Raw genomic sequence first — 72,089 nt, 5'->3', positions numbered from 1 at the left:
ATCAAGAAATTCCCTTATTTTCTGGTTTGATTCAAAATTACAAGACTGCTGAGTTAAGCCTTGGTGGTCTAAAACTCGAAATTGGTTTTCTGTTCAATGACGATTATAAAATGATATCCTAGACAGTCTTGGAAAAATTACGCGGAATAAAGATGTAGGGTGATGATCAGGCACAACTTGCCATGAATTTCCTTTGAATGAAAAAACCGATCCCACCACATTTAGACCAGAATATTAAATGTTAGTATAAAGAGATTATTATATACATAATAAACGCTTGTATACTAGCATTATTTCTCTTGAGTTTTCGAAGAAATTACTCAATTTCTTTTTTCTTCTTTATATTTACATAAATTTTAAAATTTTTCTTTAATTGTCATTTAATTTTCGTTTACTATTTTTCAAACTTTGAAAACTAAAATTTTGATTATAGTGTAGATAGAACTGAAGTAACGTCAATTTTAAAACTATATTAGATAAGCAAAATATGAAAAGCCAAGACTACGATTTTTTCCTAAATAAAAATATCGATAAAACTTTTGAAGCATTATCGAACACCAAAGCATGGAGTAAAAGCCGTAAATTAAATATTCAAAAATAATATTTACATATTTAAAAAGCTTTAGGCTATACAAGCTGTGTATATTTTATGAAAAAGTATTCAGTAAAAATGCACTTAAAAAAAGTTGAAGTCAATTCATGTAATCTAAAGGTAAGGTTAAAAAATAATAAAATTCTTCAAAGTTAGCCACCATGAAAAGACTAGTGCGGAAAATAAACCTCGGAGAAGGAAATTAAGCCACAATTTATTTTATTCAAGAAAAAAAAAGCCAACTCAGGGTTCGTTGAAAAGAGCCGAGTTCATTCTTGAGAAAAGAAAATGGCTTCGAAAACTTGGAGTTTTCGCCTAATTAGTTTATGCATGGCGTACAGATTTGATTAAAATATTTCAACGGTAGCAAGGCTCTCGGTTAAGATGTAATATTCATCGTGGAAGGAATCTTGAATATGCCATGTTCTAAATAAAACTACTCTTGGCGAGAAAAGTATGTAAGCGGATTTCAGATCAGTATGTATATGTCAGAGTTGCGTGCGTGGGAAATCTCGTCTCTTTTTTTTTGTTTTCTGTCTTTTATGAATAAATCAGAAATCAAGAGAGGGAGTCATGGGGAAAATTATAGCAGCTGACAGATTAAATCGCAAATCCGTCTGTCTTACACGCAACAATATTCATTCTAATTTTTCTTTCTTCCAATATATGCTGCCTGTTAGTGTTCTTTTGGCCTTTAATGATATTGCCAAGATCTAAAAGGTACAAACTTAGATTAGAATGGTATGTTTTTGATTGTAGTGTTATCTGAGCATGATCTGATTTTAAGCAAAACAATATAATTGTTTTGTCATAAGCAAAATTAATTGTTTATTTCAGTTAGTGGTAGGAATATAATATTCCTACCACTTACTAGGAGTTTTTGCCAAATTAGTTTCTGTATGGTGGATGCTGTGCATAAACTAATGCATGAAATACGCCATGTTCTGAATAAAACTACTCTTGTCGAGGAAAAGATGTAAGTGAATTACAGATCAGTATGTATTTGTCAGATTTGCGTGCGTGGGAAATCTCGTCTTTTTTTCTGCTTTTTATGAATAAATCAGAAATCATGAGAGGGAGTCATGGGGAAAATTATAACAGCAGGCAGATTTTAATCGCAAATCCGTCTGTCTTACACGCAACAATATTCATTCCACTTTTTCTTTCTTCCAATATATGCTGCCTGTTAGTGTTTTTTCGGCCTTTAATGAAATTGCCAAGATCTAAAAGTTACAAACTTAGATTAGAATAGTATGTTTTTTATTGTAGTGTAATCTGAACATGATCTGATTTCAAACATAACAATATAATTGTTTTGTCATAAGCAGAGCAACATTAATTTGTTTATTTCAGTTAGTGGTAGGAATGAAATATTACTTCTACTTACTTGGAGTTTTCGCCAAATTAGTTTATGCATGGCGTATGCCATGCATAAACTAATGGAGGGAATATACATGGAATAAATGTATGCATGGAATATGCCTGTTCTAAATAAAACTATTCTTGTCGAGGAAAACGTACAAGCGGATTACAGATCAGTATGTATATATCAGAGTTGCGTGCGTGGGAAATCTCGTCTTTTTTGTTTTGTTTTCTGTCTTTCATGACTAAATCAGAAATCAAGAGAGGGAGTCATGTTGGAAATTGCTGCAACAGACAGATTAAATCGCAAATCCGTCTGTCACACACGCAACAATATTCATTCTATTTTTTTCTATCTTCCAATAAATGCGACATTTTAGTGTTCTCTTGGCCAGGAAGGAAATTGCTAAAATCTTAAAGGTATAAACTTAGATTAGAATGGTGTGCTTTTGATTGTAGTTTTATCTGAACATGATCTGACTTAAGCAAAACAATTATATTGTTTTGTCTTCTAAACAAAACCATATAATTCTTTTGTTATAAGCAGAACAACATTGATTTATTTGCTTCAGCTAGTGGCAAGAATATACGGTATGTGTGGGGATTTCTAAACATGCAGATGCATGAAAATATCAGTTGAGATATGTATAACTAAAGTTTTTTTTTAAATATTAAATGGGACTGATGTTGAAAGCAGTCGTGAATTCCATGTTTTTATATTAAACTTTCACTCAAACAAGCAATTCGCTTCTGTCATTTCAGTTTCTACTAAAACATCACAAATATTTATTTACTTAGCAGATCACTAAGCTTAAAAATTTTGTTGAAATTCATTTTTGAGTAGTTAGTAAAGGATAGTTAGTTTCCTCATAAGATATTTAACTCTTTCTATTTCACCATTTCAGATTTGAAATTAAAAAAAAAATACAAATGTATTTTCGTACATAATTTTTAAGCAGGTAATAAATAATTACTAAAATTAAATTACAAAATTTAGAAATATTTGAAAAAAATAGTTTTTTGAGTTACTGCTATGTTATGGAAAATGGAAAAACATTGATTTTTGCCTTTTTGCTATATTGTAGAAAATAGCACTCTGATTAAAATATTCAAAAACTTCAATTTACGTATGAATATTTATAACAGTTGTTTCTCTTTTGTAACGAAGTCCTGCACCGCATATCTCACGAATAAGCCGTGTGAAACCTTTTTATGTTGGGTATTTGGCTCGAATTATGTTGTCAGCCCTATAAGACCAGAGCCCAATTTCATCTCGTCGTACTGGCTTCAGTGTCACACGCTAAATCAGACATTCTTTTTTTTATTTCCCTTCCTTCCTGAACTTGACTCTTTCGTCTTTTATTTTTGTACTTAGTGTTTCTTTTTGCAACGGTTTTCTTTCTGCAGAATTTAATAACTTTTCACTTATTTTTCTCTGTAAATGCGCAAGTTTAAATGATAGCCAAGAAATTGTCATCTACCAGTAGATTTTTTTTTAAATTCTTGGGCGATGACAGCAGATACAAATTGCTAAGCACTTAAGAAAGTTACAGTAAATATAGAATGAGTTTTGATTCTACTTGACAACATACTTGCTTACATTTTAATTATTTCAAATATTTATTTGAGGGAAATAAATGAAAGAAAAAAAATAGGGGACATTTTGAACACAGCAAATCTACACAGAACAGAGAAGAAATTATGGACATGTCGGACACCTGAGAACGGACATGTCAAAAGTTCTTAAATGCTCTCTTTGTAATTTTCCCTCTTTTTCTAAAGATTTTTATAACACTCTCTTCTTGGTAGTGGCAATGAAGAATGGTGATGCATGGTAAAAGGTTAGTGTCATGATTTCTCTTTCTAAAATTATCACCCCAACTCCCTTTAAAAAATTTTACTGTAAGAATCTATTCGATCAAAAAAAAATGGGTGATACTCTAGGAAAAGTTCGAAATTTTGCCACTGTTACTGTAACTATAAAAAACTACGCAATCGCTTTTACCACCAGTTTTGAGCTAAAACATACAAAAACCTACGCTCAAAATTTTATTCCGTTCATTCAAATGGTAAGCTTTCTAGATGATCATATGTCGGCAGAGTTGTTTTATAATCACCCTGTATCTCCAGTTGTTTCACACTTAAGAACTTGAAGAAATGTATGCAATATTCCTGAAACAATCGTAACAACTTTGTACGCAACAAAATGAAACTATCGTTCCAAAAATTACCTTGGTATCGTTATCTAGTAAAGAAAAAAATGAGTATTATGTGCTAAGAGTATTGTTAAAATATTTCAACAGCTGCCGAAATCCTCCCATGAAAACTCTCTTGAAAAATCAATTATGTTTTGTAAATAAACTAAACGTTTTTATAAAATATTAAGCTGCTTTACAAAATATATTTAAAGGATAGGAATGACCACTTTCATGGATTTCTTTCAGAGGAAAACAATATAACTGCTATAAATTAACCTCATTGATCAATTTTTGACCCTTACTATAAAAATCATTTATTTAATTTGAAAATTGCTAAACTAGATAACATACAAAAAATCTTACTGCTATTGTTTGTTCAGCTCCTTGAAGTAAAATGCTCTAAATATATAATTTTTTTTAATTGTAGGTTACCCGCCAAATGAACTGACGATGGAAAAATTCTGTACATAAATTTGATTTTAGTAAACGTGACAAATATTGTTTTGATATCTAGCCAAGGCAAAACTTGATAGTAAACGGTGTTGCACAAACTGTGACTTTACTGAAATTACTGACTCTTCCACAGATGTCATAGGCCCTGTCCAGAAGGTCAAGATTCAAAGGAAAATATCATCCTCTATTCATGGTTAAAGGACTAACATGAGAAGACATTTTCCTAGAGATTGTAAGAATGGAACTAAATTCTTATATGAATCCACATTTATTATACTGTTCATTAATGTAAAGCTGATAAGGTAAGTCGTCAGTAGTTCATATATTTCCCATGTAGCATATAAATAAGCATTTGAACGTACCCAGCATTCTTGCTTCTCCTTTTCTTCCAGAGCTGTAAATTGTTTAATATCATTTTTCAAAAATAATTTTTCTTATGGAAGAAGATGGAAAAAAACATTAAGAATAGCAATTGACTGCAGTTTTAAAGATATACATATTGTATGCATATAAGTAAAGACATGTTTTCCTAAACTTTGTTATTCAGTAGACGCTTATCCAGACTGTTGTTAGTTGATACGTATTACATCATAAACCTAAATTATCTTTGATGGCAGAACAACGATTTATTTAAGCTTTTTTCATTTACTGCAGTGTCATTTCTTTTCTTTGTTATAATCCTCATTGAAAAACATCGACTCACGCTCAGAATGCAAAGGGACTTAATGTTGTGTTGTATGCTTATAGAATTCAATCATTCTCTTCCTTTATCTAATAACTATATGAAATTGTAAAATTTTTACATTGCAGAGCATGTAAAATAAACCATCTTGTTTGAATAGAAATGAATAGCCAGTTGAAAATGTTAGTCTTTACTTTTTAGTACGGTAAAATAAAATTTTAAAACCTAAGCACAGTAATTTTCAAACGGCATATTAGCTGATGTATATAGAAGTAAAGGCAGGTTTTAATTAAGCTTTGTTTCATTAAAGCTCAAACGATGCATGCAGTCTAACTCAGCAGTTCAGGCATATCATTTTATAAACGTATTTTTTCCTTATTGGCAAGTAAATGAGTAAATGATTCATTTTGTAGTTCTTTTCCTTGAATTTCTCGCCATTTATATCTTTGTAGAAATCCTCACTGAAATATATCGACTTGTTCACCTAAAAAAAATGGCTGAATGTACTGTTGGATGCTGTTTGGTGGCTGCATGCCTGCTAATCGTATTAAATCATTATATTTTTCAACTGACAACAAAAAAAAATATTTACGCTGCAGAGCAAGTACCAAGAGTCATCTTATTTTATTGGAGATTAGATCATGAATAGCCTGTTTAATAGATGGGTTTTTACTTTTTCTCATGGTGAAATAAAATTTATAAAACCCTAAGTACAGTAATTTTAAAAAGACATATCACGACAATGGTTTATTTAGGTTCTTTCTATTTACTGTTGATATTTTTCTTTGTTAGAATCTTCATTGAAAAATATCGACTAACGTTCAAAAAGCAAGTGACTTTATGTAGTGTTGCCTGCTTGTAGAATTCAATAATTCTCTTCTTTTATTTTATAACTGCATGAAACTGTAAAAAATATTTGCATTGCCGAGGATGTAAAATCAACCATTTATCCTGTTTAATTGGTGGGTTTTTACTTTTTCTAACGGTGACATAAAATCAAACCCTAAGTACAGCATTTTTAAAAATACTTACTAGATGTTGTATATGGAAGCAAAGGCATGTTTTAATAAACCTATTATAATAATATTTACGCTTTTAAAAATACACGAAGCCTAAATCTATAGTTCAAGCATTTCATTTCTTGAACCTATTTCGACCCTAGTGACAAGCAAGTGATTAATTGTTGTTCTTTCCTTTGACTTTCTTGACTCATTGAAAAATATCGACCAGTTAACAAAACACAATTTACTGAATGTATTGTTGAATGCACACTATTGGTTGCATACTTATCGTATTCAATCATTCCGTTCTTTTATCAGACATCGACAAAAAATATTTACACTGCAGGGCAAGTAAAAAGAATCATCGTATTTTAATGGAGATGAGATAATGAATATCCAGTTGAATAGGCCGGTCTTTACTTTTTATGACGTTAAAAAATATCGATGCAAAATAACGAAAAACAATGCAACGGCCGATATCTCATCAGTCTTCTTATGGATGGAAGCTAATGATGAGTTGCGTCTAATCGTTCCATGTGACATTGTTATCTCAAAATTCAGCCGTGTTATGCATCCGGCAGGGCAAAGGAAAGAGGCTATTAACGATTTAGTTACCAAAGTAAAGGGAGGTACAATGAACATTTGAAAAATAAACCTTTTGTCCTCCCGACATAACGTTAACAGGAATCTTTTTGAAAATCCAAACAATGCTTTTATTGATTTTCGTTAAGGTAACTTCTTTTATTCGTACTATTTCTGTTTTGCCGTACAGAGGATCAGGAAAATAGTTTACAGGATACAGTTTTTAGCTTCTTATCCGAGGATGAACCAACGAAACATGGTAGTTTCGATATCGATTTTATTGTCGTTTTTATGGGCCTTGTATTTACGTCGCCAGACTGAAAAGATTTATTTGAAAAGGGTTATTATTTAATAAGCTTTTGGATATGTCTGCTTATAAAAAATTATTCCTTTAACGCTTGATAAGCTCCTTAAATTGAATTTTTTTTTCCGATTGGTAAAACTTTATGGTGGCAAATATCCCCTTTTAGAATTGCTCTTCTTGTTCAAATTGTTTTGAAAAAATAAAAATTCAAATACATAAGGGGCAAGCATTTAGTGATTCTATTTACGTTTCATTACTCACTGACATAGATTTTTGATTAGAGATATAACTATGTGCAATAGAAATATATTTTAAACCATGTTATGTGTTCATAAGCATTTCAAATATAAATTATTCGCAATAGAACCTTCATACTCTCAACATTTTTTCAATACTTAATTAGCAAGGTGCACTCAGTCATCCATTAAAAAGAAAACTTTTTTGAAAACATAATTTATGAGAAATATCTCATGAGACTTTTATTTGTAGCTATATACTACTTTCAAAATAAACGATTTAATCGATTATGATAATTTTTAATAAAAATAAAATTAATTTATCAAACAGGGGAATCTATATTTATGGATTATGAGAATTAACAAAAATTTAAATCAATTACATTCTCTACAGACTAAGTAAGTGTAGTTACTTAGCACTAAAATAAGAACTTTTTTGAATAAATCTCGCATTTTTTTTCAGAAATATTAAGATTGTTTACTCCCGTATTGATATATTTTGCTTTAGATATATTAATGCAATATCTGAAATCACAAATTTTTACTCATATAATAGTGCTGATACCTTTTTGTTGTTATTTTTTATGCTTTTTAACTTAGTAATGAATTTTTTTTTAAGTTTTGAAATTTTTATCTGTTTTTTTTTGTTAAAATTCTTTATAAGATATCTTTTCCGTACATTTACTTTTTTGTTTTCTTTGTTTCTTTTTATAATTATCTTTTATAAATAATACTTCTGGATTTTTAAATACTTATGACCATTTCATGATAACACTGTTTGATAATGATCCCATTCTTCGGGACAATTCTTAGCTAGGTTAATTTCAATGGTGTTATGCAAATAATGTAAAGCAGAAATTATGAAAAAAGTAATAGAAAAAGTAAACATTTACCGTAACTTAAAACTAAAATACTTCAAAAACATTCGCATAAAAAATTCCAGGCTAGTTTCATTTAATCTAATAAGAAAATTAAAATAAAATACAAAAATTAAAATAAAGCAAAAACAAATATACAAAAATTAGGAAGTAAGTAAGAATAAACATTTAACATAACTTAAAACTAAAATTCCGTAAAAACCAATCGGATACAAATAAAAAAAAAGTTATACCAAGACATAACTTAAAACTCAATAACAAATAAAAATTTACATTAACAAGTAAATTCCATATTTTATTCGCATCTATTATTTGATTTATAGAGTTGGCAACAACTGAAATTGCACTACTACTGTAATTCTTGTCCACAGTGGCGTAATTCACCATCAGCCTTACACAGACCATTACGAAGATAAAATCTCAACTAACGTCCGCCACTGGGTTGTGACTCAGTGGGGGACTAATTGAGCTCATTAGGACCTCGCTATTTTATCAGAGAAATAGAGTAATTTTGCTGTATTTATGTGACACTAGGCCATTTGCAGACACAAATAAACTACTGCTGGAAGCACAGAGCGAGATTAGTTTAATTTTGATAGTTCCGAGAAAATATAGAGAGATTTAGGCTTTTTTTTTAAATCTTTAACAATGTCATTAGGCTATTGTTTTGCTTCATAAAAGAATTATTGTACTGGGAGTTGACATCATTAAGATGTTATGTAATAGTTATAGTTAAGCTTGTATTTCTCTGAAAATTCGTCATAAATAATAAGTGGAATTATAATGATTTACGAAGACGTTTCGTAATAAGTATAGAGTTCCCAATAAGTACTTCAAGTAAATCACCTTATATTTCAAATTTTACTCTAACTAAAGCATTCAATTTATGGGTAATTTATATTATCTGAATATTCTCAATATTTTTATTAATGCTATTTGGATGATATTTTACGAAAGATTTATATTACTTACGTTAATAAAAATGTTCAACGAAAAAATTGTTTGATAATAAATATATCTCGTAATTTATTTATTTAAGATTGTTGTTTTAATTGGTTATAATAGAAGCTTAAATTAAATTTTTAACAAATTATGTCTGAATTCATGTTCTTTGTACGGGGTGAAAAAGATAAATAAAGAATAAATTTGTATTCCAAAATCGTACACAAAACTGAAGTGCATACACCGATAAAGCTAAATTAGTTTCATTATTTTAATTTGCTATTACTTGCTCCTCCTTATGGTGGCTTTACGTTATTAGATTAAGCAGAACTTTTAGATTTATGCTAAGCCAATGAGAAAAGTTCATTTTTCAAACGACTTTCTAGAACGGATAAAGTTAAAATTTTTAATGATTATTGGGATCGGAAGCTAGAAATGTCCTTTTTTATCCTGTTGTATCTCAAATTTTAGGACATTAACACAAACGGGTCTGTAGTTATAAGTGACCCAGACAAACTGACATGTTCCCCTTATACATTTCAAAATATTTTCCTCACATCGCAAAGACCATTATAAACTTACTTTGGTTGTAAATTTTATTTAAATAGGAAGTAATGAAATACCGATTAAAAGGAGTTAAAAATAAAATAAATCCGTCACCGTTAAAAATAAATCATTAAAATATTTAAATATTTAAAATATAAATTTAAAACTCTTAAATAAAATCTCTTTTTACTTAATCTTAAAGGTATATTTCGAAAGATATAAAAAAGTCATCAGTACTGGGTATAAATATTTACTCATGGATTAGACTGGAAGTGGGTGATAAACATAATATCTTGAGTTCGGATTTGATAAAGAATATTATAGTTGCAAAATAATAAATATATATATAAAAAGCAATGAATTTATGTTTGAAGATGTTTGATTATGTCATGCACTTTTTTAAGTTCATCGAAAGAATAAAGTTGTAGCTTAAAATACATCTCAAAGACAACAATTTTTCGAAGTAAAAAACGCTCTAGAAAATTTGTTTACTAAGGATTTCTGTCGAAAAATACATCTTAAATAAAGTTTTATGGAGAGTATTATGTACATTCAAAAACAAACAAAATAACTGTATGCAGATAAACATATCATTTAAGAATGTATTGTTACTTTGGAATGAATGTTTTAAGTGAATATTTTATTCACAGTAATGTTTATATTTTATTCGAATTTTTTTCAGACTCTATTATTATTTTTCACATGGAATTATCTTATGAAAAGCAAATTTTATAATTGTGTGTCAAATTTTTTTGATGCGTTTAATTTGATGCGAGAAAATGGCGAAACACGCATAAAGTGAAATGTGCACAATTACTTTAAAAATGGTACTTTTTTAAATTTTCAATTCTCATGAACTATTCAACCGATTACGTTCGAATTTTCTTTTTCAACACATAAATTATATTGTTTAAAATAATATTAAAATTTGTCTGCTTCACTATTCCAAATTATTTTGACAATTATTACATGGAATAAAAAAAATAATGAACGAATAATAAAAAAAAAATTTTTGTGCGAAATTATCTTTGGACTAACAAATTTCATACTTTTTTCCAAAACTTGTTTAATATATTTTTAAAATTCTCGAACTATGGCGAAATGCGCAAAGGGTAAAATTAGCATTAAGGGTGAAAACTTTGCTCACGCTCTCCTGACCATTCAGTTAGGACCACATTGCTCAGATTGCGGTTATTCCCAAAATTTTTGGGGATCAGGTATCAAAATATCGTCTGGACAAACTAATTAGTATATTTGAGGTCACCAGTTCGAACCATTAATTAAGTACCTTAAGATCTGATTATTAGAAGAAAAGTTATTTGAGGGGTTATTGCATTTATTTTTCGCGTGCATTACATATGGAAGCCCAAACTGGACTTAGTGCTTAGGTCATTACAGTGGAAGGTAATACTAAAGAGCTTAGACAACAATGTAAATACTAATAAAAACTGTCTTTGCTCACTCCTGTAGGAATTTCAAGAAATCAAATGAATTGAAAATTTAACCATCTCTTACGACTAGTTCTAGGACGGATGATATTTTAATTTTCATGGAGAGTAAATTATCGCAAACCTTAAAACTACTCTTAAAAGTTTGATGTTATTTATATTTACATTAAATATAAAAACAAGCAAATTCACCAATGTTAACAGAATTAACTTTATTGAAATATAGAAGTTCATAAATATAGACTAGTTACTCAGAAAGTAGAATAGCTAGTTTTATGGAATTAGTATAGTCACGATACATCTTTGCCCAGTAAAATAAATTTTAACTTTATATTGCACAGGATTAAGAGAAAATAAATATTAACTTAACAGATATTAGAGTTAAAAAATTTCTAAAATTTTCAAGTCTAATGTTTAAATACTAAACCCACACATAAAATATGTTTATTATTTCAATAGTTCTTATGTATTTTCAAATATTGACCGACTTACATTTTACTTTATCAAAGATATACGTCTTCGAAATTATTTTTTAATTAAATATATATATATATATCTCAGGATAAGATACAACTGAATTTAAGCACAGAAATCGTTAACAGAGCAGTATTTTGATTCTTTGAAGGAAATTTGCAAAGCAAGAAAATATGTTTCAAATTAACTGTAGACTTTTTTGAGAACTATGCAACGTTTACACAGATTAATAGATACGATACTGCATTTTAATAAACATAAATCAATTCCTTACTAAATTAAAGCTATATGAGTAAAAATATGACTAAAACTGTTTCGTAGTGTCTTTAAACTGTAAAAGAAAAAGATGCTGAAAAGCAAATGTTTGCTTAAAAATCACATTTCATGTTTGGCAAAAACCAAATTAAGCAAGGATTGGATATAACTCTTAAGAATAGAGAAAAACAAATGCACTCTTGAAATTCACATTTTTTTTAATTTTTAAAGCAAATATTTGACAATTTAATCTAATTTTGCAAACAGAAAACAGGAATTCTTTCAAAATGCCTCAGCTCTAACTGATACAATATTGTATCTTTCATTGGCTATGCTAGTTGAGAATAATTCCAAAATAAATACGAAAAAAATGCTCCTTTTCACCAAGAAGATAATTTAAAAGGTGCTCTTCCTGATTAAAGGGAGATTTTAAAAAAATATCCGAAAATATATTACAGTTCCATTATTTAAAAATGCTTATATATTCATAAATATTTATTTACAGAGTGTAAACTTCTGAACTACTCTCTGAGATTTTTCTGTTATCATTCATTTAATGTCAATAAATTTTACATAACTTTTGGTATTAAACAGAGCATTGTTTGATCGAAATAAATTATTTTGTTGATTTTCATATCTATTTAATCGACATAAATATTGATGTTGTATGCGAAGCATCGCATTATATTTATGAATTCAAAACAATTCTCAACGTTCATAAGTGAAAAATAGAAAATTGTTTTAGAGTTAAACGTTTAAATATTTTTGATACTGCAAACTAACATTTCACTTTTCATAGACGGCAATAATAATACATAATAATAAGAAAGGTTATGACTAATACATACGTAAGAATATTATTTTTTTATAAAAAAATAAGCAAAACAAATATACTAATGAATTAAAGTAAACAAATTCTAGGATTCTACAGAACTTAATAGCACAAGTTTCATAAAAATAACAACAACAAGAAAAGTTAAGCATAAAGTCTGAGTATTACGCAATTTTTAAATACAATAAAGGTGAGAAAAAAGATGGGCTTATGCCCATCTTTTTTCTCAACTTTATGAACTAAAGAGACGTGACGAAACTCTTTCTAACGTGAACGAAAAACATATACTGAAGATGACATAGTTAAATTTAATCATAGAACATGTTCGTTATACCTTCAATTTTTTTTTCTTCTAAGAAATCTGTTTAAATTACATTTTAACGAACTATAGTGTTACTCTAAGGGTTTCTCAAATTATTGTGGTATCTATGTATTATGTTTGGATAATAAGTAAATTTTTAAATACAGTGAAGGGGAAAAAAGTTGGACATAACGATCGAAAAACACAAGTGGAAACGAATTTTATTAAATCATAGAATATGCTCAGTGTGCATATTCTATGAAGAAAAAAAATTGTTTTCAAATTTTTTTCTTCTCAAAAACATGTTTAAATTGCATTTTAATAAGTTAAAGTGTAACCCGAAGTGTTCCTCGATTTATCGTAGTGGCTTAAAGTGATCAAATCATTTTCAATTAAATTTTATTCGAAAGTAGGAAGTTTTATAGTTTATAAGCAAAATATATAAACAAAAACTAAGTTCAGAGATCATGTTAAGAAGCTATTAACCATATTTCTGTTAAGCCTTGCGTACACTGTACGGAAAAAAATACCAGTGCTCAGGGTGCCTGTCCTTCTTACCTTCTTTCTCAACACACGTTACTGAACAAAATGCGGATCACAATACCGATTTACCGTTAAATAATCACAATACCGATTTACCAGTAAAAATTGCCGTAAAATTATGGATTTACTTTTATTAAATAGATATAAAAGTAAAAATTATGGTATAATATTTTACGATCGAAATAGACTTCACAGTAAAATGGATTTGACGGATGATGCACCCAAAATGCCGGAACTTAATACCGGAATTTGATCCGGAATTGCTTATGATGCAAAAAACTTTTTTTATACAGAACAATGTGCAAATAGTAACCTTTAACCTTTCTTATGTAATATTTTTAGCATTACTCGACTTGTTGTAAATTATGTGCGAAATCCCTGATTTGCCACCACTGTGAAATTCACTTTATATTCTTGCTCAAAATAGTCATCAAAGCTTTACAATTTGTAGATTAAAGATATTAACACTAATTAAGTTTCCCACCAGAGGACGAGCTTCAAACGCATCTTATCTCGCCCTAGTTAAACCCCGTGCATAAAACCATTTTTACCACAAATATAACAGACAGTTGTTAACATTAAGAATGAACTGATCCACATTTCAACCTCCCTGGAATCATAAAATAACAATTTACGGTTCCACAGTGGCGTGTTAATGTGGTAATGATTCTAAAGTTACTTCTCCTCGGCTGATGCATACTTCCAAGGCCTTCTCCTCTTCAAATTGATAACCGAGACTGAAATGTCCAGCGGGACAATTCCGTTTATATCTTGTCACTACCATCTAACTCCATCTGCGGCACTTCGCATCCGGGTACCTGCCTGTAGTGGTCAGCAGGGCGGATATTACCAAGTCTTCAGTGTTATGCAAATAGCATCGTAAAGAGAGGGCGGGTTGGAAGCAATCTCTGTGGGCAAATCAATTGCTGGTCTAGAGTTTCGTGTTTGATCCTTGAGTCCTGACTAAATATGGAATGGCATTATGCAAGATTCAGTCGAGTCCGATGTATATGAGTAATTTAGTCTAACTGCCCGAATATCTGAATAACTTTATCGGATATAACTGTTATTATTATCCCTTTTACTCTCAGTTAAATTATTTGGGATTTTATTTCGTATATTTGTTTTTATTGAGTATAAAATAACTGTATTCAAATATGGCAATAATAGTTTGTCTAAACCGAAAATAGGCACACTAAATAGTTTTTTGGGGTTAATAAATACCAAATAATTTGTTATATTTATCAGTAAATATTTTGCTCATATTCACATTGAACATTCTCATCTGAACAACTTTTTATTTTTGAAAAAATTGAAATTCTTGGTTTAACTGATACGAAAGTATTCATTTCTTTATAAAATATTGATTTTTGAATTTTAACTCCTTCAAATATAAACAAAGATCCCACTTCTTGAGATAAGCTGGAGATTTAATTCATTTTTTTCTTTGCTAAAAGATTTATAGTTTGTGAAACCGTTGCAGATTGCGTAAAATTATCTACGTCTGCTTTTGTATCGATGTTCTGTCAATAGTTCTTCAATTCAATTCAATTTATTAAGGTATATCTACAGTGCACTTGATTGATCATTTACGTTTTGAATGTACGAGATTATTCATCTCCTTATTGTTTTTTTCTGTTATAATTTAAACTCAAAAATAAAAATCTATGCAATTTCCCTCTGGTGTTGATATAGAGTATTTAATTTTATTAAAAAAATATTAAAATTGAAACACGATTCAGTTGTCACTGCCTGTTGTTGATATGAGTATTGTTATCGTTTACATTTCGACGAATTGGTGCTCTCTAAATAATGGAGTCAGGGCAGAAGATTTTAAACTGATTTAACTTACAAAATTTTACCAACGACAGCCGTTTTAACAACTCAAAACTATTCCGCTTTCTCTAGTTTCATAATAACATGCATTGTTTGAGTTCTGATATATGTACTGCTTTTTTAAAAATGAAACTGTTATTGTTTTCTATAAGATTCAGCATTTTTCCCACTGCGCAATAAGAGCCACATGACTTCCGTTCTATAAGAATTACCGGTGCAGTTTAGTCAGTCTAGCAAAATTTAATTTAACAAAAGTTACAAACCTGTAGAAGTGTTAAATTAATTGATTTTAGACGTATATCAGTCACTATTCTTTAAACAAAGAGCTGAAATGCCTCACTTCACTTAGAAATTATAAAGTACTATCTAAGGTCACACTTGCAATTGTTTGCACCATTGAAAATTATTTACTAGCATTTTTTATAGCTAATATTCGTTTCATTCTGTGGTCAGTGATGTTAAAAGGCATGTTTCTATATTTTAAGGGCTGAATTTCATCAATTTGGGGCAATATGATGCGCAAAGAAATAATTTATACTTCTGCAAAAAATAATTTTAAAAAAAAACTTGAATGAATTCGCAATGAATAATTGGAGTAGCAAATGATTCAAACATTGATGACAGAAATATCACAAGTGTTGCAAAGAAATGATGCCTGAAAAATTCACTTATTGTAGAATAATTCCTTAGCATCTAGTCTGCTTAACTTACGTCACTTTTCATACTATTGTAGGAATTATAACAAATATAACCACTTATAATCAGCAAATACATGGTTTCTATTAGATGCATTGATAAAATTATAATTCAATAGGAACAAAGCAGCCTAATAAACTGAGCTACTTCAGTAATCGAATCTAAAATACAATATAATTTCGCGAAAATTTTTGCGCGTGGCATTTTTAATACGGTGGATACTAATTCATGCACTGAGATTCATCTTCGTATTGTTTGCAGTTTTGCCAAATCAAAAACGGACACAAATCTTCAAAAATAAACATTTTTCTTTTAGGGATAAAAATGACCACTTTTGGCTGTTTTAGGTGTTTCCATAATTATTCTTTTTACTAAAATAAAAAGAAAAGCATGAAATTTTGAAATAGAAAGCTCAGAAACAATTAAAGAAAAGTTAAAAAATATATGGTCCTTAAAACTCATGTGTATCATCAAAGATTACATAAGAAGTAATAAAAAACGATCGAAATGACACCCAACTATTCTAGTGTTAATAAAATAATTTTGATTTAAAATATTCCAGGAATAAACTAACGATTTAAATATGAAGACGTGCCTCATAAATTCCAGAATAAGTAATAATAATTACTTAATTATTACTAATATTACTCAATTATAATTTTAAGCTTATTATCATTGCTTATCTTTGCTAAAGCAACTGAATAATCTCACATTTGCATGCCTTAAAGAAGTTAATTAAATTAAGACAAGGCGGCAAAAGTTTCTAATTAGTAACAAAACACCGAGTAAGTACAGTCTTCGTTTCCCATTTTATCACATATTTTAACTAAATATTTTAATTTTATGTATTAATTAAATTCATTTATGCTGCAAAGAGTTAGTTTCATGCATATTCATCTGAAGCTGGTGTCTAGACGTTTCTCAAAAAGGGTTAAATAAAATGAAAGTTATCTTTCTATCTTGAATAAAAGGCGAAAAAAGAAATATGGGAAATTTATTTATGTCTAATTGTTAAACTTTCATTTTCATCGTTAGTTTTCCAATAAATAGCGAGTTTTTGTATGATGAATTTAATATTAAAGTTTAATGAGTGATAATCTATCATTTGTTTATAACTAGCACGTTTACTCGGAGATTCATAGAAACAAATTATTGACTTTATTACGTAATCTGCATAAATAATCTAGAATTCCGCTTGCGTTATAGTCATTTTAGGCAAATAAAACTATGCTGGTCGTGGTGGCTCAGAGGATGGAGCGCTCGCCTCCCAATGAGGTGACCCGGGCTCAAATCCCAGCTATTGCTGCTCGATATATATTCCACACCCGACTCTCACCAAATACAGTGCTGATGCAAAATATTCTCAGTGATAGACGAATCATGGGTAACTGTCCCATTGCCGTCAAGATAACAGTGGAAGGTTTTCGTAATTTTCCTTTCCATGCAACGCAAATGCTTTCCTTTCTCTTCTGGATTGGTTTCAAAACTATAAGGCTACGGAGTTGAACATTTGTTCATTAGTAGTAGTTGGTGTAATTGGAGTAGTCATAAAAAAAATGGGTCAGCTAAAATAAAAATTTACTATATAATCGATACCTCATCTTTTAAACATGCTATAAACTTTTCCACAAAATTGATGCTAAATAAATAACTTTATTTATTTATTTACTTTAAGTGCACTTATTCATTAAATTTAGATCAGCGTGTCTGACTACGGAGATAATGGTTGCTGGTTCGAACCCAGATCAGGGAATGGATGTTTTCCTTCCAGTGTTGTCCTGTGAATGTGGCGCACCCTATGAGCGGTTTTGTAGCAGTAAAGCTTGAGTAATGCCTCTCAACACCATAAATTAGGTTTACACGTGCCCTTCGGGTAACCTTAAATGAGCAACACTTAGTTCATTGACTGCAGTTAAAAAAATGATTGAAATTCTAAAAAATAAATCATAATTGAAATTGACGCTGCTTAAAATTACTACTGATTGAAAATCATTACTAATGACGCTATTCTTTTATAAGTAATTCTGGAGAACTAATATTCCGGTAGTGCAAATGCTAGGTTTAAATGCAAATGATTTAATTCCAGCTAAAAATTATTTTGCTGATTTTCCACCATAGTTACAATTTTTTTAAACGCTTGCTGCTATGTTATTTACATTAATTAGGTTTACAAAAATATTTAGAAGTGAAGCACATCAAAAGAAAGGCTAACTTTACATACAGAATTATTCTACCCGTGATTGTCAAAAAATAACCACATTAATGTTTTTTTCAATAAACTGAAACTTGGCATATTATTTTGTTTCTTCTTAATTACTATACCATAGGTTGATAGAAACAAGTTTTAAAAGCTAAAGTATCAACATAAATTAATTTTGTAGGCATTAGAACAATAAGTTAGAGAATAAAGGAAATTAATTCGAAAATATTTACTCCGTTCAATGGAAAACTATTTCTTTGGAATATGGCACAAGAGAAATTGGTTGCAGAAGCTTTTAAAATAGAGAATCACAACCGCTGAACTTTCAAAAGTATGTTCACCAAATTTGGTATAAATCGTTTCAGAAATTCGAGTTCGCATAAGAAACATACATTTAAACATTCTGTTTAATTTAAATAGATAAATAATTAAGTTTGTTCTTAAAAGAAGAACGTTACTGCATATTAAGACATACAAGAAACGTTAGAACACTTTCTTTGTCGGGGCAAAAATTTCCAATTTTGCGACAGAAACAATTTTATCCCTAAAAGCATAATTTATCAATGCTCTCAAATTCTTTTGTGGCATCGTCAACACAACAAATGACATTTTTATACATTAAATAATACAGTAATGAAATATAGTCTGTCTGTGGAAAAAACTCTCGTAGACTTTCATCTAGAGCAGTGGCGGCGACTATGGTTACGAGGTTCAACTAATTCAAGTATATACCAAGCAGAATATTTATAATAGGTTTTTATTCGAGAGAAAGGGAGACAAAGGCTCCTCTATTAGAAATGAGCTATCTCTTGTTTCCACGGCAGCAGACAGCCTTAAGCATTGTGGCGAGGGGAGTTCTTTCCACATACAAACTGTAGTAACTATGGAAGCGCAGTTAATCTCGTTTGTTACGAGATCCTGGGAACCAAAGTTACACTCTAGTTGAATCAACCGAAATTATCAAAAATGATGAGAATTGTAAAAAAAACCGAAATATAAAAGCTATAAAGTACAAAAGCAAATTAGCAAACGTTAAAAAATGGCTTAATTTTAATTTTTTGCTCTCATTGGTTGGAATAATGATCAAGTTTATATTTTTATTAATAAGTATTGCGTACGACATGCATTTTTTGAACTACTTACGCATTAACATAGATTGATAACTGAAACATTTGTGATTTTTAAACAAACTGCATGTCTTTGGGCGTGAGTTGTGGTCAAATAACTTTCTAATTATGTGAATTTTTGCAAACATTTGCGTTAGGAAGTAGAGATGTTTAAAAAAGTGGATATCGAATCTATATACTGTTTTTTGCACTAGCACACTAACAACATGGATATTTTATTACAATTATGTCATAATTGGGAAGATATATGTGAAATTTCAATTTTTTATGGTAGTAACAAAATGAAATAAAAGAGTTGTTGATAAAATTAACGCGCAAAGTCGATAAATTTAAAAAAACTGCTTCACGAATCATTGTAGGAGTTCCTCGCTATATCTGAGTAATGTTCATATTAACAGGGTTTTAATATTTGCGCTTAGACACTAAACAAGACATTTATAAGACATTTCCTTTTGAGTTCGAAATTCAGTTATATCAACTGATATTTATTTTACATGCATTCCTTTCTCTGCTCATTAAATGACGTCAATATTATCCAGAAAAAGTTGTCATTCTAATGAATCTCTCATTATAGGATAATATGAAGATTGGTTACTGATAATATTAAAAGCTGTAGGAGTCGTAGTGGCTCAGAAGATTGAGCTTTCGCCTCTCAATGTGGTGAACAGGGCTCAAATCCAGCTATGACTGGTCGAAGCGAATTCCGAATCCAGCTCGCACTGATCTCAGTTTTGACATAAAATATCTTTAGTGGCAGACTGATCATTAGATAGAATACCCTTGCCATTGAGCGTTACGTGGGAGGTTTTCGTGGTTTTCCTCACTCAAATACGGGTTTGTTAAAAAATTCTTCACGAAGGCAGATTTCTCCCTATACTTAATTCAGGAGTTTCCTTGTCTTCTGGATAGGGTTCAAAATTACAAGGCTATGGAGTTGAACATTAGTAGTCATAAGCTCAAAGCTGGGTCGGCTGTTTAACAACGGTTGCAAAATAGAATAAGAGGCTGTAAATTCAAATTTGTTTACACTTATCTTTTCCCTTACTGCGCTTTAAAAAATTTATCCCGAAAGAATTTACGTGGATTATTCATGAGATCCTTCGAAAAATCCATATAAATGTGCTCGGAATTTTATGGAGTATATCAAATTTTAAAACATATTTTATAATTTAATGTGAAGTTTGAAAATAAGTAAAACACGAAAAATTTAAGAAAAAGCACGCACCACTAACTTAAATATAAAGGATGAAACATATAAATTACTTTGAAGCCTTTGTGTAACACGGAGAAGAGGAATACTTAAAATTTATCAACAAAAGTATGCAATATTAACTATACAAATTTATTCCTTGATGAATGTTTTATCGGCAATCCTTTTCATATCGGACTGCAAATGAAGCATATTATATTCTAACCAAGAAAATTTTTCATATTCAATTGTCTGGAAATTCCAAACAAACATTATTAGTCAAAACTATTTCCGTTCATGAAAATTTATGCAAAGTAAGATATCATATTAATTAATATAAAAAGGCATTTTAATTAAATCCAGATATTTCTCTTATTAATAGACTCTTCTTAAAAATAAGAGTACTTGACTATTCTTCGGTTGCTTATGCTAAGGTATGATTCTTAGTCCAGTATGTTTTTTCTCCTTATAAATATTTTAAATTTTTAAAGCAAAATTAGGAACTTTTCTAAAATAATCTATCAATTCAAAGATTTAGAAAATACAAGATTTATTTCTGGGTTAATATTTTCTGAACAAAACTTGCTAAATCCCTTTTAATTATTCTTGGAACAATTTTTCCTCTTTAAATATTCTGCTCTCGAGGTAACTAAAAATCATTTTTATATTAACTATATCTGCAAACTAATACAAATGCTGATTACGTTTTAAAAATAAATAACATAACCAAACTAAAAGTGATTTCAAAGCAACTTAAAAATACTAGGCAAGGGGAGAAAGAATTCTTTTCAAGTAGAGAATCATAAATTAGTTTATTCGGCTAGAAAAATGCTGACTCAGTTGCAGTTAACAAACACATATTTGCATGAATGAAATTTCAAAAAGTGAAATGATATTGTAAAAATCATTCGGAGAGAATTGATGTTCTTTCAAGATACTGCTTAGTCAGCGATTAAAAGTCATTTCCGTGGTTATCCTATCGGCTAAGCAAGTTTAAATAAATTGTTTGAAATTATTTTATCAAAAATGTAAAATCTAAAAAAATGCAATTTGATCGCAATTGATAGGAATTTTTAAATATTTTAAGCTGTTACGGAACAATGCTTAATTCTTTGCATTGCATTTATTTTTTTTAACGCAAGCGAAAATATTAGAACATTTGCCGAAATATTAGAAAACGATTTTTACTGTGAAGAGTTTTATACTGAAGATTGAACAGCAACTCTTAAGTATCATTCTTAATATAAATTTCGAGAACTCGGATTGATACTTAAATATTAAAAATATTACTGGTGAGGAAATTACAACAGAAAAACTGTACAATGTATAAAAATTTTGGATCAAATTACAGTATAAAGTATTGGCAGTCTTAGTGCATGATCCGTTAAATCCATTTTTAACGTAAAATATTATACAGTAAATTCTACAGTAATGTTTATTTAATTAAAGTTATTCAGTGATGTTGTTGTAATTATTACTGTAAAAATTACGGCGAATTAGATTTTTTGTTCCATAACAAGTTCTGGTTAAAATGGATTTTACAGTAAAAAGTACCGGCACCCTGAGCGCCAGAACATTTTACCGTAATTTGATCCGGAATTTTTTACAGAGTAAATAACAAATAAATAAATAAAATTTAATAAATGACCATCATTTTGCTCCCCTCAATGTTAAGGTTAACAGCTGAATTTTAAATCACAGTTTGTATGCAATTTTATATCGAGCCACTCTGAATATTTTCCCCTGTGTTGAAATTTAGTTTGAAAACATCTGATTTTGTATGTGCATAGAATGTAATTCTAGGACAAATCAAAATCGTGAAAAAGTTTTAAAATTTAGAAATTTAGGTATTTTATGCAATATTAAAAATTTAAAATCTAACAACATTATCCTTTTCCAGTTTCTTAGCGATAAATGTTTCTCTGTTAAATATATGTTACACCATATGTGAACCAAAACACAAAATGTAGGAAATAAAAATGGTTGTTCAAATTAAGGTAATTTCCAGTAGAAAAACAGCATTTCTTTTCTCATTTTATACATTAAACTTACCCTGCACCCAATTCCTAATAAGTATGGAGATATGAGATTGATATTATTAGAAAGATTTACTTTAAATAAACATGTGTTTCATTTTCATTTCTGATCCAATGTGTATTTGGTGAAATATACTTCAATATACGTTACGGGACTTACAGGACACGCTGTATTAGCATAAAATACATGCATTTATAACTCAATAGTTGTTTTTTTTTTCTTTTTTAAATCTTCCAGATTGACAAAAACTGTCCTTACATTTTAAAACGAAAAGACTGATTGGTGAATTTTAAACATATGAAACTGATCTTTGTACACATTCCCTTTAGAAGTTTATTCTTCTCTATTTAAAGGTTTTACTTTTTATTATGAAATTATGCATAGCATAATTATTACTACGGAAAGCATTTTTTACTTGGAACTTGGATGAAAAAATCGTATGAAATTTATTCTGTTATAAGTGGGAAATTGTAGGCAAAAGTGATGATTAGGACTAATACGGATTAATAATCATTTGATAATCCAGAAATTAAAATTATCCTAATATATATCTCCAAAGTTTTACTCAATAAAAATCTATAAACATTGCATCATATGAATAATTATTGTATTCCTATCTAGATTTTAGAAATTTCAAAAATCAACAATTTGCTGCGAAATATTAGCGATTTGCACCTACACCGTACGGGGCAAATAAAGTGTAGGTGACCGTGTAGTTAAAAAATAATTTCTTAATCATAAAAAATTTAAATTTTAGTATTAACTAGATTAATATGTGTGATTTAAGTAATAAAAACTCTGCATTCACGGATAAAGGAAAATAGCGAAACCGGTTAAGAAAAACACTTTAGAATTAAGTGGCGCACTCATGAAAATTCAACAAGCATTTTTTACGGGTTTTAATTAAATACCTGACATATCTGAAATCTTTTAGTAAAGCGTGGTTTTTTTGTTTAAGGCAATAAGAAATGAAATATCTCAATCGTGTAGCATATAATGATGGTCATTATAAAAGTGCTTAGTATAAAGAGGCTTTTCAAGGGGTGTTAATGGCAGGGCTTTTAAAATTGGGTATTTCAATTTTACGACCAGAGAACGTCATCTCTTAAATAAAGAATAAAAGTGTTTAAAACTTTAGTTCTTGATGGTTCTGTTTATTCTTCAGTACGCACTCTCTAATTTTAGAATTTATGTGAGGATCATAAGTAGCTTTAAATTTTAATTTGTCACTAAAAAGACATTGATAGTTTTTTTTCAAAGAAATAATTAAGAGTTTTGCTACGCTTATTTTTTATCGAGATGCATTCTTTACGAGTTATGGGGGTTATAAAAGATTAAAATGGTTTTTTAACTTTTGATGGTTAAAGAGTACAGACAATTTAGTGGTTTATTGAAAATTTGAAGCCGAGATTTAAACAAGTCTCGAACATGAATTGATAATACGTATCTTTCTCTTCATGTTTGGTAATTCTGCGTATGTTTCATACATTCGATTCAGGATAATTAAAATTTTAGTTTCATTGTCAAATGAACCAAATAATCTTAGAATCTTCATCTTTTATCTATTACATACCTTTAAGACATTAAAATTAATGTGTTTTCATGTGTTGTTTTAAATTTTAATTTTTCAATCTAAAGACGTTGATACTTTTTTTCAAATACTTATAATTTTGTGAGTTTTTTAACGCGTAGTTTCATGTTTTCATAATGATTTTAATATATTTTTAAAATTTTTAAATTTCACATGCAAAATTGAAAAAATGCTATAAAAATAACGGTGAAATAGTAAGATTAAATCAGCTGAGGGTAGAATTATTATGCTTGAATAGTAAAATGCAACTGGTTGCAGAACTCTCATGCTGGAATATCAAAAGTTCAAAGCAACTAATGGTAGAAACGTAATGCTAGAAATAGCAACAAAAAGAAGCATCTGTTTCTAGTGAATTATTGCAAAAAATGAAAAAAAGCAAGCAAGTGGTGGTCTTGATTGCTGTTAGCCCAGCGAGATATTCAAGCAAGGCAAGCTGGTCTAAGTATATTGGACAAACAATAAAGTGTGCCATTACACATAATGGCATGCTAGTAATTTTCCTGGAAATTGGAAATATTTATGGTAGTTTATGCTGGTATTTTGCAGGGTTACAGAATTTCATGCTTGTCCAGCAAGCAAATACCGGCAAAACTGTTAACCTGAGACTGTTCAATAATATTCACGTTTGTTCAATGGATTTAATTTTGAAATATTAAAATTTTAAATTTATTGTAAAATGAATCAATTATCTTAACGCCTTCACCTTCTACACACTTCAAGGTTTTAAGACAATGAAACAATAAGTTACGGTAGTAAGCTAAATAAAAAATTGTTGAAACTAATTTTAGAATTAAATGCAGATAGTAAGAAACTTTAAACTTTTATTTCTCTCTACAAAGTATATAAAAAAATTTTTGTCTTTTTGACAATTTCGAATGTGAGGACAAATTGATAATATGTGACTACAGTTTAATTATTGATGGTTCTGTTTACTATCTGACAAACTATCTGAACAAACTTTGATATTTAGGCAAAATAACCTCTGTTATTTGTAACAAAAGTAATGGTATAAAATTACTGTCGACTTTGTAATCTGTCTAGTCAATACCAGAATTTGAGTCTGGGACACCTAGTTGGAGGCGAGCATTCTGTCCCCTAAAAGCCTCTTCAGCTCTGATGTTAGGCATTGAAAAAAAATTTTAAATTACCCTTATCTTAAAAATCTTAATTATTGAAATCATATTTAAGAGTATAAATGTTGAAATCCATGCTGACCCATCTTTAAAATAATATCTGGTAATTTAGCTTACCGAAAAATTAAAAAGACAGATATTAATCAGGTAGAGTATCAATTCGACAATGAAATAGATTAGCAATTTTATTTATATGATTTTTAAAACCATAAAATAATTTTGGTAAATTAAGACCAAGGTATAGAAAATAATCATGAAATGATTTGATAAGAGAAAAAATTTCTTAAGATAAGAAAAACCTGCATGGCAAAAACTAGAATTTGAATTTACAGTTTTAATCCGTTTATTACTCGGGAGAAAAACAGAGAGAAGCTGTTTTATGATTTTGTGAAAAACTTTTTTAAACCTTGAAATATACGGAGACAATCTATGAAAAAATGTGATTTATGCAGGGTGTGGGTAATGATAATAAGCAGAAAAAAAATTGTATTATCATAAAACATTTCTTTTCTGTAAAAAATACGTTTTTTACATTTATTTATTATTACAGTGTAAGATGCTTTCAGGGTGCTTTGGGTCAGATAGTATTTTTATTTAGGTCTAATGTATTTTGATACAAATTTGTAAAATGGTCATTGTCTTAACAATTTAATCTATTTTCTTATCATTCTGTAACCAATTTCCTATTATAGAGAATATTAAAACTAAACTAAAAACATATGAACTTAAAGAACACTGCTTAATCACTGATTTCAAATTAGTGTATAGCTCGATGTAATAATGTTAAGTGTAAACCTTCATATTTCGTAGATTGTTGTTTCGATTTTTTGCAGTTGCGGGTTAGAGGCAATATCATTGTAGTGTAATACTATTAGTAATTTTAAAAGTATTTATTTTTAATAATTCTAAGGTAAAATCAGATGTCGCATTTATGCTTTTTCTTAAATTAAGCATTTTGTGCCACCTTATCATTTGGACAATCAAAATCATTTTAAATATAAATTAGAACTTGAAAGTCATAAAAACTGAGGAGGATATTGTTTCATTTCCATCGGTCCTTAAAAAAAGATCTTTCTAAAAAAAGAAAGCATGTTTGGAATTTTCTTTTAGAGATAATGAACTAAATCGAATTGCTGAATAAAATCACTTTATTAATATTGTATTAACAAGTAATGTTATACTAAAGTTCATTTTAATAATTAAGATTTTTTTTCAAAATACCACAAAACAGAAAATTGTGGCAGTACAGTTTTTTAAAGTGTGTACAGCTGAAACCAAAGCACTACTTATAATTTTGAAAATAAGATTAAAAAGGAAACTTTTTTCTTGATTACATATGCAAACAGAAGTATGGATGACTTTGCTAATTTTTGCAAAACTTCGAGGAAAAAAAATAATAAAAATTCTTGTTTGATAAAAATTCTATTTATAACTGTAGAACTAAGCAATAAAATGAAATAGCTTGGCGTTCTTATGTAAAGAATGCTATTTTAAAAACAGTCATCACTACTTCTGTGTTGTTTTAAAATTGAAGTAAAACAGTGAAAAAAAATGCTCGAGTTTAAAATTTGGTTCAAGGTGTCGGTGCGTTTAAGAATATCATGTTAAAAAAGTCTGAAAACTCTGAAAAAAACTGAAATTGGTCATACTTTTGTTGAAAATTACATCAGAAAATTGAGGACCTGAAAAATGTTTTTAAAAATAATTTTAAGGCACTCTCTCCTACTATTTAAAATTTCAAAGGATCCCTTTCACCCTCTGGAGCAAAGAGAAAAAATCCATTTTCAATATTCAAATTTTTAAAAAAATATTAATTAAAATTTCTGTATTTTTTTTTTATCCAATTGTGTTTCTAGTAATATTCTAACATTCAGTGACTTTTTAATCGAACTGAATTATTTTCCATGGCATCCTTTGTGAAACGAATCAATGGAAGTTAATTAAAGTGAATTTTAAATGAACCTAGCAACTATAAATATAAATCTTATTTCGGGCAATTTATTAAAACTTAAAAGAAATGAAAAACGCCAGTGTCATTATAAACAAGTATTTTGAAGTTTTGGAAGATCAATATTGCAAAAACTTTGACAATAAAATCAAAAAAATCAAGCAGGAAAAAAAATCCAATTTCAAAGAAAAAAAACATTATCAAAAATACTAATTAATTGCTTCGGGGATTTTTTCATCAATGCTTTAAATGTTTTTCGAAAGAATTACCAATTTTTCAAAGCATATGGCATTTATATTTAAATAAGGTATTTCCATAATAATGAGTATTTCTTTGCTTTCATTACAGACAATCTTTTCGTAAAAAGATAAAACAAGTTCAAAATACAAACAATTCACTTTTTATTCAGATTTACACTGAATGTCTTCAAAATCTTCTTTTAAATAATGTTATGAATATTAAAAATGAGTAAAAAAGTAGATTAAAGAAAATCAGAAGAAATTTAGATTGTTAAAATGTATCCCAGAGCAACAATTTGTTTAAGAGAAATTATATATAATTTGTTTTTGATAATAAGTGTATCCTGTGTTGGTGAAAGCTTCAGAGATTTTATTAAAATAATCATTATTCGAATTAAATAAATAGTGAATTAAATTCTGCAGTAATGTTAAATTAATATTTTATATTTCATTATGCGAATTATTTGTTGCTCTAATTTAGCAATTTCTTTTTTATCTTGCAATAAACATTCTGGTCTGCTCTGAATTTTTTCAAAAGCTGTATTCAAACATTAAAGCAAATTTTTTAAATAAATAAAATTATAGATTACAGAAATATATAAGAATTTGAGACTATCAAATTGTATCGCAGAGAGAAAAAAATGTTAAATAGAATATTTTCATAAGAAAATCCTATATGGTTGAAGGTTTTGAGAATTCAGGATATAAATACATGTTTAATTAATTTTCGCAATAAAAATAAATTAAAATTATTATAAATCACTTTACTACTTGTATACTCAGTAACTTCAACGGAAACTCATTTATTTTAAAATAAATAATTATTCCTGCACTGAACTTTCTTAGAAACCTCCCTTCGTAATAAAGTTATAAAAGTTATAGTTCCCTTTGTAATAAAGTTAATGAAATATTTAAATGAATAAAATGAAATATTTAAATGAATAAAATGAAGATAATAAATAAAAAATAGAATAAAGAAAATCTTAAAATGTTTAAATTATTAATATTTACCCTAGAAAAACTTTGTACCCCTAGAGTATGCTTTTTTTAGTGTTAAGGAAAACTTTGCGTTGTTAAAAATCTTAGGACTCCATAATAATCATTTTGTAAGATTTAAATTTAATTTTGAAATAATTTTTAATTAATATTACACTTTATTCCAAAAGCATTATTAACATATATGGCAGAACTTTTACTTTCGTTACCGCCTGTACAAGTAACGAAAAAAGTACGTACTTTTACTTGTACTTCGTTACTTTTTAAATTTAGTACTTTTACTTGTACTTTCGTTACTTTTTTAGGGAAAAAGTACAAGTATTTGTAGCGGAAATGTCGAATGAAATCGTTACTTTTTTCTAAAACTCGGTAAGCTTTCTAAAAAAAAAAGAATAAATGAAATATTAAAAAAAAATGCTTATGTTTTTTTAATTTATAAAATTAATGTGCAATATATATGCATTCACAGCTAACTTCGTGTTTAAATACCTTGACCTTTTAAAATTGTCATTCCTGAAAGGGAAAAGACGGCTCTTTTGAAGAAGAGCTTCATAGTAACATTATTAAAACAACAGTTTGTAAACCTTTAAACAAAGCTCTTTTAGATGGCGTGCGCGAAAGGTTTCGCGATGTGAAATCGCAGGACGATTTATTGTTTGCTGCAGGTCTGGTACTTTGCATCAAATTTAATTGGTTGGAAGAAAAAGCTAGGGAGGAGGCTACAAAAAAATTGGAAAGAATTGTCCAAGCTGAACACCCTGCTATAACTAATAACGTAACAGAAAAAAAACCCAGGGATTTTAAATTTTCTAAAGCTGAAAACATCATGCCAATCACCAGCGACAGAAGAATTTATGGCATACATGAGCTCAAATGTCGAAACGGAAAGCATATCAATTTTGAATCGATATCCAATCGTAAAAGAATGATATGTGAAATATAATACTGCAGTACCTTCTAGTGCTCCCGTGGAGCGCTTATTCAGCGTGGCTAAGCACGTTCTGAGAAATTCTCGCAGCAGACTCAGTGACACCACTTTCGAAATGCAATTATTTTGCAAAATGAATAAAAATATTAATTAGCAAGTTATTTTCATTCATTTTCGAGTTTTATGCATTTATTTAATACATTTAAAATAAAAAATGTTGGATTTTGTTATTACGTTTTTCAATTTTCTTTTTGAACTCACTAATAATACATTTTTGTCTTAATACATTTTTTACTAAATACATTTTTACCTAGTACATTTTTTACTAAAATTATGTTTATGCCCGACCTTGTCAAACAACGCCCAGTCAAATCTCTAAGAACTTCAGAACTATTTGTGCTATTGAAAACTATTATAATTACTATTTTAACTCTTGAAAACTCGAAGGTATTAATTTAGCCGCTGATACTAAAATTCGTTTACAAATTTTAATTATTCCGTTAGGCAGAAATGTTCGGAAAATGATTTTCTCGCATGACTTCAGCATTAGCCATTGTTACAAATAAAACTGTAGACTGTTCTGTTTCAACTTATACTGCACATTCAATTATTTTTTACTAGCTCAAAGATCACAAAGCTATCTGAAACCCCGTGTTTGCTTTGTTTACGTTTGTGCTTTTAAAACGCGTTTCTAAAGAGTAAAACAATTTTAAATCAATGGTAATTTAAATAAATAAAAATAATAAACTAAAAATTAAAATCAATAGATAAAATTTCTTTTTCGTGCAAATCCATAAAAAGTTTGATGTTAAAATTATATTTGATTTTAAAATTATATTGTGCGATTAGATTATAAAATTATATTATAATATTCCTCCGAATTTAAAAATAAATTAATGTCCATAACTTAAAAATTAAAAATAATTAAATAAATAACAGCAATTTTGCAAAAAACATTAAAGAACATAAGAATATTATTCAATAAAATTTAAGGTTACTTTGAATTTTCGATTTCCTAGAAATGTACTTTTAAATTGTTGCTTTTTTTGCTTAGTACTTGTACTTTTACTTATACTTTTTACTCGTTATTTTTTAAAATAAGAGCTTCTTACTTTTTACTAGTTACTTTTTTTAAGAATACTTGTACTTTTACTCGTTACTTTTTAAAAGTAACGTTGCCATATATGATTATTAATGAATAAATCTAATTTAAATAAGTACACGAATAAATCTAAATTAAAAGCGAAAAACTCTCATTTAAATTCTAATTCAGATCTGTGTACGAATACTGAACATTTTTAGAACAATGTTCAAAAATATACATTGTACACACACAGTCAATTTATGTACCCTACAATTTGATGTATAAATACTTTAATCCTTTGAGAAAATAACATTTGAAGAAGAGAATTGCTAGAATGTTCCAATATACGCAATTATAAATTTTTGAGTTTGGAGAAACAGCATAAATTTCTTCAACCAGCTTTCTTCTACTGAATTTATTCAAATATAAACTCGCAAAAGGTATGAAATCTAAAGAAAAATACAAAAAAATGAATGGCTGCTGTATAACAAAATCGGAACAAATATTCAAATTTAAATCAATGAGCAACGAATTTCTAGTCGATCAGTTGATAAATCCCATCTCTCCTGAGTTAACTATAAATCATGATTAAAACTATTATATTGCTTTAAACTATTATAATACCTGCATTTGTTACAAATTCTTTATTCATATAATTGTTCCCTTTTTCCTTCCTATCTCTCCGGAATTAATTACAAAGCATTATTTAAACTAAAATATAGTTGTAAACTATTATGTTGCCAGTTGATACAGTTTGCTCCTATGATTGTTTGCTTTTCACGTTTAATTCTTATCCTTATTGCTCGGTTCATTTTAGCTTTTGTTGTCGACGTTTTGTGACTATGTACACAAAAATGTTTTATGTATAATAGAGGAGGATAAATTTTATTAAGATAACGTTTTCAAACATTTTATCAGACTCTGTCTTTTCCCTCAAAGAACTTTTCAAAAAAAGAATAAAATTTCACAAGTGTTTTAATTTTTAAATATTCATCTAAAACTGAACTATTTCCCAGTAATGGTATTAAGTTGATGAAAATATCGTCGTCAATAGATGGTGCTTATCAGCCAAGAAAACGTGTACGGAAAAGACAAGGATGCTTTTAGATACCATTAACATTAATATTCATACCAAATCAAGCTTTTCTTGGCAGCTACATACATAAGGACTCAATTTCTTTCTTTTTCATCCTTTATCTTTTATTTCTCTTCTAGATTCAGTGAATCTAAGGGCTTTCTTTCTGAAAGTGCAATGCTTGAAAAATGCATTGGGTCATACATTTTTTATAGCCCTTCCTTTCATTCTTTTTTATTGTTTGGCTCTGTATTCGATTTTATTTCATTTTCTTCATTTTCTCTGTATGAGGAGATGATTTATTATCGCAAGTTTCCAAATCTTGTGGCATTAAGATCAAAATGTGGCCTTCCAATGTTCATGATTCCATTTACGATTTCTTTTTTTTTATTTCAAGAATTTTTATTATTTTTATTTTTGTGAAAAGGAAGTACATCTTCTTTTTAAAAGGGATGCAGTTTTTTTTATTATTATTTTTCGGTATTTTGCTCCTTGAAGAGGCGGAAGGAATTTCAATTTGCGATTTGAAACTTTAAAGCGGCTCGTGACTGTCACCCTTAAAAGGTCCAATAAATGATGCATTGTCTAGTCCTTTTTTAGATTGAACTTTTATAATGCAGAAGAAAACCTATTATCTGAAAAGGAAAGATTGTGACTTTTATCACTTATTATTGTTATTATATTCCTTTAGGGAAAAAGTACAAGTATTTGTAACGGAAATGTTGAAGTATATCGTTACTTTTTTCTAAAACTCGGTAAGATTTCTAAAAGCTGAAAATGCAATTATTTTGCAAAATGAATAAAAATATTAATTAGCTAGTTATTTTAATTCATTTTCGAGTTTTATGCATTTATTTANCTCTATATGAAGATTAACCAGTTTGTTCACAAGGGTCTCATGTAAATTTTAGAGTGAAGAAGAGAACAGAAATGTCACCATTGAAAATTATTGCACGAATAAAAACATGTTTGATTGCATAGGTAACCAAGACATTCAATTTTTAAAACTGTCGTGAGTGTCACATTTAAAAGGTCCAATAAATGATGCATTGTCTGGTCTGTTTTAAACTGAACTTGCATTATTTAGAAAAAACCCGATTATCTGAAAAGGACAGATTGTGACTTTTCTCACATACCGTTGTTATTATATTCGTTTTAGTACACTTTTGATCTAAGTAATAATTCTTTAGCTATATAAAATGTCAGTTTCAATTAAAAATAATTAAAGGTGCTATTTAATAAATGCAAGGTATTTTTAATTACAATCCTTAATATAAAAATTTTAGAATCTTCTTCAAATATGAAGATCAAACAGTTTGTTCATTAATGGTCTCAAATTGATTTTGGAGAAAAAACGAAGACAGAAATGCTATTAACGAAAATGAAGGCATGAATAAAATCATGTTTGATTGCAGATGCAATTTTTAGTTCCATACAGGTTCTTATGTTTTAATCCCATGCTCTTCAGTAGAGATTCGTCAGCCTTTGCACTGATTTTTTTTATGAACATATCAATTTGAAATCCTAAATGAGCATCGTTTTTCACTCCATTTAGGACAAATGTTTAGAAATATACATTAAAGCTGGTGGTCAAGGGACATTTTCTTAGTACATAATGTAACGTAATGATTACCCGTGTGGTGACCTGGTGTGAAAGAATAGTCCCAATGCAGCATGCATGTCGTAAGAGGCGAGTAAATTGGGTACCCAGTGTCTGGGGGTATAACCAGGCACCTTGCCCCTAGGGATTATATCAGGAGACTGGCTCTCCAGAAAGGGGGTTAGGCATAGGGTTGACACCTGTATTATGTAAAAATTTCTTGTTACGAAATCCTTAGAAGAAAAATCCCGCATGATTTCATGGAAACGATTTGGAAAACGAAATTAGGATATGAGAATTTGAAGCTGGAAAATTCTGCCTCTCTATAGATCCAAAGTTTTGCAATTGCTGATAGAACAGATGGAACAATACAATATTGATTTGATTGCCAATCAGGAAGTTAGATGCATTGGCTTAGGGACATTGAATAAAAGGAACCATGCTGTTTTTTACAGTTTTCACCCCAAAAAACAAAAAAAAAACATTTTTTAGTATCTTAAAAATGTCGAACTATAAATTTATTTTTAAATTTATAGATCGACATTTTTAAGATATTAAAAAATGTTTTTTTTTTCGTTTTTTGTTTGTTGTTACGCTATTTTCTTATCAATGTTTAATTTTAACCCATTGAATGACCGGTCATAAAAAGTTTTTTATATACATAAAACATCTATGTGGAAGTTTATACCCTGCTTATACTATTTGTTTCCATCATCTACCACTTAATATTTAAAAAACAGTGCAATTGGACTTCAGGTACAATATTAAATTTTCTATTATTAATGTATTATGACCGACAAAACTATCATCAAAATAATTCATAATGATAAAACACATATCCTCATGTATTTTTCTTCTTTTTTTGTGAAAGAAACTGTCCTATTAAAAGGATGCTAGATGTAAATGGGTTAACTCATACAAAATTTATCAGCTGAACATTCTTCATTATTAAACTGGTATCCGCGTCCCTAAACAACTTGGGAAACGCGCGTCCTAAAAAATTGCACAAGTGGTCAAGTGATTTATCTCCTAACCCAATATAAAATAGATAACCCATGGAAAAATATCCGCGTTTTATGTTGCTATGGGAATTAAATGAACTTGCCCCTTTCTAAAATGACTGTAGAAATTTTAAACATAAACGGTTATGGTTTGAATGGTGAGTGAGTAAAACAAGTAATGGAAGACTGTGATGAGTTTTTCCTCTTTTCTCACGAAAGAGATGGGAATAATTTTAATACTTCTGCTGTATATACTATGCTGAAATGTCCCGAACTCATAGTTACGGAGTTTTATGTGATTTAATGTGTGCCTGATAAATTTTAAATTATTACTAAAATTCGATGCAAAAAGAACAATACGCAAAAGAACAATACAAAAAGACAATATTGTGGGCACAAAGCTAGAAAATAGTTGAAATTGTAATAAAGGTACTTCCGCTCGGTAAAAGCCACGGGCAACAAATAGATGGGGGAAATATTTGGTTAGTATATTGTTTAAAACTAATTAAGGTTTCAGGATTGGAGTAGGGGTTTATGACATAGAGTGTTTAAATAAAGATGTGCTGCGCATTTGCCTTAGTTACTATTAAAGTTTTATAGTTGACAAGATAATTTTCAATGGTTTGATAATTTTTGAAACTAAATCACCTAGAGTGGTTAATAAATGAATGAAACTTAAGAGATTAAAGCAATGGTTTAAAAATGACTTTACAAACAATTAAAATTCGAATATATAAGAACACTAATAAAATAAACTTGCCACTAACTTTAATTTCAACACTAATACTCAACTCTTATTTTATCTGCTTGTGGTTTGAGCAAATTACATTGGTGCGGTTACGGCATGCATTTTTTAAAAAACAAAATCTGGGATTTCTACGAGTTTATTGATTTTTTTTTTGCAAGTACACATTTGTACTTAGTGAATCAAATTCATTTAAAAAGTCAGATCTCCCCTTACATACAGTGCTCAAATTTCTCGATAAATTCTTAGTCACCGTCGGTAGCTTAATTCCATTTTTGATAGCTTTAATACAAAATAATTTATAAACAGATGCATGCTTCTAGTTCTGAGCGAATATCAACTGTTGAAATAGCAATGATATTAGCACCTACTGCAAAAGAAAATTACCATTGGCACTTATTAGTTATTCTGGTAATTGAATAGTTTGCTGAAATTAATTTAAAATCATTTATAACTTAAAAATTTGGCGAGCAGAAATATTGACCAGTTTCAAAAAAAAATCTGCTTCTGCACCCTTAAATGCTGCTTTTTCCTTCATACACAGTATACACAGCTAGTATTTTCCCCTATGTATATTCTTTAGCTGGAAGGTGATACATGCGTGCTTTCTCATTTGTATTTTTGTCCATAATTATGTAAAAAATCCCGCCTCAGATTTATTTTTTCCTCAGCAAGTTGCATTGTGTAAATTTGCTTTTGTACCTTCAAATATTTAGTATATTTAATCCTTATTTATGCTAAAGATTAAATTTGTAAGTGTGAATGCTAATGTTAAAGTAAGTAGCTTTATGGATTTGTCAGAAAAAATAGGAAAATCTCTCTCACGTATTTACAATTTCCCTATTCAAGCTCCCGGTAATTATTTGTTTTTATAACTTCAAACCACTAATTTATTTATTCCCTACTGATGATTAAGGATTTAATTTTTGATGTAATTTTTCTTTAATATATGGGATTCTGATTTTATTGTAATAAATTTATAGATTGTTTTTTTATGAAATCTCTCAAACAATTAAAAAATATTCCGTGTAAGGTATTCGTCTAAAGCATTAAAGAAAATCTCTTTCTCGTATGTAACATTTCTCCTTCAACTAGCCTGGTACTAATAATTTGCTTTTACTTCTCCAAAGATATTTAATTCCATCTTTCTATCATTATTAATTCTATTTTTAATCTGTATATCTAACTAATATATTTTCAATGTATGGATTCTAATTTTATAGCAATCTCTCAAGCAACTGAAGAAAAATAAATATGCTGTGTCTAATAATTTTCAAAATATAAAGAAAAATCTCTCTCACGTATTTAGCTTATCCCTAGAAAAGCGCCAGTGATACTAAATTTAGGTCTTCAAACATATAATTTATTCCCTTCATACGATATCATTCATTCTATTTTTAACTTAATCGTTCAAACAATAAAAAAAATATTTATATATCATGTCAGAGTTTAGTCAAAAGATAGAGAGAAAAATCAATTCGACGTAATAAATTCTACCCCAGTACTAGTTAGTGCTAATTAGTGCATAATTGTACATCTAGTGCTACTTGCTTGTATACTATAATTGTATACTAGTACTATTGTACCCAGGGCTAATTAGTACATCTAGTACTAATTAGCTTTCACAACTACTGATGCTTACTTAATCATTGCTTCCAACCATTAATACAAGCATTACAAGCATTTTTATTGTAATCTTTCTTTAATGTATGTATACTAATTTTAATCATACCTCTGAAACAATAAAAAATGTGCCGTGTGAAATAGCAGTCAAAATATGTGGGAAAATCCGTCTCGCGTATTTAACATGTCCTCAGAAAACTACCAGGTACTAATTTTCGCCTTTAAACATTTATTTATTACGATCATTGATCATATTGTTAATTGTTTGTTCAAACAATAAAAAAGGCATGCTATGTTGAATTTTTGTCAAAAAAAAGATAAGAAAATCCCTTTTAAGAAGTTTAACTTTTCCCCAGTAAAGCATCTGGTAGGTACTAATTTGCTTTTACGCATACAGCCATTTATTTATTCCCTGCTTGCATGTACTAGTTTTATTTTTATTTTAATCTATTTTAATTCACGAATACTAATTTTAATGCAATCTCTCAAACAATAAAGGAAAAATAAATATACCTTGTCAAATATTTGTCAAAAAGAGTAGGAAAATCCCTCTCACATATTTAACTTTTCCCCAACAAAGCACCCGGCACTAATTTGCTTTTACGCCTTCAAACATTTAATTTATTTATTCCCTGCTTACGATTATTAAAGATCAAACAGGCTAGAATCAAAAGAGGAAAATGTTAAAACATTAGATAAGTATCAAAGCAGAACATTGTTCGATATCTTCAAAGTCTCTCTATGCGTGCAATCCAATCAAATGTATTCTTTGATGCATCCGAAGCGCACTTTATCCTTTATCATCCCCGTGTTTTAACAAATGCCATTAACTAATTCTATCTAGTTTCTATTTCATGCTACGCTCATTTAGTTGTGCTTTAACATAAATTTAATGATCTAAAAATAAGTACATCAGAAGTACTACTTTTACTAAAACATGTAAAAATAGATATGTGAAAAATCAGCAAACTTCAACCTTTATTGAAAACTGAAAAGCTCTCTTCATAATACCTAATCTCAATTATCAGAGGAATAAGTCGATTTAGTTTTCTTTTTCAAAATATTATAATTCAAATCCAATAATTACATTCCTGTTTTTTACATCCAGTTTAATCCCAAAAATTAAAGGTCTAAAATTTTTTAATATAATTTTTTATATATATTTTTATATTGTTTTACATCAATTAAAATTTTAAAATATTCCAGTATAAAATTTTTTTTCCAGAAAATCGAAACTATCGTATCATTTTGAGTTGTAGTGCAAAATGCCACTAAGGTAACTAAATCTGATATTAATTTTCTCTATTTTATATTAAAATTAACTGCTGGCGTCGACGCCAAAACATCAGTTTCAGAGATTTTTTAACGACTGCTTACTCAAAAGCTGTGCTAATGAGTAAAATGTTTAATTAGTACCAGCGTGTACTTTTGACGTTAAGTTAGTACGTTTTAAGTTAAAACGTGCAAGGGTAAAATTAATGGAGAGATGGTATTAATTAGTTTAGGAGAAGAATAAAAAAATCACCATATTATTATTGACGCCAATATTTAATTGATGTTGTCAATAAGTACTAATTGAAATGAAAAAAGCTATGGTAATGACAACGAAATTAATGTAATAATTGTACTAATTCATTTAAGAGAAGCTCAAAAAATCATCAAACTGTTATTTACAGCAATGATCATAATTACAGCAATATGTACTAAATTACACAACAATTAAAAAAAATTAATTGAGAAGAAGTAATGTACTAAATTACGCAACAATTAAAGGAAAAATTAACTGAGAAAAAGTATTTATCATTATTAGGAAAACAGTTAAAAAACGCCAAGCTATTATTAAAGCTAATGCTGTTTTATTAATTTTTTTAATAAGTTCTAATTGAAATAAAAAATGATCTGTTTACTAGAAATCGAAATTATTGAGAAAATTATTTCAATCGATTTAAATTAAACGTCAAAAATTTTCATGCTATTATCGACACTAAAGATGCATAATTTTTGTAATAGAAACTAATTGAAACAAAAAATATGCTACGTACGAAATAGCAAAATTAATGGGGAAATTATTCTAATTTTTTTTAGGAGAATATTAAAATATCTCCATAATATTATTGATATCGATGATCATTTGTTAATTTTGGTAATAAGAACTAATTCAAATTTTAAAAAATGAGCTATTGATAGAAGAGTCAAATTTTTGAAGAAATGATATTAATTCCTTAAAATGAAACAAAGCAACTTTTATACTATTATTGACTCAGACAAATGATTATTAGTTATTTTTGGTATTACTCATTTTTTGTATTATGTTAATTGATGCAGTTTTATTTAACAATTAATAAGTATTTTATGAGAAAATTTGCAGTCAAGTCAAACTACACAAATAATGTGAATTTTTGTTACGGGTACCAGGAAAATAGTTTATTTTTTTCTGTTTTTACCCTTGAAGAAAGAAGTACTGGCAAAAGTTGCTTGATTTTAGTAAATTTTAATATCATGACTTCGAGCTACAGTAACGAATTAATTGCATCGGTATATGCTTTGGAGTTTTTTTAATGATTTCGTAATGTTATTCAGCACTGATTTTTTGTTTACTCTTTTATCACTAAAAGCGGGTAATGTGTATTCAGCTAGTTCTAAAGAGAATTTCATAAACTAGAAAACTATAAGTAAGATATTGAGTTTTTTTATTTTTTTATTCTAGCCCCTACAAATTCACTAATCTTTGTGAACTTTGTAACTCAAATATTTCTCTTCTAAGCTCATCAATTACCGTTATAATTGCCAAATAGATAAAATATTTTGATAATCCTTAGCAAAATATTGGAAAATAATTCCATTTTATCACATAAATTCTTTGGATCATAGATATCAATAAGCAATAAAATATTTTATTTGTTTGGATGAATAGTTTCCCGCCTTATCAGCTAACATAGCAAGGATATATATCATTCCAGAGGGTAGATCGAACATTTCTTCATACATTCCAGTAATAAAACACTTCTGTTCAACCCCCGCTTTTAGCAAATCAGTGTTCAGGTAGCAAAATGGGTAGCAGTTGATGCAAGGCCGCGCGGGCCTTTGGGCGTAGAATCTGGTAATAAAAATTTTATTACTGCAATGAAAGTACCTCCACGACAACATTTTATGACACTTCCTTTGCTCTTGCACGGGTGGGAAGAATAGCTGTTATATATCTTTCTATTACCTCTTGATTGAAAACAGAAATTGAAAGACAACAAGAGCTGTTGCACAGTAACGAAATTTTCAAAAATCAAGCTTTACCGATCAGCGTCAATATATTAATGTTTGTTGCATCTAAGAATAAGTTTGATTATAATGTGATGCGTTTGTTATAAGTCAGTTTGAGAGATATATAGTTCTTGATCTGGAAGCTCTTGTCTTCTAGGTTAATTCAAATTTAAAAAACTGCGAAATTGAAGTAGTGAACCACTTTTCCTGGATAAATTTATCAGCCTATGAAAGAATAGACAATATAGTCTAGGAATATGAAGTCACAATTATTGTCCTGAGCCAAAAATAGGCTTATAAACTATACGTAATTGTGATGCCACTACAGATACGTAATTGTGATGCTATTTCCTAGCTTTTAAAATGTTTTTATTTCATAAACTTTTATATTTTTTTAATCATTCCTAATAAAGTAATTATTAAAGCAATTAATTAATTTTTATCCCGTTTTAATGAAAGCAAATATAAATACTTCTATTCTTTTCTTTCAACATTATACGTAGGTCGGTAGGGCGCTAGGCCCATGTCCGAGAGTTCGCGGATTCGATCCCCGCAGGCCGAAGACTTCCCGTGTAGTAAAGTGACTGATGCACGTTAAATCTGACGAGTCGCAAAAGTCCTCCATGTTCCCATAACAAATCAATACCTCTAGGGATATTGGATTGGAGATCGATCGTTCTCTGATTCAGGTCAAAATTACGAGCTGCGGATGAATGAATGAACGTATGGTGTGGTAGAAGTCGAATTCTTGGCCATAGATGGCGCCACTGGAAAATAAGAACAATCGATCCCCCTCTGCCTAAACAGACATACGTCAACAACAACAACATTATATGTAACGGCTAACCTTTTATTTTAATTCAAGTGTATAACAAATTGTAATTCAATGTCTTGGCAAAAAAGAATATCAAAATATATTTTTAGTAGATACTTCTTCCTTTAAGCTGATTTATTTTTTTAACAGCAGAAATGTTACGTTATAGGGTTAATTTAAATTCGTATTGGGGTTTTCCTTTGGTAATTAATTTACAAGCCAGATTATTTAAATTTAAAATTAGGAAAGGCTTTATTTTGATTCTCATTTTTAAGCAACATATATTTCTCTATAACTCGCCAAAAATGAATCTTTTTCCAAGCTTCTAAGTGGTGTTTGAAACTACACCTACACATGGATTTTTGAAAATGTTTTTGTTAGTACTGTGGGTTTCTGGTTGTAAAATAACCTCTCAAACCGCACATTAGAGACGTAACAAAACATACAAAATTGATTCGATGGATCTGCTTCCCTGTAAAAAGCTGCTACAGTTAAAAAAATTATAGATACTCATTCTCAAGCAGTTAAATTTAAGTTATGATGAATTAATATTGGGAAATTGCTTCTTGGTGATGGCGCCATAAATGAATGACTTTTTAATCAATTATGATGAATAAAATTACTGAAAACTTACCTGCTTATTTTCTTTTCAACGACAGGGCATATGCATTTCCCTACAGACATGACTCAACAAAAACGTCTAAGAACAATAAACCAAGGGCAATTGATTTTGTTGTACTTTCACAGATATTACACTTACACAAATACTTCTATAATGGTACTTTTATATACATTACACTTACAATACCAGACGCCTAGATATAGGACTGACATCAGCGCTGAATGAAATAATCACATTCTTAAGGGCATGAGTATTGTTTCGAACTCCTCATGCTACTTTCGGGGATAAAAAGAATGTGTTTACACGATATGTTTTTTTTAAATCCTTAAAACAGAAAAAAATTATTGAAGACACATCTGGGGAATGTGATGGTCATGCGATTGATGCACTTAAGCAGATGTCTGTCATTCAGCAGATGCGTTCTGATTTATTTGCTGAAATGCATGAGTTTTTAATGCGGAAATAAAATGTGGTGGTGGATAGACACAGACAGTACAGTTAGTACCTCTTGCAAACATGTAACATTGCAGCCAGAATTGAAGGCTCGAGTAAGCTGTCTCTTACAATGACAGAACGTATTGCATTTTGATTTTAATATACGCAGTGATGCACGTTATGAAAAGAACGTTTACTGATAAATTTTGATTCTCTTGTAAATACCACCCTTCTTTTTTAACATTCTTGCTCGTTGTCTGGTTGCCTTTTTTAAAATAAAAGGACTTGGCCGAGAAATCGGATCAAATCACGTCCGGGTCATCACTTATCTTTTGCGAGAAATCGGTTGCGTTTATTATAATCCTGCATGTTTAGTTAAGTCTGTCGCCAAAGATAACAAAAAGAGGAAATCTTAAATTTATATTTAACTTTAATGAAAACTTAACAAAAAAATTAAAAACGTACAAGAATAATCGAGCAAGTAATAACTGACGAAAAACGTCAAGCAGTTTGCGGAAAGAGAAAAGAAAAGTAAGAAGTAAGGTAAAGAACAAAGTATCACGATGGTTTCGATGGTAACGAAGTCTTACGATGATCACATTTCATTTCTTGAACATCAGTTCAGTTCAAAGAGATTGCGAAAAATACTTTGAGCGTATGTTGAAATTTTCAGGTTCTCCAGAGCATGAACTTCTCGAATCAAGTACGATGATTACACTGCAAGACAAAATATTTTATAGTGTAAAAACGTGTTTAAAGAAACAAGTTATGTACTTGTAGTAGAATTATGCTACGATTCTTGGAACAGACTTTCTTTTGTAGCAACTATCCGAGTAGTTGATCAGCGACCACAATACAGCATGTGCACGTCCAATTATAATTTTCTCAAAATCATCAATGCAGAGTGGCAAATATTGAGTTACAAGACATCTGTGTATCAGAATATGGTTTATGGCGGCCTTACTCTGTCTTATTAAACTTTTTGCTACTAGCAGTGTGATAAATCAAATACATTTCAGCTGTTTTACGAAGCGTGTAACTAATAATGTTCCGAGGGCCGGGATAGTCTCGGTTGGACTCGTGTTCGTGAGAACGGGAGTTTGAAATCAACTGGCCGGAGAATCCCCATGTATTAAATTGTGACTGATGCACGTTAATCTGTAGGGATCACTAAGTCGTACAAGTTCTCATGACAAATCAATTCCTCTGGAGGTTCTGATCGAGGAGTTCCCTTGCGTTCGAGATTGGTTTCAATATTATATGGCCATGGAGTTGAACATTGGCATTTGTGTCAGCTGTTGAACATTGGCAACTTAAATTTGGGTCAGCTGTTCAACGACGGTCAGAAAATAAAATAAAATAATATCACGATTATTTATTTATTGTTATCAGCATTTTCTTAGCTCGTACTTTCGTAGAAGTGGATGTAATTCGCGTTCGCAACCTCATATTCGAATGGTATTGCAAGCTTGTTTTTCATGTATGTAAAAAGAGTATAATAATTTTTTTTCCCAGCAAGTTTTTTTTTCTTCAAATATTTAATATACAATAAGACAACCAGGGATGTTAGAATTCAATAGTCATAGCACAGCTATAGCTTAAAAAATAGCAATCTCCTATAGAGTTTAATGATGTAGTTTGATTATTGTTTGTTTTTGATCATTGCGTCAAAATAATTGCACGATTAGCCTTTTGTGGTCGTATTCAAACTCTACGCCATCAAAGTTTCTTAACCGTTCGAGTCATATCTCTACTCTCAGAGTCATAACAGCAAAGAATCCTACTGATAAGATTTTTGACTGTTGTGGTGAACAGGCGTGACTCCTGAATAAATATCTGAATACAAACATGCAGCAAGTGCATAGAAAAAGATTCAAAATCTATAATACTTGCATAGATAAGAGAGAAAAAAACTATATAATTTATTTCATATGTCTACTGACAGAGGCGCTTGAAATAAAAACTACAGATTTTACTTCATATGTTTAGTGGAGGAAGCGTTTTGATGAAAACGTTAATAAATGTTCAACAAATACGTCCATAAACTATTTTTAATGCAATAATACATACTCTAAAAGTTCTAAATTTCAAGTTCGATTAATCGCAGTGAAAAAAAAAATGTAATGGCTAAAATGTTAACTGATAATTTTGCATCGTATCAAAATATCGCTCACATGATTAAAGTAAAGATAACGATTCTGCCAAATGCTGGTATTGATTTTCAAGTTAAAATTATTTTCCAATATCGAAAGTTTTCCTTCATAAATCAATATCGTTGTGCATTTTGAGAATCTTGATTAAGCAAACTGCTAGATCTATCATTCTTTTAATTCATGTTATCTTATCTTGTTTGAAAACGAATTTTTTAATGGTATATGGTATAAAAATTTATATGGTGTTTTTTTAATGAAATTTCAGATGATATAATGTTTATATGATATGTAATATTGGATAAATAATGCAAATATTTTTCAAATATAAATGCCCTTTAACTTTGACCTTTTTTTAAACTTATCTTCCTTTGTCTTTTTTTTTCTCTTCTGAAATCAAATTGTCATTACCATCGCAAACTTTAATGATCATCTCTTAATGATTGCCGAAAATCAATAATCGTCAATTATCTCGAATAGATTCAGCGGATTTCTTAGATAATGATCCAAATTTGCTTTTAAAGAATCACAGAAAAGAATCATTGGTTAAACAATGATTGAACCAAAATTTCTTTAAATACTACCCCTTAAATAATCAATCCTTTTTTAGATCATTCATGTTAACATTTCCTAGAAATTTAGTATAATTTAAAGCTATTTTTCATTTTTCAAAATTTTTGAAGTTTAAATTATTTCATATTTTAAATGCTTTGAAAATGTAATTTTCTGGTTAAAATCTAATGCATTCTATTGTTGAAACTAATAAGTTTCCAAACTGAACCATATTGCCTTAAAATTTACTAGGAGTGAGCACTAATGGGAATGTCTCAACTCCGTATTGCTACAAGTTTCTACCACAAAATTTTACAAAGAACAAGTACTAATATTAAGTAAATAATCCCAAGAGATTGAAGCGGTAAGATATTGCTTTATAAACGCTTTCATTCGCTTCAAAAATTTATAAATAAGAAGTAACGTGTCGACATGTTTCAAGTGCTCAAACACAGGCACCCATTTTCAAGACTTGCCAGTCATGAATGAGAAGAGACAAGAGTGATTAAAATATAAAACGAAAAGTAGTAAATGAAAAATGGAAAAATAAAGGTGAGAACCAAAATTTGAAAACTTATCTTGGCTGTGTTTTATTTTTATTTTAAGTTTTGTTTCTCACCTTTATTTTTCCATTTTTAGTTGGCAATTTTTCGTTTTATATTTTAAATTACTTTTGCTTTTTCTCCCTCACAATTGGAAGGTCTTAAAAATGAGCGTCTGTTTCAGAGCGCTTGAAACACGTCGACTTTTATTTACTATTTATATATTTTAAAAGCAAATGAAGTTTTTAATCTGATAAAACAGTGTTAATATTAGGAATTACCAAATCTTCTGAGTGTGTTTTAGCTTTATTTTAACTCTATTGAAACACATACATTTTGTGAACATTTTGGAATTACCAACAAATTGATAGGTACCTGCTTCTTTGGGTTATAAAGACCTCCGTTAAACTGTGCTGCCTACACTGCTACTATAATGTCGTTGGTAACGAAATTATGACACCTTAACCATCTAAGACATCCTAAGCCTACAACGGTCTATTGAGGGAATGGTTTATTTTTAATGGAATACACTTTTTAATTCACTTAAAAATTAGTTATATAAACTAGAATATTATTTCAATTAATTTCCAAAGCGAATGATATTATTACGTTTTAATTTTTCTTCATTTGAATTTAACGGATAGGGCAATATTAAAAATAAATCGAAAATTCGTAGAATACTCATTGATTCCACCTTTAATGGGCCAAAAAATTTGAACTAGTCTGATTTGAAATGACATAAATTTACTGATAAGTATAATATGCTATAAGTCCGAAATGACAAAAATATATTGATAAGGATATATATTATTTGGTAACCCCTGACCTGCATAAGACTGTGAGCTTAAATTAAAAAAGACGCCCCGGAAAACACTATGCATTTTTTTTTAAAGATATTGGCTTCAGACAATTAAAGACTAGGATTTTATTTCAGACTGACTAACTTTATTTCATGGACATATCACAATTGTTTTAACCAACTGGAATCGCTACACCACACCTTAAATTTCTGAACATAGATTTATCTTCTGTTCTTGCTTCCTGCATAATATTTCTATTGTTTTCATTTAAGTATAAAGCAATGATTAATCATTAAAATCGAGAGAGGGAATCATAAAATAAAATACATTTGTCTGTAATAAATTGAAAATGTTATCCTATTAACATATCAAGTACTTTAAAGCATTTATAGTCTATTTTTGAAAGTACCTTTTACACAGATATCACTTTATATATTTTTTGTTATAAATATCAATTAAATATCTGGTATTGTAAATTCCCTAATAATCAGCATTAAACAGATATTCGTAAGCTTACAGCCCGGAATAAGAAAAAAAATTGTAGAATAGAGATGTGTTATTTAGTTCCTTATCATACAAAGATTCTTATCTTCTAGATATCTCCTCTTATCATATATTCAGATATTTCCTTACCTATCGCAATATTTTTGACGCATTTATTCCCCAAACATCAAAACTCTATTAAATACATAAAAATATAGTTGGAAAACCTCTAATATTAATCCGCCTTTTTTCCTGAATATAAACTATATTTTATGAGTATATACTACGTTGGGTTACATAAATATAATAATACACTTGAAAACAATTTTTCCCGCTGAGCACCATTTTTCTCTCAAATAGACATGAACATTTTAAATTTGGATAAAAGTACGTTCTTTCACTTTTGGAAAGAGCTGGATATACTAAGAAAAAAGCGAGACTATCTTCAAAGTGGTCTTACTTTCTGCAGAAACTTTTGTTACAGTGTCATGTAGGGAATAAAAGTAAATTGTTGTCTTTAGAAGATGTTTTTTTAGAAAACCTTATTCAACGGATATAGTGTTTATTTTTTTTTTTTGAAGCAACAATTTAGGAATAGAAAATTGTATGGATGCTTTTCATTTTAGTCAGAAAGTCTACCAAAATTCTGCTTGTTTAGACAGAATTTCTTAAAGTTTGTTTTTCAGTATATAAATATGTAAATAGAATGAAATTGTCCGTATGTATATTGAGCTTATTTTCGAAAATCATTTGACTTTCTACTCCAGTTTATATTTAGAAGGTAGAACAATTTAAATTGAGAAAAAAATATTACACGTTTAGAGAAATTCGAGACATGCAATCTTCAATTTAAGAGGTTTTTGGTTATATTTAGACTATCCTAGGTGTCTAATTAGAATTTAATGAGGAATTTAGACCGAATTGCTTAAAGTTTGTTTTTCAGTTTATAAATATGTAAATAGAATGAGACTGTCCGTATATTGGGCTTATTTTTGAAAATCATTTGATTTTTTACTCCAGCTTATATTAGAAGGTAGAACAATTTAAATTGAGAAAAAATATTGTAAGTTTAGAGAAATTCGAGGCATACAATCTTCAATTTTAAAGGTTGTTGGTTTCTTTTAGACTATTGTAGGTGTCTAATTAGATTTTAATGAAGAATTTAGAATGTAATTTGAGAATTATAGTTTTGTTTCTTGAGAATCTTGGATGGACAACAATGAAACGAAAGTCTCCTGTTCATTAGGTGAACATTAGATGCATAAAATTGATTAAAAACTGGATGTACTAAGAACAAAGCAAACTATCTAATAACAAAGCAAACTAGAAAGTAGAACATTTTAAATTGAGAAAAAAATCTTACACGTTTAGAAGAATTCGAGGCATGCAATCTTCAATTTTAAAGGTTGTTGGTTATATTTTGACTATTGTAGCTGTCTAATTAGATTTTAATGAAGAATTTAGAGTGTAATTTGAGAATTAGTTTTGCTTCTCAAGAATCTTGGATGGGCAACAATGGAGCGAAAGTTTCCTGTTCATTAAGTGAACATTGGATACATAAAATTAATTAAAAACTGGATGTACTAAGAACAAAACAAACTATCTACAAAATGGTTTTGCTTTCTGCAGAAATTTTTGGTACACTGTCTTTTAAAGAATAAAAGTGAATTGTTGTCTTTAGCAGATATTTTTTAAAGAAAACCTTATTTAACAGAAATTGTGTTTGTAGCTTTTGGATTGTCAAGAAAATTCCAAGCTGCAGAAAAATAAATTCTATTTGTTTTCAACGAGTTGACTGGAAATCAAATAACAAACCTCGACGATGTTGACATTTGCATGCATATATGCAGTTTATATCTCATTTCAGGAAGAAAACCAATCATTGAATGGTCTATAAACATTGACAATTTACAAATAAACTTACAAAAAGTTTAGAAATAGGTTTACAAAGTTTTTTCCAAGAGGTCCGGAAGAAACTCTACTTTTCACTACAAGTACCACAGTCAACGTCTTCCTAGAGTCAACGATACCGATATGGACTCGTTGCCAACTTCATGTGGTGGTTGGCGAAGAATGTTATGGTGACACCTTTGAAAAAGGTGTGTTCTGTGATTGCGCAGAAGTCTCTTCGGAATTATGTGATAACTCTTCCTTAATGGTTGGTGTTAATATAAAAACTGGCTTTAAACGGTCCATCGAAATACTTTATTCTTTTATTTTTTTTTAAGTTTGAAATTTTTAGGCTCTCTGATGAGTACTCGGAACGGGCCATCGTATTTATGCTGTAGAGGCTGACAAACAGCATCATAATGTACAAATAAGTGAGTGCATGCTTCCAAGACTTTGGAAATATAAAATGGTCAATCTACTGACTGTCGTGTGTCAGGCACCGGTCCTAGTTAGTTAATAAAAGTTTTTAAGCTGCTGACAAAAGAAATTGGACCCATATGAGATGGACCAGCTGTAAAATCGGTTAGTCGGATAGTTCAGCCATAAGCCATCTCAGCAGGAGTAGCATCGAGATTGCCTCTATAGTAGCCCGGAATGCCAGCAAAATGGATAGAACCTCAACCCGTTTCCCCATAGCGAATCGTTTCTTCATTAACCTTGGTTTTTAGTACATAGCATATCTTTTTATTTTTATTTATATATATTGCCAATATTAATTAATCATTGGTGTCAATAACAATATAATGATTTCTTAGGGCTCCTCAAAACAAATAACTATCTTTTCTCCTATAACTTTTTTTTAGAACAAATGTGATTCATTTCAATTAATATACATTGTTAGCATTAATTAAGTATCATTGCATCAATAAAAGTATGATATTTTTTTACGCTCCTATTAAACGAATTAGTACCAGTTTTTCATTAATTTTGTCTTTTATTGCTTAGATATTTTTATTTTCAATTCAATTTCCGTTGATTTTAAAGTATTTACTTTTATTGGAAAAACTTTAAAAAGTTTTCTACAAACAAAGTAAACTCCAGATAAATTTAGAAATGCCAATTTGGTGATATTGATCAACCAGTTCCACCACATTGTTCATTGAACTTATTTGACATAGCAAATGAAAAATAATTAAATATCAAACATGCTGTAAACTCTTTTTTTTTGTTGATGAAATGGAGTTATAAGCTAGCAAATACCAATGTCATCTTTAAAATATTTTTAAAAAATGTCTTAAGTTTATTTTAATGCAATAACGAAAATTTAACTAATCAGAAAATTTCCTTTACTGTTAAGAATGCTGTAATAATTCGTCGTTGAATATTCTAATGTCCACAGTGACCTTCCTCGTAATTCGAATTATCGGTATGCCATATTCCATCGCTCTCGATCAGATCGTTTAACAGTCTATAAATGATAAGCAAATTTCGTATCCATAGATTGTTATACGAAGTATTTCTGTTTTCAAAAATATAAGATCTAGATATTGGATTGATAAATAAAGATTTGTGATAAATAAGATTAAAGTACATTAGATGAATAATACGAAAGATTAATAGCCAATCTACTAGGCTAATTCTAAGGTAAAAAAACGGAGTATCTATAAAGTGATCTTACTTGATAAAGAAATATTTTTTACGTCAGAAGACGAATAAAAGTAAATTGATGGGTTTAGAAGTTGTTTTTCCGAAATCCTTATGCAATAGAAGTAGTATTTATTTCATTTTAAAATTCTGTGGAAAAAAGATCCTTGGTGCTCTAATATATTTATCTTCCTTTTCAGTTTTAATATTTGTCTTCCCTTTTTGTTTTCCGTCAGACATAGTTTCTAAAATCATATTCGCTGTTGAAAAAGAGTCCGAGGGTTCTTTAGTGATGTGTTTTTTTCATTGGATTACTTCAGTGTCTTTCATTATAGTTTTCTCATAATGTTAAAAAGCATTAAAAGGAGCTTCTGGACTTTCTGGTGAGATTTCCTTTAACTTTAATCCTCTGTCTTCTTTTATCTTATCAATCAGTTTCTAAAACCATATTCTCAGTTAAAAAAGATGCTAAGAGCAATAATGGGATTTTTTTCTTCTCTTGTCTGTCTTGTTAGTTTCTCGTCAAACATAGTTTCTAATACTAAATGACGCACTCATTAAAATTCACTCGGTTTTTAAAATTTTTATATCGAGTAGAAAAACAAAAATGAATAGAAGAATTTTGTTATTTCTTAATCATCTAAATATTTTACTAACTTCAAAGGAATATGCAATTTAATAATTGCAGACAATTCAAAAGAGAAAGCTATTTATCTACTACTTATTTACTTATTCATTACAATCGTGAGACAAGTTTTTTTAAGCCCGTGTAAACAATTTTTTGCACATTCTTATAATAATTTATCTTAATTATTTTGAAGGGAAACTATTTTCAATAATTATTTTTACTTTCCCAAAGACAGATATTTATTAAAGGTAAAATTTGAAATTAATCTCGTTTTGCTTTAAGCTTCTTTAATATAATGCTCAAGTTTGTATATTTAAATGACGCATCATATCAATAAAACACGCTGCATATATTTTATATCGTTCTTAATTATCGCGTAAACTCTCAAATGGGATTAACGCATCAAACAGCGATTCAACCTCTGCAATTGTATATAATCTAATTATGCAAATAAGTATTTTTGCATTACATCAGATTAAAATTGTAGCTTTATTCTACTCTTATTAAAACAACAAATAACAAATAACAAATAAATAAAATATTGAAGGAAAGTACCATGCGAAAAAGGAATTATTTTTTTTAGATTCTTCTAAATTATATTAAATTCACGTTTGCATAATGTTGTTAGTAAGCTTTGCAATAAAAAGATCTATAAAATTTCACGTTATTTGATAAATGCGAGGGACTATCTGTGCATGGTGCACAAAAAGTAATTCCATTACACAAAGTGCCCTAAGCTATCATATATTCTATCGTCGCATTTCAAACAGAAATTCATTTACGAGATTTCGTGTGTGCATACAATGTTTAGTTAATAACATTAAGTTTATTTAATAAATACTGGAGTTGCTTGAAAATTCGTAAGTCTTCTTGATATTCAGCACACAAATACAATTTTCTAGAAGCGAATGTATCTATTTAAGCGAAAAGCATGTGAGGGGAGGTGAAAAAAGATTTCTTTAAATTTCGACTAGCCCTTGAGCTAAATAACACCACTTTCTTTCTAAATAAATATCTAAATAGAAAATATTCCATCGTCAAAAATAAAAAGCTAGCAGCGTGAATAAAATAAAGTGAAGATAAGCAAAAGCACTGGAAAACAGCTTTTTGAGGCATTTTAGAAAGGTAAAAAAGAAAAGAAAAGAAAAATTTACCACCGCTTTAGAAAGCAACTGCTCGATAAATTCATAATTTGAGTACATAAAAATAAATAATTTCTCTATTTAAAAATAAAAGTTTAAAATTATCGTTTTAAGCATCTTGAAAGAGAGATTATAATTTATATTAATTATAAAGAAATTTAAGAAGTGGAAAAAAAAGCTTATTGTAAAGCTTTTTTGTTAATGTATTTAGTATATAATTACAAAAAAAGGATAATATTAATTGCTAATAAATAATTAGTTTTTAGAAAATTATGCTAGATGGCGCTGCTTTCCAATCTATTTATTTTCTGTAACTGTTTATTACCCTAATATTACAATGATAGGAAATGTTAGTCACTTAAAATGATGTCGGTAGGGCATTATATCAGTAATGCTGAAACTGACATTTGTCCATGAACCTTTTCTAGAAACTACTTATGATATCGCTTAGAAATTTTTGGGGGATATTTGAGATTATATCACTTGTATTCTGTGATGATGTTTCAGCTTTTACAGGAATTCTTTTCTAGTTATAAAATATTTTTGATGAAGCTATTTAAAAAATTAAAAATTCTCAGTTCATAATTTTTTTTTAAAAATTTTCATCCTAAGACATATGTATTAACAGTTATCACAGTGTAAACATGTATATGCAAATTTTCTGTGGAAAAAAAACTGAAGAAATATCTTATTTAGATGATGAGAAAAGGTACATCGGAAAAGGTCAGTTTTTGCATTATTGGTATATGACCTACAGACTAAGGCTAATTTTCATAAACTCTGTCGTCAAAAGAAATAACTCTTTTTTAAGAATAATATTCTAATTTCACAGCTCCTGCATGCTGTTATTTATGACCGTTGGGCCAAGTAAAGACAAGTAATCTTTAGTCAACGACCTTTGCTCTAATTCTAAAAATAGCACATTTGTCAATCTAAAGAAAAATAACAGTTTAGTAAAAATAAAAAGTATTTGTGATAGAATTATTTAAATGTTTAAAAAGTTACTCCTACTATGTATTATCTAGACCAGTGTTTCCCAAAGTGTGGTACGCGTACCCCCAGGGGTACGGGAACAGTTCAGTGGGGGTACGCGCTCTTATGTGAAATATCTCACAACAAACGAAATTTTCAAAAAATTTTATTTAAAAACAAAGCTTGTCATGAAAATTTACGATTACGTATTTTTCTATTGGCTATTTTTTGCAGAGTTAACAGGTAATAATTAGTGGTGTCAACAGCCAGTTGTGATTTTTAACTTTTGTGCAATTTTTTTATAGCAAAGGATTGAAATAAATTCCACTTATTTTGATTATATTTATAAAATATAATTTTTATTTCTAACATAGAATATGAATCGCTGGTTAGTATCTACAAAACTTTGTACCATAAAAGAAAAATAAATAAATTTTTTTAAAAAAATACATGCATTTTTTTATTAGTGGTACACAGCGTTACGAAAAATTTAGAAAGGGTATACAAAAGTCATAAGTTTGGGAGACTTTGATCTAGACTGATACATATTAGCAAAAAAAAGAATTTTTCCCTGATTTTGATAATTTTTATCTAGGTAGACAAATCTTGCCAGACTGGTGATTTTTCAGAAAAAAAAAAATTAACGGCTTTTACATCAAGTTTGAGTTTGTACAAAGTGTACAAAAACAAATCGACCACCCTGAATAACTTTTGATCTAATGATCGGATCATCACGTTCTGGGACTCAAACTTAATAATTCGAGGGTGTGACTTCGAATATGATAATTAGTAAGTGCAAACGATATTTTAAGTTACGAAATCAGACATAAAAACGTACTGTTTCTGAATAAACATATTTTTTTCCATGGATTATGGTGATTAGAATTACTAAGTACGCCGGATTGTGGGAAATATAGTCTCAAAGGAATGGTCAAGACAGCTGTTCAAATTTTGGACACTTGAATTTTAAGTTTATTTATTCGCCATATCTCGAAAACTCTTTAAGCGAACTCAAAATTTTTTGGACACAATTAATAAATTCTTTTATCCAAAAATAATTTCATGGAAAAACATCTTTTAGGAAGTATAAATTATTCATGATTGCTTTATTTAATAATAGTAAGAAATATTTGCTTGTAAGGTACGTAATTTTCACATCATTTTAAAGTATGTAATTACGCATGGCAAAATATGAATATTGAGCAAAATCGGTTAAATAGTTTTTCAAACGAGATATCGTATTTTAAAAAATACGACTTTTATATAGTATTGAAGAATACGACTTTGAGGTCACCGTAAACTATTAAGATTGAGTCCTAGAAGTTGAAAATTCGTTAATCAGATGAAAACTTAATTATGACGGTTCGTTTTTGGCGCATTTTTCTCCTTTTTAAAAATTATGGCTGTGCCTTAAATTTTGGACACTTAAACTGTAGCTGTTTTATTTTCCTTGGCGAAGGATTTTCAAAAAAAAATACTGTGCTATGAGAAATATATAGACAGTACAGTAACTTTAATTAAAATAAATTTAAAAAAAACAATTTTTATTTTTATTAACATTTGCATAATATAGTTAGAGGTTTTTTTGATAAACAAATCTATGAAGTACATGGTGATACTATGAAGTATACGTGAGGTGTTTTTTCTATACGTTGTGAGTATCTGCTGAGCAATGCGGAAGTGTGTGTTGCGCTAAATGAAGCTCCATGCCAAACATGGAAGGCAGTAAGATCAAGACTGATGATGAAAACGCATGAACTTAACGATATCAATCAAGAAAACTCAAACTCCTCTCAGAAAAACGATAAATCTTTTGGTTTATTTAATAGAAGGTGTGCTTTCCTAGATTATTATTTTTTTTCTATACGTGAGGATTTCTTTTGCAAAAAAATTCCTTCTACGTTATAAAATGTTTGCATAGTTTTGGATATTTTAATAAATGTCATAAATACCTCTCGCAGAAATTCAGAAATGTTTGACGTTCCGTGTGAGTTTACGAAGCCTGTGGAATTTCAAAATAAACGTTCGTGAAATATGATTAAACGTTCAACAAGTATCATTCATGTGTGGGATTTTTTTCTTCTAATTAGCCGCAATCCTTAATAAAATTATATATTCACTGAAACGATTGCTGTTCGGTTGCCTGCATAAAATAATACCTTGATCGGAAAATTCATGCAGCTGCCACTTATGTAAAGTTATTGTCTGTTAAGTTTCTATTAAAACTTTAATGGGGATCTATTAATCCTCAATGCTCTAGCATGCCATACTGAAAAATAAACAAATGCAAATACAGATTTAAGTGAATTCTTTGGAATATTTTTTTTAATTGTAGGGAGTACAGTGAAATAATGACAAGCCAAAATATCAGCAATAAAAATTTGCTAGAAAATATAAAGCAGTAGAGAATATTGCTGTACCTACGACCAATTTTTATGAAAAATTTATAATAAAACACATAACCTAAAAGTTTTTATTAGAATTACATTATACGTTTTTCAATGGTAGATATTATTCTTCGTTTGCCAACGAATACTGTTGTATACCTCAACGTAAAGAAAGGACCGAGGCAATTGGACAGTTGAAAGTAACACCTTGCATAACATTCCTTTTTATTTTTTGTTTATAGATTTGATGGTTCATTAAGTTAGTAACTCATGTAACGAATAGTTTTTAATATAGACTTCAAGTATCCTGCATTAGTTAAAGTTGATGAGATGAATAAAAAACGACCTGGAAAATAATATTTTGTTAGGATATCTTCAAAATCAACGACAGACATTGAAAAAATTCAAACACTTATCCCATGTATAGTAAGCACACATTTTTTTCCTTAGTTTTGTTTTAGGCTTAGCATAAAAACTAACCTTTAAGACTCAGTTTTTTTTTTCTCACAGCGAATGAAATTTTAATACTTCTCGACAATAGCCCTTTTTTCAGTAAACTTGTGTTCTATTTGTCAAATTAATTGGAACTTCGGTATATAATCTTAGTGGATTAGCAATTTCTCTTTACTTGAGGATAATCCGTCCGCATAGAAAAATCACGAAAACTTCCATAACTGTTTTGTGCGTTCAATTTTGCATTTCATTTTCTTTCTTTTTTTGCCGTTTAAATACCTATAGGATTATTGAACTGCGTCGCAATCTATACAAAAACCTGTACGGTATTTAGCCTGTTACGCATTAAGAAAAAGAAAGAAATTTCTCACAGTATTCTACCATTATAACAACAATTAGGAAGCCCAGTATCATGTACCATTACTGTGATTTTTAATTATTAGGTTGGTTATAAGTGTGCATATTTAAGTACTACGCACAGAAAAATTTCGAATGAAATTAGAGCACTGTACTGCATAGTAATGATGTTTATAGTATAAGAAAATTAAAAGAAACAAAAAGAAATCTTAATTCCGGTTTATAAAGCAACAAAAAAAAAGATGCTTAAACCAACCATTTGGTAGTTTTTCTGTTCATATGTTAACGGTTTTATGGAGATTTTGGTTTTTCTAGTTCATACTCTTAGATAATTTAGAACAGCAAAAAATACAAACCTGAAAGTAAATTTAACCCAATAAATGTTTTTTTCTGACATACTCTAAAATATCATAACAAAATTATCACATTCACCAAATTTTATCACATATTGTAAAATTATGTTTTATTTTTAATTTTATCAAAATCATTGAACAATCTCTTCACTAAAAAATACCGAGCTTTTGGGTATTCAAATAAACAAAATAAACTTTACCATATTATGGTAGTTTTAACCACACCTTTTTTTTTTAGTTTAACAGGAAATACAGATGAATAGAGCTCTATTGTCTTATGGATTTATTATATGCTTATGTATGTTAATAGAATGTCATGTTATAGTAATTTCTGAAATTTATTATTTATCAATTTATTTTTTTAATTACTAAATTCTAGTAAAATCTTTTCTTTATATATTTTTCTCTAATGAATAAGTCAGGTTTTCTGATAAGCTATCATGAAAAACTTCAAACGCGTAATTGGGGAAAGTATGAAATTGACTTTAGCAAATTTTAAGTAAAAAAAACTTTTAGTAAAAAACTTTAAAATAATAAGTCAAAATGGAAAAGTGCTGAAAGCAGCTAAAATCAAATTTATTTTATAGCAGCTAATACCAAATTGTATGTAAACAATTTAAATTAAAAGTTAGAAGCCGAAAACAAGCAAAAACGAAATTCTAAAGATATGTAGGATAGCAGAAACGGTACTTCATCAGCTGTTAGCAGACAGTGTGTCCCCTGATGAAGTGCTGTTTTTGCTAGCATACATATCTTTAGAATTTCATTTTTGCTTGTTTTCGGTTTCTAACTTCTAAACAGCGCATGCAATGCCTAAAGTGTCATAAATGAAATAATGTTTAGAACATCTTTTTTTTTAATGTTTTGAGTAAAGAAAACCTCAACAACAGTAAAATAACTTTATTTTGCTAAAAATTCTTACAAAGCAAAAGAACTGTAAAAATTAATGAAAAACAATAAACTAATACTTCAAAAAATAAGCACTAACCAATATAAAACACAAAGCATTCTCCCAGTAAAACAAAACTTCAGATCTTTTCAAAGAACAATTCAGAACAGTAAGGTCTTTTACTATTACAACTGACAAGAGATTGCAAAGTGACAAAATCGTGAAATGTAATTAACCCAAGCATAGGCTCAAAAAAGAGCGGAAGTTACTTCGAAACAATACTAAGTCCTTAGACAATTTGTGAAAGTGGCAACGCGGGATTAGCCAATCAAATGCGAGAAGCAATATTTCACCGACGGGCATTGTTGCAGGGAAGACTGCTGTTCCCCAATCGGCTGTAGATAGGACTCCCGGGCACACGAGAGAAAAGTTAACAGTAAAACAGATAAAAGAACAGTGGAGGAACTATTTCGTCATTTACGGGCCATTTAATGATCGGTGTACAAAGGACCTGTGCGTCGTAAAATAAAATGGCACACGTTAAGCGTTGAGTTAAACATTTACTTCAGACTTCGAACTAATCAATGAAAATAAAGTATACTAAGTTATTGCTAGGAGTAAGAAAAAAATATAAACAAAACAAAAAAGTTTTTTTTCATGGTTGTTAATTTTTCTTTTGTTTAAAGAAAAGAGACAAAAAGAACGATTTAAAAATTTTTTTATTGCTTTTCTTCGAAATGATATTCAGTACGTAATGAATATTTTTCGATAATTGATGGGCAATAAAGATATAAAAATATTTAGTTGTTTGAGGGTAAGGCAAAACTAATATGCATTTTATAAAATGCCATTGAAACTATTAATCGAAGTAATGCATGCATCAAATACTTTACTCAAACTTATGTATAAAGCGTAATTATCTGTATTTACCAGTTATGTTTTATACAAGGGTTGAAAAACTATATGTTGGAAAATAAAATTGAAGGGCCGAAGAGAATATAGTAATAAAACAACACTTTTTCCTAAAGGTTACATTTTCAGATCAAATCTGTTTTTAATATTGTTTCCAGACAAAGAATTTTAATTTCCATTTAATAATAACGCAATATACAAAAACATAGATCAAAATCATGATGTGTTTGACCAACAATCCTATTCAGGTCATTTCAAAATGCAGATATATTGTCCACAAACCTTTTAATTTAATTTTTTAAGTAACTAAAACTACTTCTTGACCACTTGGTGACCACTTGGATCAGTCTGCGTAGGGACCGAGGGTGTGCGGTATTGGTCCTCGTTAAACTGTTTTGCCGTAAAGTACTCGACTTCGCGTGCAGGTCACATGGTCACCGAAGCGAGGGTGCCATCCCCTCTGCAGAGGATCAAACTTGTGATGGCATGTCTTCGGATCATCCTCAAGGATGCTTCCCAGATCGTCGCCAATAGCCCATTCTGCCACTCTAGTGCGACGTAAATGAACTACAACTACAACAACAAAACTACTTCTTGAACTACTATTATACGTAATATTACATTTCTATTAAAACAGTTCAAAAATAAATACCGCAAGATGTAAAAGTATTAGACTCCCAAATAGGGGAAGGTATCTGCATCTTCAATTTGAACAAATGAGTTGAGGAATATTTCACAATGCTATGAGAATCTAAATCCATGATGAAACTTACTTAAGGGAAAGACAGATTATAAGTGAAACTGTAACAGAAACGATGATTGAGTTTTTCATCATGACGGTCAAGTTTCTTTGGTACTCATGACTATAAATTGCTTCACTGTAGGAAAATTGTTTATGTATTCTAATTTTTTTATGGTAATTTTTTAAAATTTCTATTTTTATTTTAATTCAAAATTAAAGGCTTTAAATTTAATGCTGAACTTATTAACAGTTTTACAATTGAGAATAGCAACTCGAGAAGAAGTGAAGCTATTATACTTAACCTTGTGATTTAAATCTGATTTAATTGGATACATATCAGCAACGTCACGTGTGAGTGCCCAACCTGATTCGCTTCTGAATCTACAAATGTCACATTTTAAACACGATAACCTCATTTGTGGGTATCCAATTATTAAACAGCAGGTGAGTTGAATTTACTTTTATTATAAACTTTGTGTATAAGAGTGTTTATATAAGTGTAGTACAACTTATAAACTTAAAATCATGAATAAAAAAGTTTTTAAAAATATTAAAACTTTTTCCCTTATTACTGAGAATTAACTTTGGTGAAAAACATTTAGCTAGTTTATATAAATTAAAAACAATAATTGATGATGACGTTGCAATGATAATCACGCAAATTTCTATGGCAATAAAGATTTGATTTTCAATGTTTTTTTAATAAAGTGCTTACTGGTAAAAACTATTTCTGCTGGCAAATTCATCTTAATAAAATCATTAAAAAAATTGGAATTCGAGAAAGGGAAGTAAAAGCGTTAACAAGCAGATTTTTTTTAATTACATTTCAATGACATGATTTTAAATTTGGAAGAAAAAAAAACTGACTTGTGGTCAAGAAGCAAAAATTATTGTGAAGCAATTCACACAGTTTCCTAAAAACAAACAAATCAAACCGGAAGTCTTGCAATCCTCCTATAACGTCATAGCAGCTTAAATTAGTGTAAATCAATACATTCGTATCATCAATAGGAAGTTATAAGCGTCTGCTGTTGTACTGTCATCTGTTGATAACAGAGGTCAGGAATATGGTGATTTAGATTCTACATAGAACTAATTTATTATATCTTTAAATTTTTTTGACTTGGTTTTACAAAGCTGCAAGATGCTGTTTACAGCTATTTGATGTTGTTTTTTTCTGCTTAAGCCAAAATTTAAATTAACAACAAGAACATGTTACAGATAGACCATGAACGCCAATCCAAAATGAAGATGGCCGATACGTTATTTCAATATTTTAAAATAAAACGTGAGATTTTACAAAAATTGGTCGATTTAATTTAAAAACCAGTTTTATTGATTTGAATTTAAAATTATGGTTGTTTAATTGTACTAGGTTTATAAGAAACTAAATATTTTTTAGTGATTTAAAATTCTAGAGCATATTTACTTTAAATATAAAATTTATACGGAAGAAGTTCAACTTCGATAACATCTACGTCCAACGTAAATGTTTGTTTTGATTTTGTAGTCGAAATTAAGATGAGGGTTTTTGAAAAAAATTTTGCTTCGCAAATCGTTTTTTAATGTTTGTTATTGTTTTATTTTGAAAAATGTTTTACGCCTGTCACAAAATTTTGATATTTCTCACAGTCGCATGCACATTTCACAAAAATTAGCTCACGCGCACTTCAAGAGCTAACACGCACTTCAAGAGAGCATGCGCAATCACTTCAAATTCTACGTACACTAATGGAATGTAGCATAAGAGTGCAAAATCTCCCTGTTATAAAACAGTGGTAAGACAGCAATTGAAACTGCTCTAACTGCAATGCGCGTTAAAGCGAATATTATTGCAGTTCATGCGAAAAAAGTACTATCACGTAATAAGGTTTAAAGAGCATAAAAATATGGTTCAACTTAGCACCATAATAAAGTTGCAGCGAATTTTAACGATATTATGGTTCAAAACTATCCGAAGGTTCTAACAGTGTAAGGAATTTCATAACTGTATGCTTTTTAAAATTATAAACAAATATATGTGTAATGCAATATTGGCACTTTTGTAAAAATGTTTCTTGCAATTCATTCATGTACATAAATATTTGTTTCCTCATTTTATATTTTATTTTATTCAACCAATATCTTGTTTATTTATTTCCACATCAGGCTAGTTCAAAACCAAACGTTCCAACAAGTCTTTAAAAGATTCTTAATCTCAAAATCTAAAATCGATCAATGTATAACATTAAATACCCAAAACATATCTTCTAAATTTCAATATCTTGATATCTCGATGAGAACTTCGAAAGGCTATTTCAAGCATAATTATTGAATTGCAAGCTTTAATGATGAAAAACTTCTCTTGCATGAAATACTCTTACATATTATCCAATGCATGTTTTCCATTAACGGATAAGCTTCACATAAAGAACTGAAAGGAAAATCTAAAAAGAGCCATTAAAGGACTTAGTATAAAACCTAGAAAAACCATTAAATAGATTTGTGGTTGTTAAAACATTGAAATAACTCTTTTGTTCTTGCACTGAGGCTCAAAAGGCTTATCACAGAACTAAGTGTGCAAGTTAGAAAGGTTTTGATGCGAGAAATCTGAGGGACTAAAAATCCCATAAAGTGAAATGTTGTCTAACACTTCGTCATTTATAAAACGTTTGAGAAGAAACAGTTTTTTCAGTTTTAGATTTTAATATTTATTTTGGTTTTATACCTCTTAAAGGGGAGGTTTTAACTAATAAATTGAAAATAATGGTGTCTGCATAGCTTTGATGTCTTTACTCAAAGATCTAAATTGCTTAGTTAAGTGTTGGGGTTTAGTTGTTTTTAAATAATTTTTGAATTCAAGTCTTAATAAAACTAATTTACATAATGCTAGGTTAAATTATTTATTTATTCTATAATCATATTAAAACTGGTTTAAAGTTGAACCTTATTATAGATGCCTTGGAAAATAATACTGTGTGTAATTACTCTGCAACATTAATAAAATGTTAAATTGAACCGTATTTTATTTTAAGATAAAACAGAGTTTCGAGCAATCAAGTTTAAGAAAGATAGCAGAGTTAAAATTTACTTTATATCATGGTTGCTGCAAATTTAAATAATTTTTCAACACTTTTACAGTGTAAATATTTATTCTGTAAGTGTATCCGCTATTTGATTATTTCGTTTGTATATCTAAATATATAACAAGATTTTTTATTTATTTATGTTATAGTAATTTTAATTCCGGGAACAAATTCACAAACGCTTTCAACACTTCGTAAGATAAATATTCGTTGTAAAACGGTAAATTTATTGTATTTTTCAAATGTATTTAACCACAAACAACTACAGGAGTTGAGTAATGCGTCATGCCAAAAATAAGCTTCTAACTTGTTTTGATTACGTTAAATTAAGATTTTGTTTCGATTACGCAATGAAACTTACAAACTTGTTTATTCTCAAAACAGGTTGCCAGGTTAATACCTTTACTGTCTGTACACATGAAAAATTCTCTCTGGAGTATGGAGCCTGGAGTACTGTCGGTGTCTGTAATTAAATAAAAGCTTAATTAAATTAATTCCAAAAGCGTATTGGGAAGATTTAGGAGAAGTTTGGACTCTGGTCAGCGTCAAGAGCTTCAAAAACTCCGTTCTTTGAAAAGCTCTTTGTCTTGTTTCCATGTCAGCAGACATCTATGCGACGAGATAGATTCTTTGATGAAGAGACAAAAATTACTACTGTCGATATATGCTCCCAGAATGCTGACATCAATTAGTGATTTGAATCAGTGATTCAAATCAAGAAGTGAATTATCAATTTTATTATCAATTTATGTAAATTTTTTATCATCATCAATTACTGACTTGAATCACTAAATGATTTGTATGATCAAGTAATCAGTAAATGATTCGAATCAAGAAGTGATTTGAATCACTTACGGATTACGTGATCATTCGAATCATTTACTGATTCAAATCAGTAATTGATAGTAAAATTGATAACAAAAAGATATAAAAATGCAAATAAAAAAATGTTGAAAATATTTCTTTGCTATATAGATAAGTATTCCAGTTACTTTGTTGATTATTGCCATAAAATGTATAGTTATTGTGTCAGTTAATATATTTCTCGCATTTGCCTTAGTGTTGAAGGGATAATTCACGAGTATTCTAATTTTGAGACGTGTAAGAAACAAAAAAAAATTAAGATTAGCATGAGAATTACAAATATCAAAAATAGACCTTAGTCTTTGCGCTCGATTCCCGTAATCTGTTTCTTTCGTATAGTTCCGTAAACTGAGCTCAGTTAATTAATTCTAACATATTTAAGTCTAAACTAACAAAAATTAATATTAGATCTTACTCGTTGAGCTCACCAATCTTCGAAATCGCTTTTTGGGGATTGCTTTAGAATAGCTATGCAAACCGAGCTTGCTAATTTAATACTAGCATATTTTAGTCTAATTTTGTATGAATGGTAACCCAGTTTATGAAATAAAGTCAGATAACATGAAACCTATACATCCTGTAAAATCTCTGATTAACATAATTTTCTGTACTATTTTGTTTGGGTGGGTCAATAAAAAGACATTGTTTTGGTACCTATATTACATTATATGTAGTACATTAATTGACAAGCCGAAATTAAGTAAGAATTCCTGAAGTTAATAACATTTTAGCAAGTCGAAATTGGTTAAAGGATTAGGCTGGTTCATGGCTCCCCTCTGAATGAGGTGAACCAAGTTCGAATACCCGCGATGGCTGGACGAAAAGAATTTTACTTCCCGCTCCTAAGATATCAGCAGAGATAAACGGATCATGAGTAAGAATTCTCTTGCGATAAGGTTAATTGTAGATGGTTTTCATGGTTACCCTCTCCATAGAAAACAAATGCAGGTTAGATCCATTAGAAAGTACTCCTCGAAAATCAGCTTGTTTTAATGTTTAATACATGTGTTTCCTTGTCTTCTGAGTTGGTTTTAAAATAATGATATTCGTTGAAAAGCCTTTCAGACAATGGATCGGGTGTTGAAAGACAAGAAAAATAATAGCTTAGACATTCTTCATTATGATCATAGAGGAAGATAAATATTTCGTAAAATGAAAATGAAGTTTAGATCCTTTAAAAGCATTAAAACAAGGCTTTTGATAAAATTTGATCAAAAATGTGAATAAAATCACTGATTTAAATCACTTGAGTCAAACCACTGAGCTGAATCAGTTTATTTGAATCTGCCAATTTAAATATTTGATTCGAATCAGCGATCAGAATTACTTTTTCGTAAAGTGATTCAAGGATCACTTTATTCGAATCACTAATTCGAATTACTCGTATCAAGTAAATTAAATCTTGGAGTGATCCAAATCACTGATAAAAATCACGTGATACAAATCGTATGTTTTGAATCACGGAATCAAATCACTTTCCGAATCACACAATTTGAAACACTGAACCAAATATCCCTTGCTTCGAATGAATAATTCCAATCCTTTCATTCGAATGAGCGTTTTGAATGATCATATTCAATCTATTGATCGGAATCACTTGATTTAATTCGTTTAGTGCTTTGAATCACTTTATTAGAATCACTTATTCGAAACACTTCGTGCAACTCACTTGATTTGAATCCCTGGTCTAAAACACTGATCGGAATCACTGATTCAATTCTCTGATCCGAATCACTCTCCGATTCGAAAAAAATGATCCTATCAACTGATTTGTTTATTTTGATTCGTATAATTAATCTAAATTACTTGTTTTGAATGGCTTGATTTAAATTAAGTTTTTTGATCAGTGTTCCGAATAATGGCATTTAAAGCAATAGATTAATCAAGTGATTCGAATGACATGATTTAACTAATCTGTTTCGCACCACGTGGCTCAATTCAGAAATTCAGTCGTTCAGAATACATCGTATTATTTTTTCTCCCACCAACTAGTGATAGAAAAAAGGTAGTAAGGTGTTAGAATCCGTTGAAATAAGTAGTTATTATATATTTCTTAGAATTATAAGGTATAGTTTGCTAAATGGTAAAAATACTTTTAACTGTGGTAGTTTCTTTAAAAAAATGAAAAAGAGAATACATTTTCCATTTTTGTTTTGCATGTTTATTTTTTATATGCGAATTTATCGAATTCTTTGATTGAAAAGTCTAATTCCTTAAGAATTAGTGAGTGAGAAACTCAACGGTTTAGCAAGAAGTTTTTAGCTGTACATTACGTAGTATCACTTACAAAATAAAAGTAATCGAAATTTAAGAAGCAATAATTACTTATAATTTAAATCTATTTCAATAAAATCACGTATTTCAATCCTTAAGTGAATCAGTGTGTTAAATCATTGATTCAAACTGATTCGAAATCATTTGATTCAATCGATTGATTCTAATCACATATTCAGAGTCCGGCTCTGTTTCATTCAAATGAAGAATTAGTCTTACTAAAAAATCAAACAAATCAGCAAGTTCATAAATAAATTTTTCAAACTGAATCATTAATCAGACTTAATCTCATGATTTTGCATTTTTCTTTAAAACATTATTTTTATGAATTTTTTTCATGTTTTCTGTTTTGTTTTCTATTTATTTAGATATTTATTTGACTTAAATTAAATTAAAGGATTTGCAAGAGTGTTTGTTTTGAATTCTTACCTGGATACAATGTTCAAAAGCCAAACATAAAATGAAAGCATGCAAATTTGAAAGTCCGTACTGAAAATTATTTCGACCAATTTGCTATTTTTTTTAAAAAAATATTCATAACATATAACATAAAATAAAAAAAGAAAAGAAAAGAATGCGTGACTAACCTTAATGTATAAAAATTATCATCAATTATAATGAAATCATTCTTATTATTTTTTTTTTGCTGCTTCACGGTAAAAAAATCCAAATTAAATTACTGTTTAAAGTACCGGCACTTTGGGTACACCATCTGTAGAATCCATTTTTACCATAAAATAATATACCGTAATTTTTTACGGTTACATTTTAATGAAAGCGATTCAGTAATTTTACGGTAATTACTACTGTAAATACGGTAATTACAACTGTAAAAATTACAGTATATCAGATTTTTTGTTCCGTTAGATGTTTCGGTAAAACTTACTGGCACCCTAAGTGTCGATAATTTTTACAGTAAGGTAACAGTGCCAAGTTTGTAATTTTACTCGACATTTTTTACAATGCCCTCTACAAAATGGATGATCCTAATTTTTCTCACGTTACTACTTTAACTGTACCTAAATCTCATACGCTTTTCAAATCGAACAAACCACGATCAATAACTCCACAACGGTATATCTACGTCTTCATTACAACCTAATTTACTATTGACTCTTTCTTTTTTTAAATTCTACCCATACAAAACTGTTACTGATTATATTAGAAAACCCTTATTATATGAAAAGATACATGCTTTTCTAGCAGTGAAGAATTCATGGTCACCATGGCGATGGATTTTAAGCGAATGCCTGGATTTTCACCTTCGCTGAGCCTATTCATTAAAACTTCGCGATCGCAAATGACTATCTAGTGGACGACTAAGATAACGCCTCGACAGGACCGCCTCTATTACTTTCCGCAACCTGAAAATAATTCATGTGGGACAATAGCGTGGCTTAATGTCTGGTTCAACCACTATTTTCCAACGGGTTGGTCGTATCCGTTCCAGCAAGAAAAGTGTGAAGTCGAAATTCGCTCAAGCTGTAACAAAATTTGCATCCTTTATTAGGTTAATTCATGCGTTAAAATAGCCACGAGAGAGGCGTGCTGCTATTTTTAAATAAATGCCTGAGGTAAAAATAACTATATTTTAAATATTTATGGTTGATCGAGGTACAGTACGTTTTTCTAACATAAATTTTTTTTTAAGTCAATAATTTTTTATTTGACTGGAACGAATTTTAAATTTTTATTAACATTTATATACAATTAAAAACTCCAGTTAGTGTGTGAAATTGAAAACAGAAATTAGAACATCGCCGCAATCAATATTGCTCTTATTAAGTTAAGAAAAATAAGAATTTTATGTTAGACAAGAGCAAGAGATGACATAAGTGTAAAAGCTTTGATTTCTTTTTAATCATTGAGAATTTATGGAAGAAAAAGCTTTATTTATTTAATTGGTGATGACCTTTTAAATACAATTTTCTGCTTCATTTTTTCTGAATTTATATGTCTCTTCTCCATCTTATATCCAGGTGGTTTCAAAAGTAACAAAGTTCAAAATAGTTTTATATTAGACAGGTATGAGTCATTACATAAGTGTAAAAGTTTTAATTTTTTTTCAATCCTTGAGAATTTATATAAAAAAAGCTTTATTTATTTAACAGCTGAAAGTCTTTTAAATTCAATTTTTCGCTTTATTGTTTCTGAATATATGTGTCTTTTCTCTATATTAAATCCGGATTGTTTCAAGAGTAGCAAAGTTCAAAATAGTTTTATATTAGACAGGTAAGAGTCATTGCATAAGTGTAAAAGTTTTAATTTTTTTTAATCCTTGAGAATTTCTAGAAATAAAAAGCTTTATTTATTTGAATGATGATGACCCTTTTAATTCAATTTTCTACTTTATTTTTCCTGAACTTGAGTGTTTCTTCTCTATCCTACATCCAGGTTGTTTCAAAAGAGATAACTTATTTTTTTAAAAAGAAAAAAAAACTACAATTAGCACATAAAACTTTTTAGTTTTATGATTTACTTATTGAAATTGGAAAATAAATATTTTAAGAATGCAAAAACCCTTTACAAAAAAAAATAATAATAATAAAACAATATGTATGGAATTAAAAAAAATCTGTGAAAAATACAATAGTGAGTATTAGTAAGACTTATCATTGAAATTTCGCTAACACAAAAGACTGTCTAGATTTCGATTAATATCAACGACAAGACCTAAACAACAATGCATTCAGTTCTTTACACAACCTGAAAATAACTCTAGGGAGCATTTTCTTCCATTGTTGGATTAACGGATCTTAGATATGTTCACGTCACTGATTTCAAATCCCCAATCGATTTCTTTCTCCAAACTACAGTTATTTTATTAAATGACATTTTTAGTTAATTTTTGCCAAAATGTGCACATTTAAAAAGAATATACATAATAGGGGCCGCATGAATGGTGCAACAAACTTCTAGAGGAGTTAGGCTACATCACAAGGATTAAAATTGCATATGCACTTTTTTTTCTTCTTTTCTTCCAGACGTGGACACGTACCTAGGTTTGCAAGACCCTTAACCGTATAGTCCACGTCTGGCCACAGGTCTAGCTCACATAATACATAGGTGCATCACATTAGTTGGGGAAAAAAACGAATAAAGAAAGTGTAAATGAAAAACAAAATTTTGACGAAAGTTACAATAGATGACAGTAATTAAAAACTTAATGGATAGGTAACATTGAAAGATGAAAAGATCAGAGTTGCTACGTGCATGGTATGAAGAGCTCTCTAAGAGGCTGTAAAATAGGAATATGCACTGAAATGTCATCATATGCTGCTAGGTGCACTTCTCTATTATAAAATGTTACTTCATGTGTTTCTGAATAGGTCATAATTAGTAAGCGCCCCTAGCAGCGTGCAATATTATTTTCGGGTATGGGTTCCTAATGCAATTTTAATCCTGATGATATGCTCAACTCAATTAGAAGTTTTTCGCGGCTTTCCTGTGATCCTCAGTTATATATAACGCTTTTTGCTAAAAAAATAAGACCAAATATGTCATTTAAACAAAACTGCATCTTTAGAAAACAAAGAAATTTCATATTCAGAATCCTCACTCCCGAATTATGTATGAGCCAAGTATCTGAATAAATGCAGCAAGAAATTTGTTCTTGTAATTCAAGCCCGACACATAGTAACTCGGCTTATTGACCGACCATTATTTTAGCTGAATTTGTTTAGTTGTAGAATTGTTAGCTTGTATTCATTCCGGGAAAAAAGGGAGTCAAAAGTTCAAACTTTATTAGGTTCGCAAATCATAATATGGTAATCTACGTGTTTAAATAGCCAAGGGGGATTTCGCTGTTGTTATTTAAGAAATGCACGTGGTAAAAAAAACTGTTGGTTATTTCCTTTTATTTGATCTATATTATAATAGTTTCATTACGAAACTTTTTGCTCCTTAATTTTTCAAATAAACGGTCTTTATTTGGCTGATGGAAACTTTAAATTTGGATGAGCAACTTAATATTCTATTTCATTGTAATGAAAACATTAAAGTGGTGTAAAATGTGAAAAAAAAATCTGATTTTGAGCTAAACGCATTTAAAGACTTTAAATCATTATTCTATATAATTTCAACTATCTGTAATATAATGCAAAAACAAGCCTTAAAATAAGAGTATATTTATCTTTAATTAAAAATTAGAGTAAGTACACAATATCGGTCAGTTCCGTGAAAGGGAACTTTTGGAACTCGCTTCAAATTATTGTTTTGCGGTCAGCAATTGTAAATTAGTTAATGGTCTAACAATAATTATTTTATAAACATTTTAAATTGTTCTTTCAGAAAATTAAGCACAGTAAGAAAGCTAAAATCTTTAGGAATAATAAAATACAATCCAAGGTTTTTACAAACTTAGAGAATATTTCTACTGAATTTGGTTTGATTATACTACTTTAAATGCACCAATAAAATTGTTAATTTCTAGGTGCATATTTTAGCTATATTTTCATTCCTTTTGTTGAAAAAATGGCAAAAAAATTGTCGTTGAAGCGGTACAAAATATTTTGTATTAATATTAAAAATTTGTTAACAAAAGATTTGAATTCTACACAAAAACATCTATAAGAATAACTTCACTCTTCTCTTAAGATGAAAACTGATTAAACTTTTCGGCTTGTTTTCGAACGCCATCGTCAGAATAGTTAGAAGCAGCTCCTTGTTCTGGCGCATTATTAGGTTCCTATTAAATGATTATACATTCATTTGAAGTATAACAATGTAAGTTAAAAATTTCAGAAGCAACTGATTTCCTAAACCATTTTAAATTTTATCATACACATTTTCTGTTTGACTTGCCTTGTAATCTTAACAAAAGGGTAAGCATAAAACAATTCATTAAAGACTTTAATTAAGCTACTGAAAGTGTAAACATGAAAAATCTTTTGCTAACAAAATAACATTTCACTTCGCAAATTAAAATAGGTGTATTGTCAGGCACTTAAGGTTATGAAACGCTATTAGATACTGCTTCTGTGATTTTAAATACTCTTTAATAAGGTCGCCAAGTTTCAAAAAGTTCGTTTGAGAAAACAAGCGGTATTTTGTTTTCGAAAATTTCTGCATAAATTTGTTAAATAAAGTAACACTTTAGATGATTAATTATCTTCAAACGAAACTTTTCCCTCATTGCCTAGCAGCAGAAAACACTTCTTCATTCTCTAATTAATAAAATTTAGGTCAACCTCAAGATGAAACGATACTTCAGCAGAAAACGCTGAGAAATTTAATGACGGAATTTTGAGCTATGGCACTCTACTAAAAGCGCCAAAATTAATTAAAATATTTTTGGGAAGTTCATATTAGTTATTGATATTCGATGAAGGCCTCTTACTTTAGAACATTTAATCTAATAACCATCTCTTTGGGTCCATTTTCCACACAATAAATCTCGCCACATAATATTAATCAGAGTCAACTTGAAAGAAGAATATATAAGATCGAATTTGGCGACAAATGAATGAAGGATAAATTGAATCATTCCATTGCATGGCGTTAGCTGAAATGATTTTGTCATTAGTCTTGGCGAATGTCGGGAACTCTAATCAAGAAAATTTCACAATGCTTCTGTACGTACGATATTATTAAGGAGAGAGAATGATTCTAGTGCCGGTCCCAGTTACCAATTAAAACTGAATCCAGAACATTCGAAAAGCGAGAAGTCGAGTGTGCAAGGGAAGTTTCCAGATTCTAATTGAATTGGAAATGCATTAATAGAGAAAAATAAGTTTTTTCCCATTTTTCTAAATATTTTTTTGCCGAAATTTCTTTTTACTCGAGTTTTTCTTACGATGAAAAATTGAATTAAAAAAAAATCATGCCAATCTTAAGAATATGCATGCGTCTGGTGAATGAAAATTCTAAATTAGTAAGCCGGGTTATGCACTCTGAGCTAATGAATTAGATTTTCGAATTTAATGATACCAACTTCCTAGTCGAATCCAATTATGTTACACAAATTTGTATTGCCGTCTGTAAAGAATTTAAAGTTTTTTTAAAGAAAAAATTTTATTTTCAGTTTTTTTTCATTCAAATTATTTGGGTCTTATTTGTAATTTTTTTTCATTTTTGACCAAGCTTTATTTTATCTCTACATTATTCTGTTCCGAACACAACGTTGCAAAATATTTAACTTTTTGAATTAAAAATTAAAATATTCCTTTTACTATAGCGGAAAGTATATTCTATCACTTTTAATGGTATTTACTTATCATCCCGATGGCCATTATCGCCAACGCCATGTCAAAGCCATTTTTGTATTTTTCAAATCTATTTTTACATGGTAATTTATGTAGAGAGAGACAAAACACAAATATAACTTATTGCATGCAAAGAAGGGAGAAAATATTTAAATTTGAACCACTTCGAAATTCACATTTGGCGAAAATGGTCGACAGAGTAATCCGTAAGTATCCTTTTATTTCATAAACTATGAATTATTTAATTCAGATTTAAAACTTATCCTTATTTATTTGATATACTTTTTAAATGTCATTAATGAAATTAATGAAAATATCATTAAATTTCTACTTTTTTTAATAATTTGGAGACTCTTCATATTCAAGTTTGCAATAATATTAGTTCATAAAATTAAAACCGTAGGTAAAAACCAGAACTTTAATCATCAATATTTAGTTTAATCTTACTTCATTTAACAAAATGCTGCTCATCAGATAGATATTTAAAAATAGCAGTCACATTTGTTGCATTATACATGTAAATTAATTTGGAGTTAAAAATAGTTTTTTGCTATACTATGCTTCAATTCTTACTTAAGCCTCGTCGAGACCCGAGCTCAAAAGAAACTAAACTCATTAATGCAATAAAGTATTTTTCATAAAAAAATTCCATTGATGAACTATTTATAAATTAACCTTTTTTTAATTTTATTTAATTAATATGTAAAAATTATACATTTTATGTTTTTATATAATAATTGCATAATATTTTATTACCGTCGTTGAACTGCGAACCCAATATGGAGTTTACTACTGCCAATTTGCAACTCCTTATCCTGGTAATTTTGAACCCACTCCAGAAGACAAAGGAACTCCTGGATAAATATTGGGACAGCTTTTACCTTCGTGGAGGACTTTTTGATGGAACTAACACGCATTTGGATTTCATGGAGTGGGACACCACGAAAATCAGTTCTTCCGATGGCGAGGGGATTCTAACCCATG

This window comes from Parasteatoda tepidariorum, chromosome 3, assembly GCF_043381705.1.
Source record: "Parasteatoda tepidariorum isolate YZ-2023 chromosome 3, CAS_Ptep_4.0, whole genome shotgun sequence".
Lineage (NCBI taxonomy): Eukaryota > Metazoa > Arthropoda > Arachnida > Araneae > Theridiidae > Parasteatoda > Parasteatoda tepidariorum.
The sequence above is the reverse complement of the archived record's forward strand: the minus strand, read 5'-3'. Positions refer to the sequence as shown.